Source organism: Teleopsis dalmanni, chromosome 2 (assembly GCF_002237135.1).
Source record: "Teleopsis dalmanni isolate 2A chromosome 2, ASM223713v2, whole genome shotgun sequence".
Taxonomy (NCBI): domain Eukaryota; kingdom Metazoa; phylum Arthropoda; class Insecta; order Diptera; family Diopsidae; genus Teleopsis; species Teleopsis dalmanni.
Window position 1 is genome coordinate 99,548,847 of NC_051847.1, and position 65,068 is coordinate 99,613,914.

Consider the following 65,068-nt stretch of genomic DNA (forward strand, 5'->3'; position numbering starts at 1 on the left):
GTATCTTTTCTCTCTTTTAGTTTTTTATAACCAATTTATTTTTCTTACAGCAAACAAACTTCAAAGTGTTTTTATAAAATAACTGCTTTTCATTTTCCCTCAAGGTATTAAAAGTACCAATCTCTAACAATAGCTGCATTTCAGCAAAGAATGATCCGCTCAATTTACATACAAAACAATAATAGGGTGAACCAGCTATTGAACTGGTTCACATTCTGGTTTAATGTGGAATGTATGTACAAACGAAAATGGAACGTATTTTATGCAACATGTCGTTGGCAATGCAATTTGAACATATGAATCGTTGCACTTAAAAACAGCGCTTTATTTTTATTATCCACTTCTAGTATTGATAATTTTTTATGTAATCTATCTCTAGCTCTTTTAATTATTCTCCACAAAAAATTTTTAATATGCTGAAAAAAATTTCAATTTCGCGAAACGTATTTGTATTTGCTATACACCACAAAAATATGATAATCTCCGTCTCTGCACTTATACAATTGTGACCACCAAGGTTATTTTGTATTTTTTGATTGGAATTTATAAACAAATTCATTGAAATATAATATCTATATATATAAAAGAAAGATGTGTTATTGTTACACCACTTATAACTCAAGAACGGCTGAACCGATTTAGCTGAAAATTGGCAGGGAGGTAGTTTAAGGCCAGGAGAAGGACATAGGATACCTGTTTATCCCGTTCACGACAAAGTAGGTTTTGAAATTATCAAATTTTTGATATAAGAAAATATTTTATTAAAATTTAACAGTAAATATAACTTAGTTAATGTGTTTTTAAAAGTTGTATTAGATCAATATAAGTTTGTGTTGCAATAAATATCGTTTTTAATCAATAAAACTTCCTGGTTGTTGCAAACTCAACAAAATAAATAATTAACAATTATAATGTATGGTATGGTTGAAAATTTGAGTTTTTAGTTTTTTAATAATGCCGCGACCAAGACGATCGAATCTTTCCCGACAAAGCCGTAATGCAAGAAGAATACGAAATACTGCAAATTTAAGGACTGAAGGTCGAGCGAACAACAGAGGTCAACAAATAGATAATTTGCGATGTGTACTAAAATACACAAATAAATTATGAATGATTAATGTAGGTATTTTTTTTTTTTGTATTTTTTCCAATTAAAAAAAAACTGCTTATTTATTGCCTTTAAGGCGGAACAGAGTTCGCCGGGTCATCTACTAGTATATAATAAATAAAGAGCAATTTTGACAATTTTAACGTTGAATTTAAAATTGTTTCTGAAATCTTCATCGTAAAAATTATTAAGAGTTTCCATAAAATTCCCAATATTTCCATGCTTCCATGCTGATGTACTTTATCCCCTGAGCTTAATACACTTGAACGAGTGATTAGAAAGGGAATGGAAAGGTCAGTTTCACTGTCGCTCGATAATTTTATTATAAGCTGCAATTTTCATTTATTTACTATAGAATTAAAGTTAAGTTTTAAAGTAAATAATAAACGAAAACGTATCATAATAATTCAGACATTTCAACAGATTTTATGTATTTTCATATTTTTCAGATTTTTTATATATAAGTTGTTTTCAATTTTTCTTTTATCACCAAAATTATTCATACAAGTCAAAACAAAATTTTGTAAAAAAACACAGCTGACATGATTGATGCGTTGCCATTTATTTTCACATGTGATCCGTATAGTTTCAGCAAGGAAAACACAGATCGTTTGCTGAAACGCAGATAATATATCCCTACAACACATTTATATTATTATGTTCTAGTAATATTATAATGTTTTAGTAAGTACACCAAAACTTAAAATGAGTTAAAATCAAAAAAAACTTTCACACATTAGTAAAAACGCGATTTACAAACGATGGACTTTAAACTTTTAATATGAGTCATCAAACATTAAGTGACATCAAATATTATAGAAGCAATAATTGATCATAAAGCCAAATACGAACTGTTCTTGAATTGTCCAAGTTGATATCAACTTGATTTTGTTCATATTACGATTCAATATAAATATCAGATATTAATATTTTCACACAAATCTTTTTAATTTTAACTGGATTTGCCACAAGTTAAATAAATTATAAGTCAAAATATTGTGTCTTTATTGCCTTTTTATTTATTATATTTCACAAAAATGAATGTATAAAAATGTATCACAACGTTGCTGCCACTTCCGATCTCGCCGTATAACTTTGAATTGTCTGTCTGAAGGTGCCTTCAAATATGTAAACACGTTTGCAGATTTCATTGTATGAACGTTTTTGACTATGTTTGATGTCGTATTTGTACGCATTCCGTAAGGCCAGCAATAATAATAATAATAATGCGCCTTGCTCGACGTCTATGATTTCGAGCAGCCTCTTATACTGAGCATAGGCTGTCTATAAGCCGCTTTCACCTTTCGCACCGTAACGTCCAAAATGGTGTTTATTTCATTCAACGTTGACCTTCTCCATGTTGTTTTTAGACGGCCTCTTCCTCTATTACCTTGCGGGTTGTATACCAACGCCTGTTGACAAATTTCGGTGGGAGCTTTTCGAAGTGTATGCCCGATCCATCCAAATTTTCTTTTACGAATTTCAAGATTGACATCTCTAACATTTGTTCTGGTCCAAAGATCGTGATTTGACAGCGGTTAACAAATACTCTCAGCTTGCTTTGTATGTTTTCTGTAACAAACCAGGTTTCGCAACCATACAGGAGAACTGAAAGAACGCATTCTTTAAAGATTTTTATCTTTGTGCTTAAACTATAAGTATTGGAGCTCCACACTTTACGAAACCTTGTAAAATAATCAAGGGCTTTCTTTATTCTACTTATCACATCTTGCGCTATACCTCCATTTTCAGACACAATACTCCCTAGATACTGGAATTCATTTACGCGCTCAATGGTCTTCTTTTGTTTTCTGTGCATTGATTTTTAGTCCGACTTTGCACGACTCTAAAGATAGGTCATTAAGTTTCTATTGAATATCATCAAGCCGATGTGACAACTCGCATTTGTCGTCAGCATAGTCCAAACACTCTAACCTAGTGTACGGTGACAGCGGGTTCCATACAATACCTCGTACCTTTCCTTTATTTGCTCTCTTGGCCACTGCGTCAAGCACAATTAGAAACAGCAGTGGGGAAAGGACGCATCCTTGACGTACGCCAGAAATTGTACAAACGGGCTCAGACATTTTGTTGTCGTGTAAAACTGAGCACTTAAATTGATCATAGCTTTTTGCAATTACTGAGACTATTTTAGCTGGGACACTAATATTTTTCAACTCTGCCCATATGTAATTTCGATTTAACGAATCAATGAAAAGCAAATAAAGAGGGGATCGCATCTCTATAGATTGTTCTATGATAATTCTAAGACAGTTAATGTGGTCAACACAGGATCTTCCGCTTCTGAAACTCGCTTGCTCTTGTCGTAATAGTACTTCAACAACTTTTACCATTCTTTCTAGAATAATTTTCATAAATATTTTCATCACAGAACTTAGAACCGTGATGCCGCGCCAGTTGTTACAGTTACTTAGGTCTCTTTTCTTGGGTATTTTGATTACAATGCCATGAAGCCAGTCAGAAGGACAAGTTTCTGTTTACCAAATGGTTTTAAAGAGCGGGTATAAGATATCCGTTGTTAGTTGCAAATCAACTTTCAACGCTTCGGCCGGAATATTGTCAAGACCTGCAGCTTTTCCGTTTTTCAGCAGTTTTATTGCATTGGTTATTTCTCTTTTTGAGGGATGATCAACCCTAATTCGTAACTTATTTACGTTGTCACTTCGCGTTCTAGGTTCAATATTTGAATAAAATGTTGACGCCATCGGCTTAGCTGATCATTTACGTTTGTCAATAACTCACCAGAGAGATTCTTGACAGGTAGGGTTCTTTTGACGCTCTCGCCTGTTAGTTGTTTTGTTATATCAAAGAGATTTTTCATATTATTTGATGGCGCTGCATTTTCCGCTTCATTTGCCATTTTGTTAGAGAATTCTTTCTTATCGTCCCGAATTGCCCTTTTGACACATTTGTCCAGATGTGTGTACTCCGTTTGCGCTCTCTTTCGATCATTAGGCTTCTTCGTGGCATTTATTTCATTTTTGAGTTGTGCTCGTTGTTCTATCATTATCAAATTGGTCCGTCTATCTTTGATTAGACTAATTGCCGCTTTCAATATTCAGTGGAATCGTTCTAGAATTCCGTTGGATTGAGGATGTCGCTCACTTCTACGTAAATATTTCGTGCCGACAGACTGTATGAAATCTGTGAATAGCTTAGATTCGAATTGCTTGCCCTGATATGTGGTAATCTCTGAAGGAACACTATAATGTGAAACCCATTCCGTGATGATAGCCACAGCAACTGTGTCTGCAAGCATGTCTGTTGTAAAGAGATTTGGGTAGATATGGTTATGTTTGGTTTTTCCTAGCGCAGCGAGGCGCCTTTCTTGTTCGCAACGAGGCGAATAAAACTAGGTTGCAACTAGGCAACTTGAATAACATAATAAGCGAGACTCAATGTTCTGTTTGAATCTGAATTCTTTATTAAATTTGTACAGTATATATACTTATTCTAACTTAAACACTAACCTACCTGAATATTATGTTCGCCTAGTAATTTTCATATAAAAATGCTTAATATGCATTTCAATTAATTTAAAAATATGAATTTATTATTATTATTTAATAATTACCTGAAATACTAAATAATGAAATTCCAATGCAAGTTAATGCACTTTACGAATTTCATTGGCGCAAAACAAAAGAATCAAATTACTTTTCTTTTGCGCTTTTTCACATGGTAAGTGTGTGATCAATGTCTTTGCTTTTGGCATGTGCCAGTAACGTATGTCATCATATTACCATTAACAAATAATTATTTTGTTTGTTAATATGTAGATATACTACACTGTAATGGGAATAGCGACAGCCCACCAGCAGGCAATTTTTCCTGCGTCCATTTTTATGTTTGGTCAGATAAATCGTTCACTTATCAATTTTGCCGTGGCCTTGCTGCCTAGATGACCCATATTATGGATGGTAAGAAAAACTTGTCTACTGTACTCATTTGTGATCTAAGGACGCACATGTTTTGTTGAGAAATCGTACGAAATGAGATTCGATAAATCAGGTATGTGTACCCATTTTAGCTATAGTGGCCACGTGATAGAAAATCGGCTACGCTGTTGTCTTTTCTAGGAAAGTGTCTGATGTCTGTAGTAGTCCAGATGTCGAAGTTGTCTGGGCGATGCTTTTTCGGAATTTTGTTGAAATGCGAAAATGATGGTTTTATGATCGGTTACCAACGTACAGTTTCTGTCTTTCACCATATGTTTGAAATACTTTATTGATTGATATATTGCGAGCAGCTCTCTATCGTAGCTGCTGTACCGCCGTTGTGTGTTCTAGTAGTGTACTACTACTAGAACCCTAGTAGTTCGAGTTGTCTTTCGAGGATGTGATGCAATGCATCTCCCATCGCGGTATTGCTTGCGTCGACGTGTAGTATAAGATTCGCCCCTGCTGTAGGGTTTGCGACTCAACAGGTGTCGGCAACTGCTTTTTTAAAACCGATGAGTGCATATTCAGGTTCTTCTGTCCAACTAATTGGCGTTTTGTCATTTTGATTTTCTGTTACCAGCTTCTGTACACAATTATTGTTCAATATTTATTTTATTATTTTTTATTGAAGTTGTTGAAAAAGCTGCGCTTTCTTTATATGGTAACAACGAAGCTATATTTAAAATTTAAAGGGTTGTATGGTCAGCCAAATTTCAATAAAATTAAATAAATTGTTGTGTTTGTCCTTTCTTTGCCATTCGAAAACCCTCTATTATTTTTTATTACTTAGTAATAAATAAATATAAATATTAAAAAACAACCACTACCAACACTAACTAAAAAAAAAAACACTTTTGTAAACAATACAAGAAACGTCAAAGCATGAAAGCTGTTATTGAACATAATACAAAGCACGGAAGCACAGAAATTACATCCAGGATAACGACAGCAACAAAAAACAACAAGTACCAAAAATACCAATGGTAAATATACCGATGCGCTACACAAAAGCTTCGGTCGTTTGAGTATAAATAAACATGAAGTGTACAAGCAAAATCACTTGATGGGAAATTCTCAAAGGTAGTATACATCTTTGTGAAACAAGTCAATAGAACCGTAGTTAAGGTAGTTACATACATCTTGACTAGTAGTCATATATTACGTCAAGGTAGGTAGCATACATCTTCACTAGTAGATTATACATATAAATCGTGTCAAAGTTGTCACCATACATCTTGACCAGTAGTCTTATATGTAAATCAAGCCAAGGTAGTCATGAAGGTAGTCATAACGACGTCTTCTGACAAAACACCAAGATTAGCACGAGTAGTGTAGTCTGACAGCGATATTTCAGGCACGTGGATACAACGATCAAAACATGACATGACATAGACATCAAATTAGTAAACCAGAATTATATTAAAATTATATTAGATTGTAAAACCCCATTTTTTTAAAATTCTTCTATTTAATTGAATTGAATTACTACACCAAATTGTCTTTGATTTCAAAAAATAAAAATTATATTGCAACGACCCCTGGACAACGGCTGAGTATACCTCAGCATTTTCCACGAACGAAAACGTGTCGTTTTAAAGTTCCGTTTTTCTTTTCCGCCATATTTAATGGGCTGGCCCATTCGATTTTAGAACGTGTGCATCCGCATTGGTCTAACATGTATTGAAACTCACGGTTCGCTCTTTGCAGTCTTTGCTGGTTAAGTCGCCTGGTGCACACATGGACCGATTAGAGAGTTTACGCTACAAGTCTACCACTAGACCGTAATATTTTAAGAAGTTGTCTCTTAATATGGGTTTGGTGACACCAGCTATGTCGAACTCCCACTAGAGTTTCCGTCGCAGACCTTGATTTAACATCATCAACCTATTTCCGAAAAGGTTATATTTGTATTTGTATTGTGGATCCGTTTGCTGCATACAAAAGTTTTGAAAATGCTGCCGATGATTGAAACGGATAGGATGAAGATATCTGCGATTGACAAGGAATTTGAGTTGAGTCAAGTGCTACAGGGATTGACACACTTCCGTGTACTTGCACCACAACGATGATGATAGTAACACACTGGATACTTGACTACTAGGATTGCCGGATGAGTTTACGAACTCGATCTGCTTTGTAAACGGAATTGCTGTTGAAATACTCTGTTCTTTCGTAGTTGCTTCTTTAGCCTTTCTAAGCCACTCACTAAATGCCTGACATTAATGGCTGAAACCACCATTAAGTTCTCACCGCACAGGAAGTTAATGGAGTGGGAAGTGCTCCAAATAATAAAATTTTTGCAAGAGGAAACAGAATTTGAGGTTTATTCACTTAGCATGTTTTCATTTGTTTAATTTTGAATTTTTTTATAAGAAATTTTTGGAAAACCCACAGTGAATGCAACGTGAGACCTTGTACTATGGAAGGTACGGCATCTAAAGCCGCAGTTCCAAAAAGCGAACGACTGGCTTGCCGCAACTGGCGCAGGACTGCTGTATGAATCGGATGGCAGTTGCACGAATAATAACTACACGATAATAATAATAATTTAACATAAACACATGTTCACAGTTAACTGGAAATTCTGTACGTGCTTCCAACAATCATTCACAATAGACGAATTTTTATTCTTGGCAATCATACGATTTGAGCTCCTTATTAGTTGAGCGGTGTCCAATAAGTTGAATTATATGGCCCAACAGTGTTGATGTTATTTTTAAAATAAGTTCTTAAAAATAAGGTTTCTTTTTTGCTATGTGCTTACAAAAAGAATAGACCTGATAATATTTTTAGATTTATAAAATTGTAAATTATATACATTTTTATATTATATATCTCATAAATTTCATATATAATACATTATTTATAACATACAAATAAAAATAAATGTGTTTGTATATTAAAAGTAGTTTTGGCTTTTACGCATCAACATTCAAAAGTTATTTCTAGCTAAATTATTTTTCTACCTTTTTATAGGTGATATTTTTAACTTGAGCAAAATATTGAAAGAACTCAAAATACCTGGGGGAAATGACAGGCTTTGCTGCTTATAGTACATTCACACTGTTTCATTTAGGCATTTATATTAATAAGCCAACGTTTACATTACAATGAGCTCATTTATGCAGCTGACACAACTTTTATAAACAACTTCCTAACATATAGCACAAAAAAATTATGTATGTAATTGATATATTAAATCACTTATATACATTATATATATCAATTATATATTGAATTAATAGAAACAAAGATTTGATTAAATAATTACTCAGTGCCTTTGTTAACAGCTCACTTGTTGTTTGTTTACATTTTCCATATAAAACATATAAAACATATTTTAATTTTGGTGATTTCCCTTGTGGGAGATTTGCATTCGACATTTTATGTCTTAAATGACCTGATTTATTGATAATGGGCTCATATATATGAAAAATTTAACCGTAAAACCGTAAAACTGCGAAAAAAAACTAAGTAACGTGCTACAATGTATTTATTTCTTTCCTTGTTACGAGTCAACGATTTATTATCCACCAAAATTGTCGATGCTTTTGAAGTTTAGCCGAACTCTTTCAGAGTTGAAAAAAACAGCATCAAGTCTGGTTGAAACAAATTGGCATCACTACTAATTTGTATAAAGGCCGTATGCGAGTTCGAGTAAATTGAGGTAAAGTAAATTGAAATTTCCTAGCAATTTTTTGCACTTCTGGTAAATACCAACTGTTAGTAACTCAAGAAAATTATTAATAAATGCAACCCTGCGTTTAGGGCAAATTTGTGATGACAGTTAAACAACTGTCAAGCAGTAGTCAGTTATCTACACTGTGCCGCCGTAGTGACACCAACTTTTTAACATATTCCAAATATACGCGCCAACGTACACATAACACATACAGATACAATAGAATTTTTCAATATATAATAATTATATAAAACCGAATTTTAAACAGAACTATGTAATTTAAATCGAATTATAAACAAATAAATAACTTAATATTCAATTTTATTCATTGCCTATTGCCTAACACCAACATTTGCTGTCATACCAAAATAATTTATTTCTTTCAATATACCATCAAAAATGTTTATTTTTGACATATGTTTTTTGCTGTGTTATATACAATATGTAATATAAAAATTGTAAGTACTAAGAATTAATTAATTTAAATACAATAAGACGAAATTAATTTTAATCATATGTATCTGAATTAATTAATTTATTTTTGTACTGAATTTATTGGTACATGAAGCTGATTTTAAGAGCATTAAAAGCTTACGGCTTTTGAACTGTTTTATTTAAATATAAATACATATAAATATAAATATATATACACATATATAAATATATCTATTAATAGCATAACTTTTAGTTTTTCTTCTATAATATTCTTTGCAATTTTAATTTAATTTAGGCTCATTTATTCAACTTGTTTACACCCTACATGTGAGATATGTGGGGTGAACACACATAACTTACCTTGTACTCATTAACTAGTCAAAAATTCTATTTAATTTTTAAAAGAAATGATTTTGCAGAAATATTTAAGTATAACTTCAACATTGATATAAAAATATGATATATATTAGGTGAAAATGAACTAATTAGTATATTTCTTATATGTCGCAAATATCATTTAACTTATAAAAACTCAAACATGCTTTCATGATTTTCTGGCAACTTTATTTAGTGTCAAAATATTTCTGAGAGAATCTGAATATTAGCGTTGTAGAATGTTTAGAATGAGCGAAATGCAGCATTTCATTAATGAATAGTTTTGTATGTACTAAAATAATGTTAAAACAAAAGTATTAAATAAAATTTTTTTTACATGGAATGTGTAAGTTAATTAATGAATTTGAAAAGTTTTGTCAATTTTGCATGCTGTGATGTACCAAATATGAATAAAGTTTAATATTATGTATGCGGGCTAATGTGTGTTTATATACACCTGAGCCATTCATAACTAATATTTTTATATTGTTTTGATTTCTGTTTGTGTATAAATATGTCATTTGTTGTAGTCTATACACATGATTATAGGCAACAAAAATTAATTTAATACTTAATAGTTGAAAAAAAATTAAAATATCGACGATATTTGGTGAAATGGTCGCCTCTACAATTGGAGTGATACAGGCTGACAAACAATATACTGTGCTTACGTATAATGTACTCTGCTTAGAATCGGATTTTGTATTATATCTTGATTAGTTATGTGTAAGAAGTAGTAAACGTTTGAATGATAAACTATAAACCATGTTGCTATTTAAATGTATAAAATGTTTTCAAATTTCTTTAAATGCCGTAATGTCCATTTTTTATTGATAAATGTGAAGGATTTTTTTTTATTTTCCCTTACAATTTTAGGAACCGATAACTACAAATATATTTAATATATTTTAACAAACTTCGAAAATAAGAATAACAGAAAACTATGGATAGTAACGCAGGAGAGTAATTAAATGATTTCCTTACTTCACGAAGTATCTCAACCTCTAAGTTGTAATAGTACATACGATCAAACAACAACATGGATTTGCCGGAAGTTAAAAGCTAAGAAAGGCTAAAACATTGATCTATAAAATATGGCGGTGAACCGGTCATGTCTTGGTTCTCTATATCTGCTGAAGGATTCAGAAATCTGAACTTTATCCGTTATATGAAATATTCCTTTTTCAAAAGTAAAAAAAACCTGACTAAAGTTTTAAAAATCGAAATAAAAAATTGCAGTTAGCGTTCTTAGAAATATGTAAGTAAGAGACTGAGATTTAAAGTTAAAGCGTTCTTTTACAACGCCAAACACATATAAAAACAGCTTCATACTAAACATGAATAGGAAAGCAGGTGCAGCGCCTGTGATCTAATGGCGATTAAGAGAGTACAAGGGTTTCAAGGTTACAGCTAGAACCTTGTGATACAAAGTTTGTACTTTATTTTAGCGTTAGCCGAACAATTAAAATTAAATTTTTGACTCGATGTTTTTTTCTTGTTCGCTAATGGCATTTCATTTGATAATCCGATCGTCAGTTATTATCGATAAAGGATTATCAAAGACGTGACATCATTTCCTGGCTCTTAGAAATGTGCTAGCTAATAGCAACTGCCAGGTATACATATGTTTACTCAAACTCCTTCAATTTTATTTGTTCCTTTACAATTAAACAATTTTATTCTGAATTATTCTGTCCTTTTTGCGTACCTATTAAATAATTAAAAACAAAAAATTGTTTCGTCTGCCAAATTTTTAGTATAAATAAATTCCTTCAGATGAAAGCTTTTGTACCTTATTGCCTTTTCTAAAAAATTAAATATCTTTTCCTTTTCTTTCCTATGTGTATATATCGTTTATTAAGTCATTTAATACTAATTCACACAGTATGGTTTTGAAAATATCCACATCGAAACTCTTTTAGTACTGAGCATCATCTCATTAAATGCTATAGATCATTTGAATTGCATAGTGAACAGAAGATAGAGTTTCTCTTAGCTGTTGAATTCCAATAAGCCATAGAAGGTCGTTTCGAACTTTAATAACCCAAAGTGATCTTTTATTTTTATTTATTAAATTTGTGGTACTATTATTATTAAGATTTAAATGTTAACAGTCGCGAAAAGCTTCCTATCAACTTCAGATTGAAATTTATTTAATTTGTTATAATGTCCAACCCTTTTTGATGGACTTTCCTTTAAAATTCCTATCAGAATCTTAGCAACACTGTTCCCCAAATTGATTTCTCTGTAGTTCTCAGCCAAAATTACTAAAAATAATAAAATATTTTGGTGTAGTTCACTACTACTCGAAACTACTCTATTAAATACAGTAGTTTCTATTAAGTAAAATAGTTACTGCCGTCATAATTGACATTAAAATGTAAAATAATATTTAATTGCAATTTTAAAATAAAGATTTATGTTGGTATATGCATGTTTTTATTATAATTTATGTACAATTTTTTAATATTATAAATTTACTAAAAGGTATACTTTTATATATATTTAAATATAATAAACTATATTTATATTGTTAATAATATAATTTCTTAACATCGTAGGAAACTGAATATATTTGTTCATTTAACCATGGCGACAAAGAAAGGAATTTTAGTACTTGTATTCTTAAAAGTATTTTTCAAAATCCTTTTGATTGGACTTCCCTCATTAGTTGAAATGAATTTATCAAATGTCACTATAGAATATGCCTTAATGTCAAATAAGAGCACTACTAGTTTTAATAATGCTCAGAAATATTTTTCTGTGCTGTCAGCGAAAGATAAAAACAATGAGAATGAAAGTGACTTTTATATAGAATCAAGAAACAAAAGCGTTCAATATACGAAACCTTCCACTACATTGAACAATTCATTCATCATAGAAGAAGAAACTGATAAAATAAATAAAACTGTAAAACTCGTATTTTCAAATGTGGAGGATGACGATACGTTTAAAATGAAAAAAAGTAATGAAAAAGTTTTTGACAGCTCATTGGACGACTTTGTCACAGGAAGTTTTGATGCTGAAGCGAGTAACATTTTTCCAATATTTTTGGTAGAACCTCAAAGTAGCTTCGTGGTAAAAAATCGCCCAGCAATTCTTAAATGTAAAGCAGCTCATGCATTACAGGTATGTTTAATAATATTTATTATTTTTTTTTATTATCTTAATTTTGTTTCATAAATTAAAATGAATTGTTAGTAGTTAATACTTTTTATTTTATTTAAAATAATTTCACCCTCCATAGAAAAGTAATAAAATTTGGTTAATTATAATTTAATAATTATTAAATTAAGTCTTTTAAAATCCTGCTAAGTATTCATATTTATTTAATTTCATATTATATTGGCTGATATAAAAAGTACCCGCCTTTTTTGGTATAATTTTGAACAAAAATTTATTTGCTAAAAATTAATTTTAAAAATGTTTGTATTGACTATTATTTACAACATCTGCTAATTTTTTGAGTAGTTTTATAATTCCATCGATGTAGAACTCCAGTGGTAGCTAAATGGTGCAAGGTCCGGCACATCAAAACTTTTCAACCAAGGACAGTCAATTTGTTCCGTATCATCAAAAATTGAAGCACAACTCTTTTTTCTGTTGGTCAATTCAGCCCGGTTGAGTGTAAGATAGGATCGAATTAACCGTTAACCAGGCTGGAATTGGTCATAATAGACAATGTTCTTTAAATATTCACAAACACTCATCATAACCTTGTTTGCTATTAATTCAGGCTTTGAAGTTGCTTGTGGAAATTTATCAACCTTTTACCAAGATCTTTTGTGTTGGATATTCTCATATTGAATCCATTTTTTATCATATGATTTGCTTTAAAAATTATTCCATTTTAACAGCGTTTTACTAATTGTAATTAACATCGAGCATCTTTGCGTAGGCTGTTTTTATTGAATGATTCCAAACTCATTCAAGTGGCCGACCAGAGCCAGGTGCATGTTGAACATTAAAATTTCTGTAACGAAATCTAGCATATCGCACCAAGGCCCAGTGTTCAACCGAAGCATTCTTACTGTCTTCACAAAAAAAAATGTCACCTTTTAAACACATGTTCGTTTAACATAATAATATTCGTGTTGCCAGACATATGAGTACGAACACCACGAGTGATAATAATAGTAGAACTACTGTGATATTATATTTATATTACATCTGATAAAAACGTATCAAATGTCAAATTAAATGTCATTTTAAAGCAATAAGGTTTGTCAAATTACTTTGTTGACGCCCAAGCTTGCTATAAGATACTCGTAGGGTAATTAGTTATTTAAAGTTGAGGGAGGAACGAATATTCCTCAACTAGTTAAAAAAGCCGTTTTAAATCTACAAATCCCAGTTATAATGGGTGGAAGATAATAGGTGGTCAAGCTAGAACTAGTCAAAAATATTTATGAAGGCGAGAGTCTCGCCAATGCTAGTGCTGAAGATATCACTGAATGTGTTGCAGGGGGCTCCTAAAAACTTAAGCCGAGTTCTGGTCAGGCCTGGACATAGACACAACACGTGTTCTTTCCTCAAAAGTTGATGGACACGCGTTACACGTGCAGAGTATGCCGAATCTAGCTCCATGCCGTCCTATGGTCCAGTGAGCTGTAAAGACAGATATTAACCTAAATTTGCTTCTGTGTATTTAGTCAGATGTTCTATATTTGGAATAAATAGACTATGTAGCCCTTAACACGACTGCTAAGGCAGTATGGGCCACCTCACTATTTATCTGTCGCAAAAAATGGTGATAAATCAACCATCGACTGTAGCTGGCAGGGGCAGGGAATGAAAGAGGCACTCAGTCTAGCAAGCTCATCTGCGCTCTCATTTCTTGCCGGATATTGTGCCCAGAAACCCAAACTAGAGTTTCCTTAGAGCTCTCAGTTAATGCGATAATAAATGGTTTACATTAGCTGCGTTTCAGCAAACATGATCCGCTCAATGATCTGAATCATCTTTGCTGAAACGATACGGATCACGTTTGAAAATAATTGGCAACGCATGAAATATGCCAGTTGGGTTTGTGTACAAAATTTTTTGATTTAAGTGAATAATTTTGGCGCTAAAAAAATAAGTGAGAAAATTTTGAATACAAAAAATCTGAAAAATGGAAAATAAATAAAATCTGTTGAAATGTCTGAAGTATGAAATGTAAGTTTTTATTTAGTATTTACTTAAAAACATAAATTTAATTCTATAGTAAATAAATGAAAATTGCAGATTTTATTAGAATTATCGAGCAAAACTGACTCCTCCATTTTCTTTTTAAACACTAGTCCAAGTATATTAAGTTCAAGGGATGAAGTGCATCAGCATAGATATAGTGGAAATTTTATGGAAACGATCAATAATTCTTCCGTTAAAGATTATTTGATTGGTATTTGCGCATAAAAAATACAATTGCTATATATTAATTATGTTTTATATATTAATAGATTTGTTAATAAAATCCAATCAGCAAATACAAAATAACCGTGGTGGTCACAATTGAACGAGAACAATGAAGGAAATTTACATATTTTTGTGGTATATGGCAAATATAAATACTTTTCGCAAATTTGGTATTTGTTTTGGCATAACAAAAGCTTCTGTATGGAGAATAATTGAAAGAACTAGTGTTTAGCTTATATCAATTGCAAAATTTCCGTTCGTGATTGGCAGCACACATGTTAAAATAAATGCACCTCACCTTAGCAATTAGGCTTATTTCAAAAGGAAGCATGAATATAGCTTAAACTTGCAAGCAGATTGCAATGGTTTTTTTATAAACGTGTATGTTGGAGAGCCTGTTTCCTTATGTATTGTTCTGTTTTAATTAAATAAATGTATTCAACTTAATGTTTATATATTCATTTCAAATTAATTGATTTTCATAAATTATCAAACAACACATTTTTAATAATAATAAAACGTAAATAATTAAAGTAATAATTTTAATTAATTTTAATTTATAGTAATAGTAATAATTAAAACATTACTTCAAACAAAGAAATAAATAATAATGACATATTAAATAAATAAATACATAAAATAAATAATAAATAAATAAAATCAATAATAAACAAATATAAATGTAGATTTGTTTATAATTTTACTACACCGTTGCATCGCATTGCCATCCTCATATGCATTAAAATACGTCCCACTTTTATCTTTTACATACATTCCACATTGAACCAGAAAGTGAACCAGATCAATTGCTGGTTCACCCCATTGTTTTTGTTTTGCATGTAAAATTGAGCGGATCATGTTTGCTGAAACGCAGCTATTCTTGCACTAATGAAATACAGACCGTTGATAAAGCTTTAATAGCTGCCTGACTGTCTGTAAGAGTATAGACTTCATTTCCGCAAAAGTCCATCTTTAAAGTAAGAGAACATGCTCTTAGGATTTACTAATACGTAGGTCTGTGAAAAAGATTGCGGTTCCAATGTCTTCGTCCATTTTAGACTCTTCGGTATACATCGCCATCTTACCTAGCGTTGTAAGCAGCCCTGTCTCTTATTCTGTTTTTGAAGGAGTTCTGATAACAAAGTTATTGTCAAAGTGTTAGCGAGGATATAAGTAATTCTATCCACTATTCCCATCAATCGGATAAATTGATGGAATGTTACCATGTCCCAAAGCAATCAAGCAACAACACGATCTCAATGCCCCGTTGCGCCCACACAAGTAGATCTTTGAGGTCTGGTAAACCTTTGAACAATGCATTGTTTATTTAGCGAGGGCTACCACATCAGAGATCCGTATTCAAAAATTGGCCGAACGACAGCTGTGTATAGCCAGAGAATCAATTTAGGCTGCAATCCCCAGATCTTACCATACATCTTTTTGCACATATAGAAGCGGTCGTGTACACATGCACATAGAAGGTGGTGCATTTTTAAAAAACTTGATTTTGGCCTTCCGAATGCCGTATCGGACTTTGCAATCATTATCTTTAATCACTGGCACTCATTCTTCGTTGCTTTGGCTGTGCTTTTGTGGTTCTTTGGTTTTTGCAACATCAGTTGCTGCAGAATAAGGTCCGGAGGGCCAAGGGTTTTAGGCAACCAAATAAGCACTCGATGCCTTGATTGAATTTCCGCAGCAGGGACAAGTTTAAGCTTTAGACCGTCCCAGTTCTCACTAATCTTAGTGATCGTCTTACTAACGAAATTTCTCGAATACTCGTCGTCGCATCTTATCATCCGGTCACCTTAGACCACATCTTCGCAGTGGAAGGATCGCGAATCGCTGCTAAATCGCAACAAAATCGACCCATTTCTAAAGCGGTTAGTGACTGGTAATGAAAAGTGGGTCACTTACGAAAGTGGATTCTAGCGAAAAAGATCGTGGTCGAATCGTGGAGAACTGACTGGAACGGTGGCCATGCCAAGATTGACGGCAAGAAAGGTTTTGCTGTTTGTTTGATGGGATTAGTAGGGATCATCTACTATGAGCTGCTTCATTATGGCAAAACTCTTAACTAAGAACTGTACTGTCAATAATTGGACCGTCTGAAGAAAGTAATTATCCTGGAACGGTCATATTTGTGCTATAGGAGGGAATTCTGGTCTATCAGGATAACGCAAAGCCACACATATTGATGTCCGAAAGCTTGAATGGAAAGTTCTAATGTATCCACCTTATAGTCCAGACCTGGCACGAAATGATTAGGGTCCTGTCTATTTTCTGATTTTTACTTTATTTTTCTGGTAAAAAAATGCGGTTCAAGAAAGGTTTGTGAAAATCGACTGACTTAAATTTATGTCAATAGAGACGAAGACTTCTATAAAAGAGACATAATGACGTTCAAAATGGAAACAAGTTGTCGAACTAAACGGCGCATATTTGGCCTAAATCGGATCATTCTAACAATGCTAAATAAGTTTTTAATTTCATGCTTAATGGATTAATGGATTACTTTTTACTACATACATTATTAAAATACTTGATTTCACCTAAATTTTATAAAATTGGACGGTCACTAAAAGCCATATAATGCAGGCAATTAAATGATCGTCGATCAGCACATTGTTATTGCATTTAATGCTTTAAAATTTTTAACTTACATGATAGCAACAAAAAATGTGGTGATCGACAATAATTTCGTCTGCATAATATGCCTCTAAGCGATTGACGTTGATTAATTTACATATGGTCTTGACCTATGTCAACTAATATAAATATAAAGAAAACTATGTGCTTGTTGTTTATTTGCTCTACTATATTGGTTATTTCTATAGTTTTAATCCTTTTAAAGATCTTGTAAGATCAGGTTTCTAGTGTAATGTTTATAGTGCATTTTACATATTATTTTAGAGAACTTTCTAATAGAATGTTTCCAATGACCACTGATCAGAGACGACTGCTCTGAGGTGTGGATATGTGCGGCGCATATCTTGCCATAATTTTCACGAAGTCAACTAAAATATATAAATTCTTTCAAATATCTTTACATCGAGAATTAATATTATTTATTACATATACATATATATATTATATACTATATACATATATATATAAATATATATATATAGGTATATATTTAAAAATTAAAGTTTTAGCAAAAACATTAAATAGAATTGTCTATGAAAACTCAATAAATTTTTTTCTTTTAGCTGCTATACATGTTTTGTGTGTTCATAAGTTTGCAGCTCAAATTGCAGAACATTTCTTTATATTTTGATTTTTTCCTTTAAGCAATTGCATTTACAAATTTCTGTCGTTAGGTGCCTGCAACAGTAGAATGAACAAAATAATGTGCGTGTGCTCTTGCTTATAATATGAGAAATAGAGTTTTATATATTGGGAAGTATATAAGAGTAATTAATTTGTTTTATTCGAATATGAACTGCATACATATGAACCCAACGTATTAATTTGCCGAAGCGGTTAAATGTGCGGTAAAATTTGCGGTTTAGATCACCGTACATTTGTATTAGGTTTCGTCTCTCCCCTTTTATCAGTAGCAACCACGAATTTCTGTCGCTAAGTGTGCGTAGTAGTTGGCCGCACATTAATACGTCGCAAGTGCGTTTGAGTTTATTTGATTACTGTATAACATGTATGGTTTTGAGTACAGACTCTTTTGTTTCAAAAAAGTTGCATTGATGTTGTGAGACGTTATGCTTATTTCATATTGATATAATATTTATGGTATAATGTGTTTTATTAGTTTACATACATTTCAGTATGATCAGTACATGTGCATTCGTTGTAATTAAATTAAATTAGTGCTTGTTTCACTGATTCACTATATGTTTCCACATATTCAAATAAATTTTTTGAGTTCATTTTTACATGAAAACACTTTAAACGGTTACATTAGAGGATCAAAATATTGTTCGTCATCAAATAACCAAAAGGGTATATTTTTAACTTCCACTAAACAAACGTAATACTATGTTCAGACACACCTTAATTTCGCAAAAATCTTAATTTCATCTTCGTTTCAGCGAAATTAAGTTTTTTTTCCGCACAAAATTTAGTTTTGAGGTTAGAACGAAATTAAGGAAAATGACCTTAATGTAACTGTTATTCATTTAAAATAGAGTGAAAAGTAATGCTTCACATACCTGAAATCTGCTACAGCTAATAAAAAACTACTGAATACCATCCTATATAGTTATAATAATCAGCTTTTAAAATTTCCCAGATACAAACGGTGGTTGGAGCATGTAATTTTTAACATTCGATTTGTAAACAAAAAACGTCATTATTAATAAAACATATGATTTCCTTAATTTGGAGCAGTATGAACACTTTCGAAATTAACATATTTTCATTTTTACGAAATTAAGGAAATTTGGCTGTCGGAACATAGTATATCATTTTATAATGTGTTGTTTATTTAAATTTGTTTTCAAATTCGATTGCTTTGAGTTTTCATTTGAATTTTTTAAGTTTTCATTCGTAAAGTCTATTTTGTGCATATTTTTTAATATAAAATTTACAAACAGAATTATTTAAGTCGCTGTTAAATTTAACATACCTCTTCATTGTTAAACAGTTTTTTTTAAATATAAAAAATAAAATAAACACTATAGAATATTGCCTTTGTTCTTTAAGTTGTAAGTGATTAATATAACACGACTAAGTCTTGTTTTGTTAATTTTCTTACTTTACAATGTGAGTTAATAGTGTTTTTATTTAATATATTATAAGTATTCATTCATATATTTCTGTGGAGACTAATTGCTTTCTATTTAAGAATTTTGTGTGCTACCAAAAGAGTTAAAAATTTCAATTCTTTTTAAAGTTTTTTGAGTTCACATTAGCAAAGCAATACATCCTGCTACTTTTTCAAGAAAATATATTCCTAATGTTTCATGTTTTAAATGAAAAATAGATAATCTACCTAAATGAATACATATTTTTTGGGAAAAAAATATATCTATTTTATGTCCCATACGTATTATTATTTTTCAATACTTTTGCATAAAACATTCAATTGAAATGCTTTTTTTTATTATATTTTATTTAAAATTATTTCTACTCAAATAAAACCAATGAATGCGCATTGATCCATCCTTCATAAATAAATTTATTGCTACTGATTATACAGAAATGTACATATGTAAACTAATAAAACGCATCATTCACCACATTCATTTACAGCGAATGCGCACATATTCGGATGACATTGCGTTAACAGTTACTGGAAAATATGCTATCACCTTAAGGGATATTTTGCAGAATGGCCTTAATATCCTTAACAAATGGAAACTAAATTGTGGCATTGGGGTTAACTCCAAAAATTTAAGATGCAATCTGCGATACAATTTACTGAGAAAGCAAAATGTTTAAGTATTGTTTTCGATAGAAAACTCAGTTGGAAAGAAAATATTTCAGAGCGCGCTAGGAAAGCAAACATTGCGCTGCTCTTATATCAGAAAGTTTTTGGTAAAAGTGGGGATTACAACCACGTATTGCTCAATGGCTATACACGGTTGTCATTAGACCAATACTTTTATGTGGCATAACTGTATGATTGACGGCCCTTGATAAATTTTAGTAGTTTACTGTACTTAACAGGATTCAGCGCAGGGTTGAACTCTGCATTAGTGGTGCTCTGTGTACAACACCATCTATTGCATTAGATCTAATGGTTCACTTAATGCCACTTGACATCTTCAGTACACATTTGGCAGCATCACCTGCTTTAAGACTCAAAGCTACTTCACAATGGAGGGCTAGTGACCATTGACACGGTTTCATTCTAAAATTTTTCAGTCTCACTCTAAATAACATTTACTACACCACCCATTCTCGATTTTGATAGGAAATTCATTGTTAAATTCCCATCCAGAGAGATTTGGTGGAAAATCACCCCTACCTAGGTGAGGGTGTACCCATTTTTACCGATGGTTCGAAAACTGGGAGTGGCGTAGGAAGTGAAGTTGTTTTAGAAGGTTTGAATATATTCTCTTATTATGGGCTTCCAGATCAATATAGTGTTTTTCAGGCAGAAGTCATTGCCATAAAGGAAGCTTTGGCTTGTCTAGAAATAGATAATATATTTGAAAGGAATATATATATACAATCGGATAGTATATATATATGGCTTGAAAGCCCTTGAGTTCAGTCCAATTTACATCTAGGACAGTCTTTGACTGCTACACATCACATGAGATGTCAACGTAGTTCAATATTTCTCTAATCTGGGTTCTCGGTCACAGGGATATTTTCGGTAATTGCAAAGCAGACGAGCTAGCCAAACGGGGTGCTTTAGGAAACCACTCGGAACACCTTAACACCAGGGCATATCGTTGACATCATGCATTGGTATTGAGTTCTTCCTGTGCTGAACTTTTTAATAAAAGATGGGAAGACTCTACGATATGCAAACATTTGTTCGCAATTTGGCCACATACCAATAGAAGAAAATCGATCCCGTAGAGATGCCCCGCAGAGATAACAGTCTTGCAGTAGGTTTACCTACAGGTCATTGTATTCTAGGTAACCTTGCTAGGGGACTAAATCGCCCTTTCAACCACATCTGCTGCAGTTGTGGTGAGGATGATGAAAGTGCCTCCCACCTGCTTTGGTTCTGTCCGGCACATGCACGGCGCAACCTAACATTTTAGGGGCTTTCTTTTTTGAGGATCTTAGCAAATTTCAGGACCTTCTAGAAAGGTTCTAGATGATTTTAACCCTTGGGTTTATAATAATACAGTAGTACAGTAGGCTTATAGCCTTAAGAGGATCCTACTGGGATCGCCGGTATCACCTAACCTAATATATTTTGTTTACGTGATGTAATATTATTAATAAAATAAGATACGCACAAGTATTTTACTTTACTTAAGGGTAAATATATGATTACAAAGTAGTAACAAATTATTGTACTGTAGCCCCAAAAGAGAATAATTTAAAGATATCGTAGTAAAATCACATACATTTAATAAATCTGCTAAAGTATTATCAAAACTAATTTTCCTTTAGCAATCTTTATTCTTTACGCTCCAATTAGATAAAGTTTCCGTTCTTTAAAAGGTATTTTTTGGTGTCAATAATAAAATAAAAACAACTATTTGGTTGTGTATAATTATTGCGTTTAGTGCAATAATCAGCTAAATCAGAAAATAAAATATTGGACATTTTCAAAATTAGCAGATATGTTTAAAAAAAATATTTAAGTCTTATAATATTTTATGGGCATTTATTTCACCTGAAGAAGATCTCTTCATAACATTACGTTACTCATTAAATACTCTTTATTTATTGATGAACGAAAAAAAAATATAAAAAAACTCTAAATTAAATTTACAAATTAAAATTTATCAAACGAACTAAATCAAACGTACTTTAACTAAACTAAATGTAATCATTTAGATTTCTGTCTCAACACTTCTCAACACTTGTAGTGTGAATAATCTCATAAGAATGTATATAAAGTTAAGGCGTTCTTAAAATATGCGTTGAAAACACCTTGTGTAAAAGTTTTGTGATCGCGATAATTGATTCATCTTTTAATTTATTTTTCATAATTTGTCTTGTAAGATGTCTGTTTAGTCACGTTATTTTCTTTCTTGCTTCTTTCTTGCCTTTAATTTTAAACACAAATAGACTAATTTATTAAATACACAAAAACGAAAGTCCCGAGTACAAAAAAGGGGACTACACAATGCATCTCAACATTACAAAAATAAGACAATCACTGCAAAGGCTACATACAATGTACATTATCTTATCTTAATTCTAAACAATGTCTTTAATATACATATGTAATAGCCCAAACGTAAACATAAAAATAGTAGTAATCTATCTATTGTATACGATACGATCTATAAGTATAGATAAAATTATTAATAACTTATTTATTGAACAGGTTCATTTTAAGTGTAGTGGGAGCTCTCAGCCGCCACCTTCCGTACATGAAAAACATGTCGACCCTCACACTGGTGTTCATTTAGAGGAAGTAACAGCCACTATCGGTCGCGATTTAGTTGATGAATTCTTTGGAAAAGGACCATTCAAATGTGATTGTCTAGCATGGTCATCCAGAGGTGTTCTTAAAAGTCAAACAGCTACCATAACTATAGCATGTGAGTATATTTATAAAAGTAGAAGGTAATAATATTTTACAAGCATAATATATTTTATTTATTTTTATTATAAAGTAGAACAGTATAGTAAAGTAAGTATAATAGGACTCTTCATAATTTTTATTTAACAGGGTAAACTCGTGCTAATTAGATAAAATGTTAAAGTGTCATATTAGTGCTTAATAATTTCTACTCAATGTTTAAATTTTACACTACACCAAATTAATACACCACAGAGCAAAATAATTTTAGATTCTGCTTTAAACGATATAAATTTTGTCTAAAATGCAGTCTCACTATGAGTCCATTTAGCAATTTAACAATTTTAGACGTTATTGCGAATTTGGTATTATTATCAGTTTCATACACAGTAGATAACCAATTAAACGAAGGATTTGTTGCATTGCCCATTTCTTAAATTAAAAGTTTTGTTAATACAAACGAATATATTGAACAAATGAAATTTAACATTCAGTAGTTTAATTATTATCTTATAATCTTACCTTCGTTTTTTTTTTTTGAGGGACTATATAGGGGTGTTGGGTGAAGTAAATAAATTGCAACCTGCAATCACATCGCTCCTATTGGTTTTATTTTATTATTTTATTATGCTAAAAAAAATTGTTAAGTTTGATTTCACTGAATAGTTCAAACAAATGCCAAAATAAAAGAAAAATTGCGAAATATAAAATAAAATATCGTCGGCTCAAAGACAAGAGAGCTGAATAGAAATATTGATGCGCGTGCATTCAATTAGAAAAATGTAAACATCAACGGCAACGAAAAAACGAACCAGCTGTAATAAAATAAGTTGCGCTACAATACAGTTTGGGCTGGTGCGTATCAAAGTGGACACAATTACCATAGATTTGTTATTAGAAGATGGAAGAAATCACTCTAGCAAAAAATTGTAATGATAAGTATTATTCACAAATAACAAACACATCCTTTCATTTATAATTAAGGGTATGATGGTGCTCATATATTTTAAGTAAAATCATACACGTCTATAACAGGGGTGTATACGTTAACCTGTACAACCCATCATGTGTCCATTTTCAGAGTATAAGAAGGGCTGTACTTAATCACAGTTACGAAAAACGAATATCCCAGGCCATGTGAAGATCGAGTTACATATATTTTTTGTAACTACTTATAATTAATATTCGAATAAATCTCGCATTTATGAATAAACTCAGAAACTATTAAACACTGTCTTTTCTTAAAAATTTATTGGAAGAACCCAGAATCAGCTGCTGAATATACCTCAGCAAATGAGAGTGAACAATTTTGTCATTATATTTAGTGCCCAAACAGAGACAAGATTCAACAGAAGACAATAAGGTAATAACCTACCATGTCAATGAAAAATTGGATCTCGATGCTAATAAACTAGAATAATGGAGGTCAACCACTCCAAGTAAATCATGGCTGTATTAATCTTTGTAAGGACGAAATGAGACAGTACCTAATAGAAATGAAAATAGAGACAAATGATTCAGTGGAGTAGTACTTACTCTGCAGACAAGCGAATTACATCAATGAAGAAGATTAGTGAAGATCAATGGCGCGTAGGTCAAAGCTATGGGAATTTGCACGAAGGCATACTAAGACACATGCTACTCTGCAAATGGACCGAGTCTACCGCAAATCCAATACGGATTACCAAATAAGCATGAAACGTCGCGATTTTGAATATTTAGATGAGTTGATCGCCCTGGCCAAACCATTTCGAAATGAGCATGCCAAAGCAACCCAGAATCAATCACTTAAAGAAAGGAACTACACAGTGAAAACTAATGGAACAAAAATTCTAAACTCTAAACAAGCGTGTTGAAAATTCGAAAAGCAGGGACACATAACGCGGTAGTGTCAAAGTCAAAAATCACTATTCTGTGAAATGTGGCAAAAAGAACATCCGGACAAAAAATGCTGTAGACAACATCTACGTAACGACTACAGGGCTCGTTTAGTAGTAGGAAATCCTATCGATTAAAATATGAATCTTGTACAAGAAACTTCGATCTATTACTAATAAATAAAAGTCGATTAAGTATACTAACTTGACGGCCACAAATTCGAAACAACACTTGATACTGAGCGCGGATTTAACATAAATAAAGAAATTATCCATACGTGTCAGAAAGGCAGACAAATATACACGAAATGTCATGTTTTAGTAACAACTAAAGCAATGGAACATACCAAGAGAGTTCTCCCAAATAGCATAGATAAGGTAGTACCAGTATTTGGTTTTCTAAAAACTAATGGACGACAATCAAGATTGAAAAACACAACATTATATTAAACGTCAAGTCAAACATCTTTAATATAACTGTGCTCAACGAAAGAGTAAGAAATTGTCTTAATGAATGAATTTGTGTCTTAAGAAATGAAAATATTGGAAACAAATACTGCACCATCCAACATCACTACCTACAAGATGGTGAAAGTCAAGAGGCCCATAAAGCAACGCTGTATCCAAGTATCCTAGTGTGGTAATTAATGGGCCTTTTTCAATGATGTATACTGCCATTCAGTCTATTATGCCATTCGGCCAGCTTTAGACCAAGTATTTGGCCAAGACAAAATTTAATTATATGCCTCTGCTTACCTAGATGACATAACTGTCACTAACACCTCGTTTTAATATCATATTGAAAAATTCGAAAAAGTCGTTGTTTAAAGAAAGCAAACCTCAGAATCAATATAGAGAAAAATGTGTACTGCAAAATTAAAACGAAAACAAACAGATCTAGACAAAGTGGCCACGATGCGAAATCTTCAAACACCCATGATTATTACACAGCTTTGGGAATTCATTGGGGCATTATCCTGGTGTCGTTGCTTTATACATGATTTTTTGCATATCATGCACCAGTTGAGTAGCATATTAAATAAAGGAAAATACTGGAAGTGGTATACCCCCAACATAAAGCTTTTCAAGAAATAAAAAAGAAACTGAAACTCCCATACTTGCCCAGATTTCAGCAAAAGACGTATACAATCGGATGCCACCAATGTTGGTCTGGGCGTGGTACCCCCGCAGAAATCCGAAGACACTTGACTACCACCAGAATGAATAACTTAACCACAAAAAATAAATGGTTGACAATTATATACATATATATATATATATAGAAGGATACAATTCTAATATTGTTACGGATGACTTGGCACTGAAATGGCTCAATTCTATTGGAAATTCTACAGGTTGCTCGATGGGCATTAGAATTACAACAGTATCAATTCGATATAGAATATCGACGATGAAAACAAAACGTAGTCGCAGATACACTGTCAAGGTAACCAATGGAGAAAATAAACCAAATAGTAATACTTTTATATCTCAAGAGCCAAGAAACATGGTACCAAATGAATTTCAGAAACACCTAAACCAATTAGAAGAAAATCCAGACTACTATTAAAAATCATCAGTTGTGTAACAGTTTAAACTGATCAAAATGAATAAAAATTGTGTGTTTCTGAAGATCACTACCAACGGATGATAACTGAGAATCATAACAATGTAGACATGGCAATTTTAGAACACGAAAAACCATACCAAGAGCTCAAAGGAGTTATAACTGGTATGTCGAGGGATATCGCTAAACATGTTCAAAGATGCAAGGCATGTCTCCGATATAAGCCTACCATCGGCTAACCAGCGAGGATAATGCTTACGTCGTTGCCTGAAGAGCGATTCGCTGCTATCTCCATCAACTTTGTTGGTCCATTAACGCGTTTTAAAAATAATAACAATACTGCTGATAACACTTGATAAGCTTTCGAAATTGGTGAAACTAACACCAGGAGAGAGGAGAGAGGAGAGCCGCTAGTGATAATACTATTAAGGAATTTCGAAAAGGAATGGTCTAACCAAAACGGAGTTGGACAAAATGGCCATTAAACGCCAACTCGCGGAGAGTATGAGGGAAAGAACAAACCGGACCATTAATACCACAATATATTAAATGTCATAATAATATACTAAAATCATAAGTTATATGATTTCTGGAAATGACGTTACCTATTAACACCTTTTCATCAGATTCTACAAAAATCTTACTTAGTACAAGGTCGTGAACCGAGTTTGCATGCATTCCTTTTTGATGAGTGTACACCAGAAACGGAAACTTCAATAATTACTTCGTCAGCTAAGCAGATAAATTGTAACAAGTGTCTCTGAATATTACATGAAATTATACTCAATACAGTAATAATATGCGATATATTACATCATTCAATAAGTCGTGTGACTGACACACAGATAGCGCTGCCATTGTCAAATACATATGATCTTTATGAAGAACTAACTTTCAAAAGACTATGTGTAAAATTCCATGACATTTCGATTAGTCAGAAAAAAAGTGACAGTCATTTAAGTAATGCTACTTTTGTTATTTTCCAAACAATGGATTCAAAACAATTTCGTGTGTTAATTTATTATTGCTTTTTGATGAAAAAAAATACTGTACAAGTAATATCCGGACTCTGTTCCATCGAAAAGAACCATTTGTTATTGGTTTACTAAATTTAAACATGGTCGTATAGACACCGTTTACAGAAATATGGTGAATGTTCTGGACGTCCCATTGAGGTGGTTACTCCAGAAAACATCAAAAAAGTCCAGAAATTGGTTATATCTGATCGTAAATTGAAATTGCATAAGATAGCTGAGATCGTAAAGATATCAGAAGGCAGTGTGTTTACAATTATGCATGAACATTTGACCATGAGAAAGCTCCTTTCAAAGTGGGTGCCGCGTTTACTCACAGTCGATCAAAAACAACAACGTGTTGATAATTCAGAGCAGTGTTTGGTCATGTTTACACGTAATAAATCAGATTTTTGGCGTCGATATGTGATAATGGATAAAACATAAATCCATCACTTCACTCCGGAATCAAAACAATCATCATCTGAGTAGATTGCAGCCGGTGAAGCACGTCCGAACCGGCCAAAGGCCCAACAGTCAACTGGGAAGGGTATGGCTTCAGTATTTTGAGATGCACATGGTATAATCTTCATTGACTATCTCGAAAAGGGAAAAACCATCAATAGTAACTACCACACGGCATTACTGGATCGTTTGAAAGCAGAAATTGTGAAAAACCGACCGCATATGGCGAAGAAAAAAATTTTGTTTCACCAAGACAATGCACCATGTCACCAGTCAATAAAAACGAAAACATGGCAAAATTGCACGAATTACACTTCGAATTGCTTCCTCATCCACTGTATAGTCCAGATCTGACCCCAGCGACTAGTGGCTGTTCGCTGATCTCAAAAAATGCTCACCGGTAAGAAATTCATGTCAAATGAACTGAAACTGAAACGTATTTTGAGATAAAAGACAAATTCTACAAGCACGGCATCGAGAAGTTAGAGAAGCGTTGGAATGATTGTATTGCCCTTGAAAAAGATTATATTTATGAGTAAAATCGATTTTTGGCAGAAAAAATTTGTTTTTCTTAGTCACACGACTTATTGAGTGATGTGTTATTATAACAAAAAGGCAAAGAAACTAGATGTTTCGTATCAGGAATTGGTAAAGACGCATATTATTCCACCCTTCGTTGCTTACGCATTGAAGTTAGTAACAAAGGCCATTGACGCACTTAATAGGATTAGGCGGTAAGTCAAAGAAAACAGGGAGCCATCTGTTAATTATTTGTGTATATAAAGCAAAAAACTTGCCACAGAATCCTAATCCAAGTTCAGTTTTCATAAGATCAAAATGTCCGACTTCCAAAATAAACTTAAACTGTCTGCTTATAAGTGCTGGTAGCAAATCCAAGTATTAAAAGAAGCTCAAACACGATGCCAATTCCGGATCATTCACCAAAAAAATGTAAAAAGCATAACGGCTGAGCAACAAAAACAAAAAATGAATAGCTAATACTAATCGCAGTGATACAAACAAATGCCAGATAAAAAATTCCAATTGCAATAGGCCAATTCCCGTTATAATACCGGCTGATCGTAATGAGCGTGAAGTCACAGCTTATACCTCCAGAAGCAAAGGTACACGAACAACTGTCAGCAGTCAAAGGCGACGGTGTGATGCTTGTAGAAAAGCCGGAGTTAGTTGATTAACTCATTTGTTAGAAAGGATAGAAACTCGCACGACGTCAAAAGCAGATGAGCTACTAGAGTTGGACAGAGTTACAGAACAGGTACCAAATACCAGAGCAGGTACATAACATCAAGAGCATAGCCGACTACTGACACATTGTAATTCCAACGAAAACAATGACAATCCATTCAAACTAGGCGCCAAAATTGGAAACTGCAATAAACGATGCATGTAGTAAATTATTGAGTGGCAAGCAGATAGCGTTTTATACAATAGACGGAACGCTATACGATGTGCGAATGACTCAAGGCAAAATACAGTACGCATCGTGTCGTAATCGAAAAAAGGAGGAAGATGTAAGAACGGAAATTTTTAAGACTTAATTAGAATCATCACACACCATCACACGATCAATATTGTAATTAAATATATTTTATTTAAATGTAAAATATTTAAATAATTTAATTACCTAAAATAATAAAAGGTAAACAACACTCGCGTTTATTGAAATGTCAAAGTAAAAGAAGAGTAGCAAGATCTGAGCAAGATTTATTAAAAAAATGTGAATGAACGGCATCGAAAAAAAGAATCAGCTGTAATAAAATACAATTTGGGCTGATGCATATCAAAGTGTATCACACCATAGACATGCCATTTGAAGACAAACCGCAGAACAAATCACTTATATAGTGGAAGACGGAGTAAGTCAGTCGAGCAAAGAACATATAATGATAAGTATTATTCACAAATATCAAACACATTTCTTTAATTCATACTTAAATAAAGGTAGACACATCCTCATATGTTTTAAGTACAATCGTATATTTACTCCATTCACATCAGACGGGCATATGTCCTCATAATAATTTACATAAAATCATACATTTACAACATCTATACCAGAGGTGTGTACGTTAACCCGTATAACCCGTGTACCCACTTTCAAACCAAATTTCAGAATATAAGGGCTGTACACCGCACGGATGAGAAACGAATATCCAGCTGATGATCGAGTTTCAAATTTTCTTTTTATAATCACTAATAGTAAATGTTAAACGAAAAAAACAAGCATTAATAAATAAACTCAAAAACATTGATAAACACTGTCTTTTCTTAAAAATTTATTGGAACAATGCTTTAGCTGTTTTGGCTCTTTCAGTTTTACGAAGAAAAATGCACCGACACTCGACACAAAAATGATGCAAGTGATTTATAAATCATGCAATTATTCAAAATTTCTACGAATACCAATACTGATCAAATGGAGATCATTCATTTTAGAGAAGTACATTCATTGATTCCCACCACTCGAGTATATGCTTTTATTTAAAAATGTGTACCAACTCTTGTGACCTTGATTCATTAGTACTGGCACTCGTTAACGAAAATACTAATAAATCATATCTGTGGCAAATATGGATGCGTATAAGTAGTATATGAGAAAAACATTTATACGCATTTATACTTGGTTATTATGCGTGTGGTCTGAGTGTTAAAATTATAACTCGCTGCAGTTCTCTGATGTAGAAGGAATGCGGTTTCAATAAAATTATACCACAAGCCACATACCACGTTGCATCACATACCACGTCGAAAATTCGGTTTGAGAATGGAGAACTACTATTAGAATAGTTCTAAAGAATTGACAATTTAAACCGATTTTTACGAATGTTCTAAGCATAATATGAGTGGCAGTAAAAATTATTCTGAAATCTTTTTGCTTATTTAGCAGTTCATGAAGGATAAAAACATTGTGGTGTTCATGCTGACACTTTTATTTCGTTCGAATATACTTAACGATACAAACTTATTTGGCTTTGCAATTCCAACTGTTGTTGGAATTAAAGCTGTTACTTTATCAGACGAGTAAAAATACATGTATGCATTTAAAATATCAAGTGCATAATATTAAAGGGAACAACTTAAAAAAGGTGGAATAAAGGTGAGAACATTGTAGTTAAATAAGTCCATCTTTCAATTGATATCATCTGTTCTCGGTTGTATATAGCCTTTGTAAGACACGAAAAAGCTAAAAAATTTTAACATTATAGGTATTCACTCTCTTATAAACTCATTGCACCGTGCGCGAAATACACAGATTGAACCAGCTTGCAATTACCAACATCAAAATACACGCACAGTTTCTTGCAATTGTTTGTATTCTTTCTTTACCTAAACCCACGTATATATGTATGCTACAACAAAACAAAAATGAAAAACATCAGGTGTTTTGGCACCTGTTGCTTCTCATTTTTGAATTCGAATTTGGTGGCGAAGTTTGTTGAAATATTTGTTTGTTAAAATTTTGATTGTTTAAAATTTTCTAATAATCGTCAGATAAAATTTAATTATACGAGGGCGGTTTGCGAAGTCAGTGACTTTTTGAATAAAACAAATTTTTTTCGGCAAATAAACATTTTATTTTTCTACATAATCACCTTTTAGCTCGATACATTTAGTCCAGCGTTTTTCTAATTTTCTTATTCCCTCCAAATAATAGGTTTTCTCAAAGCTCTCAAAATCCTCGTTTGTTTCGGTAATGACTTCTTCATTCGACTCAAATCTCTTACTGTCCAGCCGTTTCTTTAGGTTTGGAAACAGAAAATAGTCACAGGGGGCTAAATCTAGAGAATATGTTGGATGGGGTAGCAGTTCGTTATCCAATTCGTGGATTTTGGCCATCGTGACTAGACAAGTGTGCACATGTGAATTGTCTTGATGGAACATCACTGTTATGATCTATATCTAGTCTGATACAGATTTTAGCTAATCCGGCACTTGAACCAGCTTAGCTTTACTCTTTATGTTATCCTCCGTACCTAGTCTGATACGGATTCACTAATCCGGCACTTTAACCAGCTTAGTAATTCATTTACGCAATCCGGCACATGAACCAGTTACGTAATTTATAAATAGCTATATATATATGTGAATATATATATAGGTATTTTTTTATTTATTTTATTATTTATTGATTTTCAAATTCGGCACATAAACCGACTTTGCTCAAGGTTCTTTTAGGCACTTAAACCAAAAGAAAACACTTGGTTGAATTCAGGTTTTGAAATTGAATTAGATGTTTATTAAAAATGTTGTGCTTTTATACAAAATTCGTAACACTAAGCTTATGGTAAAGGAGGAAATGCACCTAGTTCCCTCGATTTGTTATCCGATGGACTTTGAACATTCAAGGCCAAGGGCATTCGTGGGAAATATGTGCATTACCTATGCTTATACTATTTAATGCAACCAGCAAGCTGATATATGTATTTTGCCATATATCAACCTGCTTCACAAATTTGGTGACTTAAATGTGTTATCACTGAAGCCATGCGCCAACTCATATTGCACCTGTGGGAACAACAGAACTGTCGCAGCGGCTTGCCTATTGCTGCAACTCACAACGAACACACGATAAAAGAAAATGAACATAATGCTTATCAACCTTGCACAGTGGCGTGTGAAGATGATCATGTTACGTCTGGCACGCTGCTAGCGTGCGAATATTTAGTTGTGAGAGCCAGCAACATTGCTAAAAATATTTGATAACACAAATAAAACCAACAACAAAAACAACATAAGAAGCTAATTTAAAGTACTTATGTATACATATAATTAATATAATAATAATAATGCAATTACAATAATTGATACAATTGATTTTTATAATAAAGTTAATATAAAACTTAACAATCACTTTCTTCTTCGCCAAATGGGGCCGTTTTTGCTTTAAATTAACGTCGAATCTGTTAACTGTGGCCATGACCTTGTTGGCTGACAGACTCTGTTTGGCCTTCTTTGGTCCACGTTCACCCCTAGCAATCCTGTTTCGATTGTTTCGTCCACAGTAATAAAACGGCGCAAAAATTCGTTCGGATTACGGCTGAACATCACTAAACACTCTTTTGTAGTGGTCACACGATTGCGCTTATGGTCGAGTGTGAACAATCGCGGTACCCATTTCGCGGAGAGTTTTTTCATGTATAAATATTTGTGTAAAATATGATATACCCGTTCAGTTGAGATACCTACAGCATGAGCCAACTCACACACTTTCATTCTTCGATCATCCTGATATTGGATCATATTGATATTCATGGATTTTATTGACGATTTCCGACGTGATCACTTCTTTTGGGCGACCTGAACGTTTGGCGTCACTACTGCTGGTACGACCACAACGGAACTCTGTAAACCACTTCTTAACCATTGAAATTGATGATGTCCAGTCCCCGTAGTATTTATTAAGTCTTTCCTAGCTTTCAGTGATGGTATTTTTACGTAAAAAGTAATGCTTAATCAGCACGAAGTTCACTATTTTCCATTTTCGTAAAAATTCACGAGGTTGTCTGCTCTGAACGGCTATCAAACACCAACTGAACGACGTAGCTTGCTCTAAATTAAAAACTTGTCCACTGGTAGATTTCAATTGACGGCAGCATTGTTACATTTGGAGTAACTGCGCGGGAAATTCAAAAAGTCACTGACTTATCAAACCGCCCTCGTATATTAAATATAAATATACGTATGTGTTTATTGTATATTTATATTCGTATATTATTGATTGGCGAACATTAAAATATATACTAAAATTTGCAATTCGACTCTCCTTCATTAATTATCTAACTAGTTTCATTCTGCATAAGCTCATTTGATGCTCCCTCGTTGTCATGTACGTAATCCACATGTTCCGTATCATCCCATGAGGTTCGTAAAATGTTGTGCAATATGTAACAAACAAGGAACCAATTTGAACAAAGATTATGACCCGTATCAGTCCGATATTCTTAACTCCTTAAGATTACCAAAGCGTTCTTTCAGAAATCTTACACGAAACCTGCTGCGACGTAAGTTAAGAGTTTTACGTTTGGAGTAGTCAAGCTGTTAGGAATTTGATTGAAAAGGAGTTATAAGAGTTTTATGTAATAAATAAGCAACATCGGCTGCTAATCATTGTTCTGAAGAAAATAAAGTTTTTTTTTTGGATACAGACAGTGCTTGTATGAAACATGCGACCATCATGTGGACTTCCAAAGTGGCCGACTGCAACTTGTCGAATCTTTAGCTGATAGTTACGACTTGTACTTTTATTGAATATACTTTTTCAGTTAATCACTGGTGCTTCGGCAAATTTTAATTCAGTGTCGTTAATATATCCAATGCAATGTGAAAGCTCATGATAAGTTTTCTCTACTATATCTTATCTTTCAGCTGCATGGCCACGTTATCAATTTGGTTTATAGTTCCAATATGGAGTGAAAGACCGGGTAATCTTATAAATTGTTCCCTATCTCCAACACAAAATAATGTAGCCATTTTGCGAAAAGTCACATTTTTGCCTGATGAACCCAAACGATATGAAACAATAGTTAGTTGAATATCGAGCGGGTATTGTTAAATTGAATTTAAATTATTAAACTTCGCGCTAATGCTTATTAGTGATAGTATGGCGGACACCTTACAAATAGAAAGTATACATTATTGAAAACAAACTACATTAACAATTTGTTAAAACCTTTAGTCAGAATATTAAAAGCTCATTTTTCAATTTAAACATCTATAAATTTTCGTATTTCCCTTGTTCGCGGTATTCTTATACTTTTATTTTTCTTTGTTCAATGTGATGCGGCTGCTGTTTCATTTTGATGATGCAATTCTGCAAAAGATGTGTTGTCGCACTCTTACAGTTTTTGTATAGCATTCTTGCATTTCGTGCACCTTGCAATGAGTGAGTTAACAAGAGGAATTGAATACCCCTATTATGTTATATAAAACTCTGTTATTACCATTTATTTCATTAAATATATATTCATAAATTTATTATAAAGATTAAAAAATTCCTGTTTAGCTTGTATGTTATTAATTAACCATGAACTATTTTATTTATTTTTTAAGATATTCGTAAACAGTTCTTGACTTCACCAACTTCTTTAAAAGTGGAAATTGGCTCTCGAGTTGAATTTTACTGCGAACCTCCACCTGGTTTGCCGACACCAAAGATTACGTGGTATAAAAATAATGTACCTATTAGCAATGCAAGTGACAAAGGATTTTTAATTTCGCTGTCGGGTACACTAGCAATTCAACAAGGTTCCTTACAGGTATTTTGATTCATGAATCTTAATTTTGCTATATAAAAATTAATTATATGTTATATACAAGAGGTACAATTACATTGTTGAGTTGTAGTCGTATAATATTGGATGCTATGTTTATACTATGTGATCAACAATAGATTAATAATTGTGATTATAGTGGTTAAATTGTAAACTGATTTAAAAAAATCCCCACTTTTTCAAGATTTATAAGATATCTTGCTTACTGTAATGATTATATTTCCGTGTAATTTTAGAAGCGAGAAATGTTAGAGTAGGTAAAATATTTATCATTTGTGTTTCAATGCTTTTGTATGAAATGTTCGTAAATGCGAATTATTTATTATTTAGGGGTGCTTTCTCAAGTCGTAAAAGCCTTATAAAGGTTTTTCTGTTAGTTGTTTTAATTTGATCCTTAATATATGTATCTTTGGCTAGTATAAATAGTATATATATTGTTATTAGGTCTAGTAAAAAGAAATCCATTATTTCCCCAATAGATTGACTTAGTTATCTGTATCCCACGTTGTATAAGTTCAAATGACGTTAGAAAGATAAGATTTCGTATTAAAAAAACTTTTGACCCAAAAATAATAACTGAGACAAAATTTGACACATTATTTTGAGCGTACAGTTACCTTCACGATCATACACAAAAATATACCAAAGTTTTGAAAAAATCCTATTCATCTTCATGAATAGATAAAGATTGCATATGTTCATATTTGTTGTTATATTCAGATCCACTTTTACATATAGAAATACTGTGTTTCAAAAAATTACAGTTTGTAAGGACGGATATTTTTACATATTTCTAATCTACATAAATTCAATATAAACATAAACAATAACAACTCGACACTAATAACTACAAAAGACGTTTTTGTTACATATCACAGTACATTGTATTTAACGCTCAACACTCAATTTAATTTTACTCAGTTTGTGAAATTTCAATATAATCTAAAATAAAATAGATTAGTTTTTTAATATATATAATATATATTTTATATTAAAAAAAAAACTCACAAGAACTCACAAAAAACTCAATACATCTTTGTAAAACAAGACAGTAAAGATTATAGTCATCAAGGCAGAGTTGTCATCATACATCTGGATCACTACATCTTGTATGTAAATCGTGTCAAGGTAGTCATCATATATCTTGACCAGTAGATATTGTATGTAAATCGTGTCAAGGTAGTCATCACACATCTTGACCAGTCGATTGTGAATTTAGGATTGAATAACTCCGCATAAGATTCTAAACCCCAGCTAATGATATTTTCTCCTAACACCAAGACTAGTGTCGTCTGATCAAGAGTAGTGTCGTCTGATCGAGAACATACATACAACGTCCAGACCAGTTACCAAAACACGATTAACATCCAAGAAATAATCAGAAAAAACGAATTATTAAACTAACAGTATATTTTAATTATATTAGATTTTTAAATTTTGTTTTTAATAAATAATAAATTAAATCCATCAAGTTGTCTTTGACTTCAAAAAGTAAAAAAAAAATAAATTGCAACAACCCTCGGACTACGCATACATCAGAACTTATCAGCGAACAAAACGCATCGTTACAAGTTTAATTGGACCACAATTGGAAGGTGTTTCTATTTTCAAGAATAATTAATGATTAATTAACATGAAAAAATTTTAAGTCAAATAACTTATAGGCTTTACGCTACTTAATTTAATTGTTTGTTTGGTTACATAAACAAGAAATAATAATTCGTGTGAATGAATTATACGTGTTCGTTTTTGATTCTTAGTTTCCGAAACCCAAATAGAATCAATCATTTTTTACTAAATAAAATTATCCTTACCTTTTTACAAATTTTCTTGTATGGGCAACTCATCTTCTTTTCAATATTTTACTTGTTCATGTTTGCATGGCCAATTCATATCATTTTCAATATTAGGTGATGAATATGCAACCGCCACACCACTCCACTGGCAGTGACTGAGTCAGGCGCGATGTCATGTTAAGTCAAATTTAACGTATCTTCTTGGAACCTGCATTAATCGTCCCCTTCCTGTTACGTTACTGGGTTTGGTATCCTTTCGAATATCTGCCATAGTTTCTGTACGTACGTGATGGGCTTACGTCTTCGTAGTCGCTTGATAAAAATGCTGTCTTTGCCCGATTCACGCTCACCCGCACCGGTTGTCCTTCGATTAGAAGGTCATTCGTCTTGTCTGAACGCCTCACAACCCTAAATGGCCCGTCATACGGTGTTTTTAATGGTGAGCGGACACTATCATCCCTCAAAAATACGTAAATAGCATGTTACAGTTCCTTCTATAAGATTACCTTATCTTTTGAGTGGTTTGATGTGGGAACTGATCGTATTTGGGACATCATGTTTTCCACGAATTCATGTTCTGGAACTTGTCATTATTACCTTGCTACAGGAAATCGCTCGGCAACCGCAAAGATGTCCAATATACCATTTCTGCTGGAGCTGCTTTGAGGTCTTGTTTAAAAATATTTCATTGATGCCTATGCCTACATTTCATTGCGATTTTCAGAGTCCGGTAAAATTGTTCAATCAACCCATTGGTTTGAGGATGACGTGGACTAGTTCGGATATGTTTGGCATCAATGAGTTTTGCCAGTTCATTGAACGGTTCTGATTCGAACTGTCTTCCTTGATCTGTTATGATCTGCTTCGGGACGTCAAAGTGCATGATCCATTGATGAGTGCTGTGGCCACGGTGCTGGCATGTACATCCTCGATAGGGACTACTGCTGGCCATTTGGTAAACCGATCGATACATGTATGGCAATATCGGTAACCGTTTGACGATGGTAGAGCCTCAATGAGGTCAATGTGGATTACAGCGAACCGCTCACTTGGAATGTCCAAATTGAAAATCGCTGATCTGTTATGTGAGTTTTGCTTGTTGGCACGGAAGACATAATTTAACTCGCATCGCAATGTCTTTAGCCATGTCTGGCCATACGAAACGCTCTGCTATTTGTTTAATAGTGGCTCGCCTACCAGAATGTGCCAAATTATATATTGAATTGAAGACGCGTTATCTAAACTGTTCAGTTACAAAAGGACGAACACGATTTGATAATACATCGCATGCAACTTCCTTAGATCAATTTGGATTGACTATCCATTGCAATTGAAGTGCAGATTTATTCGTATTAGATAGAAAACCATTTGTTTCAATGTCGGTTTTCTGGCTTGCTGGTAATTGATCAAGGTCAACTAGGTGTTCGTTGCTGACAGCTTCGATGCGTGACAGAAAATCGGCTACCGGATTATTCTTGTCAACTATATGCATAATGTCAGTTGTGAATTGACTGATGTAATCTAAATGTCTCAGCTGGCGTGGCGATGCCTTTTCCGGTTTCTGTCGAAATGCATACGTTATCGGCTTATGATCGGTGAAAATAGTGAAACGTCTACTTTCAATTGCATGTTTGAAATATTTGACCGATTGGTAAATCGCGAGCAACTCACGGTCATACGTACTTGACTTGGGTGTTCGTCAATCGCTTTGAGTAAAACCCCAAAGGCTCGAGTTGTCCATTGTTGATTTGATTTAATGCAGCGCCAACAGCTACGTTACTGGCATCCACGTGGAGTACGAGGTTTTGCGTCTGGGATTGGGTGAACCATTGTTGTTGCATTAATTAAGGCTTCTTTGTATCCCGCAAATGCGTTATCTGCATCCGCGGTCCATTCAATAACAGTTTTGTCCTGTTTTTTGTTACCCATAAATAAGTTTTGAAGCCGTCCCTGGATCTCTGCCGCTTTTGGAATAAACCGTCGAAAAAAATTGATAATTGTAATGAATTTCCTTTTAGTTCATGCATTACCCTTGATTTTGGAAAATGTGCAATCGTCTCAATTTTTTTCCTGGTGGACGGATTCCTTTATGATTAATGAGATGACCAAGGAATGTTACTTCTTCCTGTGCGAACATACATTTCGCAATGTTTATTTTAAGGCCATGTTCCTGTAGTCGTTGTAGCACACTGCGCACATGTTGTATGTGCTCGTCTATGTTATCGGATGCGATACAAATATCATCAATATAACATATGGCAAAATTAAACCCAAAGAGAACTTGGTTCATGAACCTTTGATATGATTGTGGTGCATTACAAAGTCCAAATGTCATGACAATAAATTCATACAGGCCGAAAGATGTAATTATTGCTATATTTTCTCTATTCTCTTTCGCAACAGGTATATTAAAGTACGCCTTCTCCAAATCCAACGTTGTAAAAATGCGTTTTCCATTTAGCGAATGCGTAAAATATTGCATGTGTAGAAAGGGATAGCGGTCAGGAACTATTAAGGCATTAAGGCGGCGGTAATTGCCACAAGGTCGCCATAAGCCATTTTCTTTTTGCACCATATTTAGTGGGCTCGCCCATTCACTCTTGGATGGTATACAAATCCCTTGCTTCATAATATACTCGAACTTCTGCTTGGCTGCTTGCAGTTTTTGCGGATTTAGCCGCAATACACGTGAAAAAACAGACTGAACAGTGGTGATAATCTGGTGGCGACCCGTAGTCTTAGGTTCGTTATTGTAATTGTTTGAAACAGGCATTGTCACCTCCGGCGATGTATCGGCCACCATCGATCAAGTCTCTACTGGTTTCCCTGCGGATTGAAACTACACGGCAAGTAACACATAGGATAACGTCTTACTTGCGAATCAGTACAAAGCGGACGATCTGGAGTTTAAGATCTTGTTCTACATCACCTTTGTGCAGTTTTTATATCCGTAACCTGCTTACTCAAGGCGTCTATGGCTTTCATGACATGATAGCTACAGAGTTGTAGTTTCCCATTTCCAACATCAGGTTAGCCTGTTGCACACATTTGTCCAAGTCAGCTTCCGAAATTGAAACGACTGCTCGGACTTGCTCTGGCAAACAATCCAGCCACAATTGTTTTATTGCTCCATCATTCATGGCACCACTGACTAAATCTCGCATGGTGCGCAACAAATGTGTTGGCTTGCTGCCACCTAACTGGCACTCCTGTACTAGTCGTCGCATTTTTCGATTTTCGGAGTCTGCAAATTCTTGAATTAATCGCTTCTTACGATGTCTGCGATATTTCTTAAAGTAGCGCTGTCGAGATTGCCGACTACATGATCATACTTGGTTTGGTCTGTTTTGATTCCTGCATTTCGGAATTGGGATTCCATCAGGATAAAATACAGATCTGGATCCCTCTTGCAGAATGCTGGTGCCTTGATACCGATACGGCAAATGTCACCTCGAGGTTGTTCGTTTCTGTAAACAATTGGTATGTTACTATCTGCAGGTGTGTTGTTTCTATATGGTACGTTATTGTTGCTTGTTTCGACTTGCGACATTTTTGATTACGTCGGGGTCACCAATTCTAGGCTTCACCCTACTTAATTTAATTGTTTCTTTGTTTACTTAAACAAAAAATAATAATTCGTGTGATAAAATTATACGTGTTCGTTTTTGATTCTTAGTTTCCAAATCCCAAATAGAATGACAATCATTTTTTACTAAATAAAAATGTCCTTAGCTTTTTACAAATTTTCTTGTATGGCCAACTAATCTTATTTTCAATTTCAAGTGGTGAATATGCAACCGCCACAAGCTAAGCAATTTTAGTCCATTAAACTATTTAATTATCTATCATTAAATTATTTGCATAAATCATTTTTGAGACATCAAACTTGATCGAACATTGTCTAAGACTTTTCTTTGACACCTTGCTAATATTGCAAATTAAGATATTGCGCAAAAACGTACAACACATTAATATATAAATATATGTTTATTATCTATAATGTGCAAGAGCTTGACTGAAATATGTTTACTTAAACAGGATAACGCCAATTATAGCTGTGGTGCTGAAAATATCGCTGGGAAAAGGATATCAGATGCTGCAACTTTAATTGTATATGGTAAGTTATTGACAAGAAAGTATTATTTTATATGAATATATATTTATATGAATACCAATCTGATATTATATTGTATATAAAGATTATATTAATTCAAAGGTTAAAAAAAATTGTAGTTTGTTGAACTGTTGTGCGATTTAGGTTAACATTACAGTTCAGTTTGCTGATTGGAATTATTTAGATATTTAGCTTCATTGCAGAAATAATTCATTTTATGTTACCGTAGATCATGTTTAAGATGGTATTTCTTTTTCTTAATAAAGAGAGCAATGATAGTTTTATTGACATTCTCTGTCTTTTGCATTAGTTTTGCACCATTGTTAATGCTGTTCGTATAAAATTAGTTGAAATTGGGCCATCTTTTCTTTGAATTTTAAATCTCCCATCTTTTTTGAGTTCTTCATAACCCAAATTTTTGAGCAGTTGCATTATACCATCTGGGAATATATGTGTAGTAATGTAAAGAGATTGCCACTCTGACAGTTTGTTAGATTACCAAATGTCAGATATTTTGATTACCCGCTTTCGGAATATATACTACATAGACTGTTCTTCATCCTTTTAGAATGCTTCCTGGAGTAAAAGTTCAATAATCAATCTTCATTTTAAAGGGTATGAGTTGAATAGCTTTTTTTATAGAAGGACAGAAGATATTCCGTTAAACTTTGCCACTGGCATCCGCTAGTACCAATTGTGACCGATTTTTCTTTAGAAACGAATTTTTATAATCTAATGTTTAAGGTGTCGTTGAGATTTCTTACAGAATTTTTTAAATGATACCCTCTTTGCTTTTTTAATATTTGTTATTGTTTCTTAGTACTCGAGTGTAGTCCAGTTTCTACACTCAAGCCAAATATTTCTTTTGGCTTAAATGAATAGGTTATGTACTTCTCCGCTTTCCAGGGCTATTAATTAAAGAAACCTAAGCATTAAATAGAGTTCAAGGTCAAAAAGAATCGTATACAAACTAGCCATTTTAAACCACCAGAGGAATAAAAGAATGAGAATATTGATAAAAATAATAGTAATAATGAATTATTTCATGGTTTTTCTTTATCTGCTGCAACGAGTACCTCTTCGAATAGAGAACTCGCGCTTTCACTCCGAAGAAAATCCAATACTATTTATAACCTCTTCCTTTCATGGAATATCTTTCACTGTGCCACGCAATTCTTTTTTTTTTTTTTTTTTTTTTTTTTTTTTTTGTTATAGATGCACTAACATTATACACATTATATCATTAGTCAAGAACAAAATATTAAATATAGTCACAGTTACAAACCGTGAAGGTAATTTCATTATGCCTCTCTCATAGAAGTCTTCGTCACTATTGGCTTAAAATTAAGAAAGTCGATTTTCACAAACTTCTCTTGAAGCGAATTTTTCACCAAAAAAATCAGGAGGGAAGTGGACAGAAATAGATGGTAATCACTTGGTGACAGGTCTGGACTATAAGGTGAATACATATGAACTTCCAAATCAAACTCCTTTTGGTGAGTCATCGATGTCGATATCCATGTGTTTGACCTGACGTTGTCCTGATGGAACACAATTCTTTTCCTAATGCCCAAAGCTAACCGTTTCTGGACGATTGCTTCCATCAAACGGTCCAATTGTTGACCGTCCGGGTACAGTGCCAAGTTAAGTGTTTGACCGTAGTGAAGCGGCTCATAGTAGATAATTCCCTGCCAATCCCACTAAACATATTGTAAAACTTTCCTTGATCATCGTTTCCATCAGCTCACCCTGATTCGACCTCAACCGTTTTCGGTTGACGTTCTACTTTCGTAAGTGATCAACTTTTAATCACCAGTCACCAAATAATTAAAAAATGGGTTGATTTTGTTCCGATTTAGTAACGATTCTCAGATGGAAATTTGGTCCATAAGGTCTTTTTGTGTTAGCTTGTGTGCGACTTATACATCGATTTTCTTTTCGTATCCAGCCTTATTCAAATGGTTTCAAAAATGCCACGCGTAGACTATTAGTGTCCATTATGATACCAGATCAGTGTCTTATACCTAGCCATAATTATCACTCAGGATGCATGTGTTACTACCGAATAGAATTACAACATCAACCTCAAGCATGTGCTCCAGTCCTGTAAAATTGACAGCCCTCAAATATTTTTGTAGAGTTCTCAAGAGAGCCGGGCAGTTACACAGCAGGCGCTTTACTTAATTTGTCCCAGATTGATTGAGCTAGGAACATTTTTTAATTATGACCAGTATGATTTCATTGCTTTAATAGTTGCTTGGCTAACCACGAAGAAATTTTTACAGCAGCTTGTCATTTCGTGCACACACACACACAAGCTCTGCTGATTTGTTAGCTTCATCTCTGCTTATTTTTAGATCGCATCATATTTCTCAGTTGTTACACCCGAGAATCTCATGACTAGGCCGGTCAAAGAACAGATGGTGTCCATTATCCGATCGGTGCCCACGAGGAAGATTTATAATGAGAATTTTGCCAACTATACGGTTTTTGGTTTTTGTGGAATGTTTAGCTCTTGGGCAAATGAAATAGTGCTTATATGACGATCGGGCTCGACAATTTCCATGATTTGATCAATATTTTCGATAATAGATTTTCTAGTGCTTGATAGAAATACATGATCACAGCAAAATAAAAACAGACATGCGCAGAAACAAAAAATGCATGCGTTGCCACATTCATCGAATATAAAAAGAATCTTTTTTTATTGGCAACGCATATATTTTTTGTTTGCAAATTCGTTTCCTAGGTGGCGCAACTAAGTTGGACGATATTCATAGAAAATAGCCATTTTCTATGAATATGTGTCTGCCGATACGAGGCGCTTAAGTGCAACTAACTGGGATGCAGCAAATGTAATTATTTTCATATAAATGAAACCATAAGTGCAGAAAAAATATAATTTAATGCAACTATCTTATCGATGCAGCTAAGCGAATTATACTGTATTAAACATAGTTGAGTTTTTGTAGTTTTGCATATAGTTTTAATATTATTGTAGTTTACTATATTAATTATATTAAAATGTTTCGTTCCAAATAATAAACCGTGTAACTAATATCGTTCTTATAGTAAATGGTGGATGGAGTGCTTGGAGTCATTGGCGTGATTGTAAATGTGGTGCGAATATAGGTAAAGGAAAGAAAAGATCTCGTTCGTGTAACAATCCAAAACCAATAAATGGTGGGGAACAATGTACTGGTCGTCAAGTTGAAAAATCTGTAGATTGTATTACGTGTTCTGGTATGTATGATTCGCAAAAAAAAAAACAATAATAAAAAATTCATTACAATACTTTTTTTTTAAAGATGATTTCAAGTTTATGGAAAATGAGAACCCTGATTTGTATTTCAACAAACGTGGTAAGTGTTATAAGATATCTAGAATGACTGTTCTAGAAGCGCTTGAACGTATTCGGTTTAAGTACTTTAAAGCATTTGTTATTATTGATTAGAAAATATTTTATGTTCTAAGCGTAGTAAATCAATTCATTAAAAAGAATTAACACGTATCTAGCAAATTGGTAAAACGATATTTGTCAGTAAGGCATTAACTGGATTCATCAAGCAACGATTGTGCGATCTCAATATGTTGTGCCGAGAACAATCGTTCCAAATCTTTAGAGTAAGCATAACTTTCATAACGGATTTGCTTTGCAATAACTTAAAACACTCTAAAACGGTGTACTGTTTGTAACTGTGGTCTGTAGTCTATTGTTGACATTGAGGATATTTGCTTATTTTAACTGTACTAATATTTCATTGTTGGATAAAATGTATACGACTTCTAAATCAACGTCTAAATGCTTACTTCTTAGGATCGGTTTAGTGCGAAGTTGGCCACACTGTAGTTTTTAAAAGCTACATATCTTATGTCTGTGGTACATTATCCAATGAAACTGATAGCTTTCTGATTAGCTAGGAATGTGTAGCCCTTCTTCTCTACTATGTGTTTAAAATTTGTGGTTATGATAAATAGCGACCAGATTCCTATCATATATGTTGTAACTCTGTTGAGTTTTTATGAGTTGCATTGAGTAGCCACCAAATGTTTTCAACCACTATGCAGAAATGCAGTGCTTTTTGCTGAATCGCTTGCATCTACGTGGAGTTACGTTGTATTTTATCTTCTTGTTATTAATCAATTCCTGCAACTTACCTTGAGTTATATCTATACCCGTAATAAAATACGTATAGAAGTTACCTATAACCAAGAATCGCTGATCGCTGTTTCTAGGCTATGATCGGTAAGAAGTACAGCGTATTAACTTGGTGAGTAATTGAAAATGAAATTTGTCGATTAAATGCCCTTAAAAATAAACTTGAAGATTTCGTATTTCTCCCAAGATTAAATGTATATCTCGTTTATTGAGCAAATAACAAAATCGCACTACTATGCACCTCATCAAAATATCGCTGAAATATTTACGCTGTATTACATTGTCAATACTTGAGTATGGTGAAAACATATTTATCATATTATGTACCCGTAGCGTACAATATAAACATTAAGTTAATGTTAGCCACCGGATGGTCGTTAAGCTTTGCGATTCGGCGGAACATATTCTGCAGAGTCACCTGATCGGTCTTTGTGATTTAAAACTTCTGGTGATTTAGACAACTCGAGCATAAAAATTAAATTGTTCGGTAGTTACAAAGTTATGGTAGATTACTTTTTGTTCCGGATTGTTTACAATATTTTTTTAGGCGGCTATAATCTTTACTTTTAATAAAGAAACTCAAATAACTTGTCAGTTTTTTTCAGTACATTTCAGACAGATATCGAAAGGAAGTAGATTAACATAAAAAATATATAATAAAAAAATATTGTTTTATATAGAAGTATTAAATATTTTACGATATAATTTTGCAAACTTTTTTTTTTAGGAAAATGGTCTTCATGGACGGAATGGAGCTTGTGTTCGGCTGAGTGCTTACAATATAGAACAAGAAAATGTATTATAAGTAATGGTGATAGAGCAACATCCGAAGAATTTTACTTGGGATTAAACAATAACGAACTGAGTGCTGTTAAAGCTAATAAACTGTATTGTCTGGGAAAGGATATTCAAACAGCAGAATGCCGAGGAAATCAATGCAAAACTTACGACTTGGGTAAATATTAAATTTATGTACGGATTATTTTATTCATATATTATTACTACTAGATTATGTGTACATCGTTTTAGCAAAACATTTTATTGATAATTTTCTAAATAAGAAAAACACTTGGGTTCAACCGGGTATTGTAGATTATGCAATTTTCATAATATTTTATGAGAAAAGCGACTTTTATTAATTTAACAGAAACTGTGGTGAATATTATTCTTTCTTTTGTTAGGTTGTGTGTGATATTTTTATTATGACGCACGAATTCATAAATATATGTGCGCAAGTATATATATATTTGTTTCTGTTATTAAATTGCTTGTTTATATTCTTTTTATTTTGAATTGCTCATTTTTTTTAGGAGCTTTTGAAAATTATTGAACTACAACAACAAAATTTTTTTTTATATAATATTAATTAATTAAATTTTTGGCTGACAATACAGCTTTTTGGAGTGTTGCTAAATACCCATCATCAGTGGTCTTGGAACTATTAGTATTTAATTATTAGTAAATAATTTTTTGAGACTGCAGGTACTACAGATTGCAAACGTACACTGTATGCACTATATATCAACGAAATATTCAAATTTATTTAATTATTGTTTTATTTCATAAACTTTAGGTTCATGCATTTTTAAATGAATTTTTAGAAAAATTAATTTATGAATATGTTTAATTTTGTAGATCGAACGCTGATATTCATATTTATGAATACATACATATATGAGAGAACAAACTTATGAATGCGACTTACAACCAAATATATGAAATCCAACAAATTTGTAATTGCTCAGATGTTCCGATGCTCTTTCTTCCATCAATTATTTTTGAAAATTACTTGTAATTAGTAATGGGGTTATTCAATTATAATTGTAATCTAGTAACTTGATTACCAATTACTTTACCCTGTAATTAGTAATTAAGGGTAATCTAATTACAAAAGTATTCATTACTTCACAGCTTTGATTGTACAATTCTTTTCTTTCAGAATCTCCCCGTAAGATTTTTCATTTAGTTAAGCAGATGCATTTGTGCATTAATTGTAGTTCGAATGATTGTAAATAATTTAATAAAAAACACAATTCACTTTTTTATTTAAAAGATACAAACAGTGAAATAACCAAACAAGAAGTAGTTATACAGGGGGTTATGTTATGTTGGGAACAGCCACATATAATTATACGAAGTAATAAGGAACAAAGTACGAATAAATAATTAAGCCGATGTACAAATAAATTGACTAAGCAAATGTATTATTAAGTACAGAATTATCTAATCAACTGTTATCTAATCAATAAGAATTGGTAACAATCTTCTGCCTTTACAAAATACTCTACTAGTTTAGATGATAATAGAAAAAATAAGTGACAATGTATTAACTTAGCAAACATAGACTTGCGGTGTATATTCAGATATCGATAAAAACTTACAAAAAGTAATAATGAAATTTGCTTTGTTGCTTGAAAATATAGCAAAACAAGATTAAGAGGATTTAGATTTCAACAGTGAATAACAAACGTCCATCTAAATATTGTGGTTAGTGTGCAATCGACAATTAATAAGTTCATTATAAAATAGATCTACGTCTAACGAAACGTAACTAACCATCAATAACTTCAAGTATAGCTAAAATATTTGAAACCGTTAATCAAACAGTAAATGAATCAAATTTTACGACAAATTGAGGTTACTTCATTAATTTAATTGAAAAGCATTTATTTGTACAGTAGACGACAACATCGGTGGACCTTAATTAATTTTGTGACACTTCTGAGAAGGTTTTTGTATACATCCGAACAAAATTGAAAGACGGACATCTTCTGATAGTCTGGTACATGTTCCAAATCAATCGTTGCAACCGATTAAAAAGCAAAGTATTCCATGCTTAGAGTTGTGTGCGGCTTTTTTTAGAGCAACACTAATTAATAGAGTGAAAGGTAACTTAAACTTTAAAGTGGAAGCAATAATTAGACAGATTTGGAAATTGTTTTGCATTAAATAATTTCGGTGCAGGCCGAAACCATCAACAAGTTGTATCAAATAGAATTACTGCATTTCAATATATATCAGTACCAAACCATTGGCGACAGGAAACCATTCTTGAAGATAACCCCTTATATTCACATGATATACACTTAAAGTATATATACAAAACCTTATTTCTGTGTGGCGATGGAAGATTGCCAAATTATTTGTGTTTTACCGAAATACAGAGTGAAAAAAATATCAATACAAAGAAACTTTTAATCAAAAACCCCTCAATATTTCAATAATCAATATATTCCTCAATATATTTCCTAATTAGGTAGGTTACTTTAATGGTGGTTCAAAGTTTTTTTTTATAAATTTTTAATTACAAACTTCTATAACTCGAAATACTATTTTGCAAAATAAGGTTCGACTTATGGTGACTTCAAGTTTAAGAATTTTTTTTTTAATTGTATGTAATTTGCTCACTAAACCCTCTCGCACTCTATTTAGTTCGACTAATAGAAAATGCGAGTTATAGAAGTTCGCGTTATGGAAGTTTGACTTTATTTGGAAAACCTCAGGTTTTTTTTTTCTTCATTTTTTGAATATTGATACCATATAATCTTTTGCATTTTTATTTTTTTTGTAAGAAATTGCTTTATGGTATATAATGCTCCAAATTTCTTTAAAAGCAACAAAGTACTGCTTTTTTCAACCAATATGCACAAATTTATTCATTGGCATTTATACGCACTGAATAATTTATGCACTTTTTTTTTTAAATAATCGTTTTTTGGCTTAACGTTTTCTTCGGCTAGATTTTTGTTTGTCACCCTGTATCTCAGTAAATATTTAAAGTAGACTCCACTTTCCTCATACCAATATACGAGTTATTAGACCAGGGAATCACTTCGTATTTCTAGACGAATACCTCGAACGTACCAATAAATTTATCAAATATTAATTTGGATGACGGTGTAAAATATATAAATACTTTTTATTCTATTTTCTTATACCTGATATTTTTATATTAAATTTCAGATTCTGATTGGTCTTTCTACATTGGATTTGCTTTTATTTTACTTGTGTGTTTTGTGTTTGGAATTATTATAATATGCTACAGTCGGAGAAATATAAATTTTCACCATAACTACAACATGACTCAAACTGGTAAAATATAATTTACATTTATATTATTAACTTATTTATTTCAATATTTTTGAATATAAATAGAAGATATTTTAGACAAAAAATCTGTTCGAATTCATAATGATTCAGTGAACGAATGCTACGATTACATAAGCACTGATCAAAGGTTCATTATAAATGGAAATCCTGGGTATAGAATGACAGAGCATCACTATGATGTGCCAAATTTAACAAAGTAAATCGCATTTTTATTATTTTTAAAGTCATGCATATAACATTTGTTTTGGTTTAGTTACGCTAATCCAATTGATGAGCTAGATATCAGCAATCTCTCTGAAAGCGTAGACTCTACAAATATAGTAGTAGGTAAGTGTGTCTGCTCAAATATTTTCTATTTTAGATTAAATACTGATTTTGTTTACGTTTTAAATATATATTTTGCAGTGAAATCAAACGTCGACTTAAAAAAAATGGAAACTATTTCATCCGTAGCTAAAAACGAAACAAATGAAGAACTGGGTAGGAATGGTGGTGATTTAAAATTATATAATGGAGAAATTATACTCTATGTACCAGATCTCGCTTTAGGAAAAACCGAAAAGAAGCTCATATCACTTACATTGCTTGGTGATGAGAGTTTTCGAGTATCAAATCCAATTACAGACTCTTTTCTACTTTGCTCCGCAATAGTTCATTGCACTCCACAAAATTTTAATTTTTTGAAACCTGTCATATTAAAAATTCCCCATTGTCTCCTAAATTATGACCTTTGGAGTGTGAATGTCTTTCATGCCGATAACGAACTTGATGATATTAATATAACTTGGCGTAAAATTATTATTGTGGGAGAGGAAACAATTAACACTCCCGTTTTCGTGCAAGTTGAGCAGAGACATATATATATTATGACAGAGCAGTTGGGACGATTCGCAGTTACTGCACGTCCAAAATCTGACTTATGTACTAATCCTTCAATTAAAATGAAATTATTAGCATTTAGCCAACTAGCACCAAATAGCACTAATAGTAGTTTACGTATATATGTGGTTAGAGATCTTCCTAATAATAAAGACCTTTGTACAAATATTGAATTACAATTAGGCGGAACGTTTATGGGACAAAGTGATACATTCGCTTTCTTTTTAAATAAATGTAGTTTAAATATTAGAGTTTGCAGTCAAGATAAGGAAAAAATAAATTCAGCCATTCACGTACATACAATTCCTTACAACCATATTCTTAATAATTGCTCAATTTTACATTGCGAGTTTAATTTTAAACAAGATGAACTCCTACAAATGTCGTCTGAATATTGTGTAGACTTTGGACAAAGTGATGACACATATAGCCACGAAAACATACAGTCTTTTATCTTATCCAAAAACGAGCATATAAATGATGCGCATACGAGTTGGCTAACTACGATATCCTTAGATCATCAAGGAAATTTTGTGAATGATGCAGTTGCAACTAGCATAACTCCATTACCTCGCACAGCAAAACGTTTGATTTGCACAGCTCTGGATCCACCACGTTCAGACGAAAATGATTGGCGAATGTTGGCAAAAAAACTAAATACCGATCATTATATTGCCTACTTTGCAACGAAGCCCTCACCTACCGAACAAATTTTAAATTTGTGGGAATGTAAAGAAAACAATGCATTGAAGAGTATTACAAAGCTTTTACTTATTTTTAAGGAAATGGGCAGGCAAGATGTAATTGATATTATTACCGAATCTATTGGGCCGCTATGGATCTGACTTAAATTTACTGAAACTTATTTTTGTAGTTGCCTTTTATTTAAAATTTTTTAAGATAAGATTATAAGATTGAAATAAAAATGAAAAATGTTGAAAATCATGCACAACTGAATTTATTATTAATAACTTCGCCAAAATGCTTACAGCAAATTAATATTCTATTTAACTATTGTAATCAGCTGTTGAACGAATATAATGAAGTCGGAAATATTTTATAATTTATTTCTTGTATTGAGACATTAAATGAATGTATAAAAACATGTAAATTTATAAATAATAATAAAAATGAAAAAAAGTAAAAAAGTGAAAAACGTATGCCACATTAATTGTTTTAAGATTTTACAAGTTTTCTTATTTGCTTTAAGTTTACCCAGAGAAGTGTTTCTTAACCAAAAACCACGCACTGTGGACCGTAAAAATATTTATCAGATTTTTTTTATATTTTTACTCAATTAAGTACAAAGCAAAATACAAATTCAAATTATGAATTTCATGTTTTCTGAAACCCTGAAATTTTGAATTTTGTTTTAATTTATTTAGAAATATTCTAAGAAATTAGAAGTTTAGTCTTCAATTTTTTAATAAGTCAAGTTACTTGAATTTTTTTTATTTTCTGCTCTCGTTACTTAAATTAAGTGAAATAATACTGGATTCACACGAGAGTTTTGTTTGTTAGTTTTGCTGTCAAAAATTTTCATTTAGCATTGAAAGCAACAACAATTGACGGCTGAAATTACAAACATGACAGTTAAAATTATAAACAAAACTCTCGTGTGAATCCAGTACAAAAGAGTTTGTGGGAGTGAGGGTATATTTCGTGCTGTACAAAATTGAGGTAAAGCCGAAAAAGTTAATTTGTGTTATATATATTAACATTAGGGTGGCCCTAAGTACATTTTTTTCTGATCAGATAAGTTATATTGTTTTCTAGTACCTTAGCTGAAGAGAAAAATGTGTCAAAAAATTTTAAAAAATAATAGAAATAAAGACGTATCGCAATATCCTTGATAGTAGGACACTTAAGTGTAGATCTTTTTATTTATAACTATTTTAAGAAACATTTGATATTTAAAATGTTAGCAGTGATATAAAAAATAAAATGAAAATTAAACTATTGTATGCAGCTGATATGGATATAACACTAATGTCCACGAAAAAGCTACAAATAAAGTTTAAAGATTGGGATTTTTATTGGTAAAAGCTCGACTAATATTCATTACTTTAGCATCTAAGGCACTTTTTAAACGTTTTAATATGGGGTCTCATCTTTAAATTATAATTCATGCAAATAGAGATATAAATAATATTACAATAACGGAAATTTGCGACTACGATACCCACATAAGCAAGGATTCTGAATAGCAACAGTATTTATTGCATGTCCATGAATATAAAAAATGTTATCTAAATTCAACAAGAAGAGACAGTCTTTTACTTGGAAGTAATAGTTATTTACATATTTAAAGTTATATGTATCGGAAACTCAACCCTCTATAAGAGACAATTGATTAAAGACATTTTCGAAGCCTAAGAACAAAAGACCTTCTGCTCAAAAAGTATCCGAATTTTGTTGTTTGTTAACTACTCCTTAAGTAATAGACCTTTTTCAAAAATTTTTTTTTGTTGTTGGTACACCCTTTCTTGACATATGGTTCAAATTTGAGCGCCATCTGTCAATTAGTTTGTTTACAGCAGCTGTTAATGTGAGACTACCTCAAGTGCATTTAGCGATTTTTACTATGGAAATTCTTGTTGTATGCGATTTTTTGACCAAACACGGCACCACTGTCATCGCTCAGGCACCATATTCACCAAATCTGGATCCGTGCGACTTTTTCCTGTTCTCGAAACTCAAATTGCCCCTTCGTGGTAAGCGTTTTGAGTCGATTGAATCGGTAAGAGAGAATTCGCTGAAGGAACTAAAAGCCATACCTTCACAGGCCTACGAAAAGTGTATGGCAGATTGGGTTAATCGTTGGCATATATGTATCGCTTCAGAAGGAGCATATATTGAAGGAGATAAAATAAATTTGAAATAAAATTTAAATTTGTGTGTTTTATGTACAAAATCCGTGTACTTTTTGAGCGGAAGGTTTATAAAGGCTAATTGAAAAGCAATTGTTTTTCTTTCAATTAATAAAGCATTAATTTACGTTGAATATATTACAATAATATACTTAATGACTTGAAGACTTGCCAGTTATAATAAACAGAGAAAGAAAATATCTGTTTTATTTTTAAGTTGAAAAGTTGTTGCTGGACAACATTAAATTAACAAATGTCGTCAATTATTCTAAATTTCCTTAAAGAGATTTCCAGTTGAAATGATTTTTATTGAAACAGTAAAAGTTAAAATCAATGTTCATAAATTCTCTATTTTTTGCTTGTTTTTATAATTTTTAAAACTTTTTTTGGTTCCCCAGTTTTAATTTGTGCTTTTAATTCTAAAAGTTTTCGAAAAAGATTTAATCAAAATTTAATACTATAGTTATTAAAACATTTTTTATTTTTTGTTATTACAATTACAATAGGTCTGTTCCCCGAGCTACTCATAGTAAAACTCAAGTAAATCACAAGTAAAATTTACACGAAAATTTGCTGATGGAACGCACCTGTGTATACACAGTGTTACTCAAAGTTACTACGAGTAGCTCGTGAAACAGACCTAATATTTATTACTATTACAATTTAACGATAATTTATATATTAAGATGCTGGTCCTCATATGTTTAGTTCTATGCTTCTCTAATTATAATGAACTCTAACTCTATATACTCATTTTTCGAAGTTTCTTAAAATCAGTGGTCCACCGAGACCTTTGAGTTCTATTGTGCACTGGTATCCCTGATAATTGCATGCTGAACTATTCAGAACACAAGGTAAGTCTACAATGCATTTGATAGAAGTGTGTATTATAGGTTGTACACTGTGCAGAACTTCAAAAATGCTGAATGTACAGACTCAAATTTAAAGAACTTCTACAGCATAAAAGAGCGACTCACTATAATGAGCTAGCTATCTCAATAGCAACAACAAAGGACAGTAAATCCTTTTGTGGCAAAGTTCGAAAACTGAATGGGACTAGCCATATAAAAAATGCAAAGCTGGACGCACTGGAACTGAGTAAACACTTTGAGCGGATACTAAACAACAGCATACATAATGAGAGTTTAAGTTATGAGATGCCCATACTTGAAATGAGTGAACTAGATAGAACGATTACAGTAGCAGAAGTCAAAAAAATATTGCACAAGTGTAAGGATAATAAAGCTCCTGGAGAGAATCGAGTACCCATGGAATTCCTTAAATATGCTTCGGATCTATTTATTGAAAATATCACAGCATCATTTAATTATATCTACAACAGCGGCAATGTACCTGATTCTTTTCGCAAGTCGATTATCTTCCCATCGTACAAAAAAGGCGACACAAAGAATCCAGAAAACTATAGGGGTATATCTTTTAACAATGCCATGGCGAAAGTATTTGCAATTATTTTGAACGAGAGGCTACAAGAATGGGTTGATAACCATGCACTGATAAGTGAATTTCAATCAGGTTTCAGGAAAAAGTATTCAACTGTGGATAATATTTTTATTTTAACTAATATTGCAAAAATGTATATTGACAAAAACAAAAAACTTTATGTCTTTTTCGTGGATTTCAAGGCGGCGTTCGATTCAATACTAAGAAATGCGCTCTTCTATAAGCTTAGGAACTTAGGATTGTCAACAAAAATGATGCGGATTATTTGGAGCTTGTATCGTGGTAGTAAAGCAGCAGTGTGGGATGGAAATATTATTTCTGATTGGTTTCTTACACAGTCTGGGGTTAAGCAAGGCTGTGTTTTAAGTCTACTTTTATTTACTTTATTTTTAGATGACCTGGTTAACTTTTTAAACGGTGGCATCATGATTGATGGCATGCAAATAAAGGTTCTGATGTATGCAGATGATGTGGTGCTGTTTGCAGAGTCACCAAGAGCCTTGCAGCTAATGATAAATAGACTGAACGATTACTGTAATACCTGGAATTTAGAAGTCAATATAGCAAAGACAAAAATAATAATATTGAAAAAATTTGCAAGGCGTCTTGCATGCGATGAAAAGTGGTACATTAACGGTAAATTATTGGAAGTAGTTAAGACATATAAGTATTTAGGCGTTTGGATAACATATAATGCAACATTCGAAACACACATTAATAAAAGGCTAAAAGAATCAAAACTAGCAATAAACAGCACATGGAGAAGAGCATTAGGAAATGATACGGTAGCTCTTTCAGTTAAATACAAAGTTTTCCAAGCTACTGTCAACTCAATTATGAATTATGCTTCCCATGTTTGGGGTTTTGAAAAATATAATGAGGTGGAAAAACTGCTAACTTATTTTATCAAACGTATTTTTCGTCTACCGGTCAACACGCCAGACTACGCAATTTACCTGGAAACTGGCTTATCAACACTACATATCGGCACTTTAAAATCCCACTTTCAATATATTAACGCTGTTATGAAACACACAGATAGCAGACTTACCAAACGGCTTGCGACATACTTTTTAGGTAGAAGGAGTTCGTATTTTGCGGCATGGTTAAATTTAGCCGAGGAACATGAAGAAAATTTGAATTTAGAGGACATGAATGGTTGGATTGACTGGCAGCAGCGCATTCTTCTAAAACAGGATCAAAGTGATAGAGACCGATTTGTTTATAAGGCCAAAACAAGCTACTCTAGACAAACATACAGAGAACTAACTTACAATCTGGGGAAAATGAATTATTTTAATGATAAATATACTGTGGAAAATATTCGTTCAATTTTCAAATCTCGTACTGAACTCATCAAACTCAATTATTTACCCTACGTAAGTGGTGCACTATCTGTTTGCAGCCTATGTAATAAACAGGAAACGGAAAACGTTAAACACTTTCTCGCAATTTGCCCAATTTTAAAGGAAATAAGATACAAGTATTTTGGGAAAACGACTTTGAGCCAAACAGAATTGCATGGTATCCTTAATGGAATGAACTGGCTAAATTTATGCGCATATCTTAATCAAGCGATAAAATATAGGCAACAAATTATAGATGAGATCTTTTAACCGCACTTATGTATGCACACCAACAATATATACTAATTATAACATCAAACTCACTACAAGATTAGAGGGATTAGAAAAGTAGGCAATCGCTAGGTAAAGCTGACGACATTAGTCATAGCTTTAAGTAAAAAATGTATAAAGTATGGATAATGATTGTATGTTTTTTTTAAATTATTAATAAAGAAGAACTAACTACAGACTCAAATTCTACGTTCTTGTAAATTTTAGCAAAGACTTTCTTCAATCAACAGTTATCCGATTAGGTCTCGTGCGGACGGGGTCGCGTTTTTTCAGTGGTGTGCCAAACCGATTGATTTTACGTTAAGGATATTGCTTTACTAATCGTTCTTTACACCCGCCGAGTTTTTAATTTTTCCCATGTTTTACTACAGTTTTTTTTTCGTCTACAACCAGTATGACAGGCAATAACAATTATTTCAATAAACCTAAATTTTACATTTAGTTCTTTCAAGGCGGGGATGTTCATCCGATGAGTAAGTCCACAAAGTACTTAATGCTTTTTGATATACTTGATCTTCTGTCTGTCTAATTTTTTATAGTCTATATTTCGACTGCATGGGAAACTATGGACTTACTCTTCGAAGGTTTATATATTTAGTAATGGTTGTTTGCTTTCATATTTCTTTAAAGCTTGCAGTTGCAAATTTTATTTCATCGCAACTTTCACTAATGTTCGTTGTGAGCAACACTAAGTCAAGTTTTTTAACACTTGGTTGTCTTTAACCGAACAATTTTCGTTGGTTAACCAATAATTTCATGAAATTTCATTGATAGTTTTTTTTTTACTTACATTCTGCGAGTTAACTATTGATGTACTCGTAAAAGTATTGTACAAACAAATATTTTTAATTTCAAACTACGGTAATTGCATAAAAGAAAAATGGGATATATGAAGTCCGTTGAGTATTAATTAGATTGATGAGGCTTCCGATAAATTAATTTTAGGAAGAATCCTTAGTTGGTGTTTACATAATTGCAATAAAAATTAAAATAAAATTGTTGTTTTTTATTAATTATTTGATCTGCTGTTTAAATATCTAGTGTTAACTTCATTTTTACATAATTTTAACTTTTCTGAGACATGTAATACCTAGGTGTAAAATATAAAAAGGCACAGACAATTTTTTGTGAATCAATTTTTTTTGTGAATCAATTTTTTGGTGAATAGTTGACTATTTATGAGTAAAATACAGTTCAACATTTAAAAAAACAAAAAATCATCATTTTTTGACAAGTAATAAGAATGCAATATGGGTTTGAAGTTAATGCAATTTTTGCGAAACTCAACTTCGCTAAAATTGCAAATATCTCATTGGAGATGGCTGTTCCTGTGGGTGGAATTTCACGAAATTTCTTAACTTTCATTTTGAGTGTCAATATTCTATCTCTTATATATTTTTTGAGGTAATCAAAAGAGCAAAAAAGTTAACGACGTTTGAAGCCAATATTTAGACGTTTCCGGTGAGCTGAAAGCTCCATAAATTTTTATTACTGGTTCAAAAATTATCGATTTTTTATTGTTTAGCTGATTAATATTTTCTGTGTTACCTATTATGACCTTCGTTTTGGACATGGTAAAATGCCAAATATATCGACTGATGGTTAAGCTCTTCATCATTATATTTTCTTCAAAATAGTTTTAAATGATATGCAGTATAAAATGTAAGAACTTATCTCAGTACTTAATTCAATAAAACATTTTTGTATAAACTATACGAACCTATTTGCAAGTTTTATCCATATACGACACATAAGTAAATATATTGAACTATCAATGCTAATCATTGAGTAACGGTTTGGTTACACATTAAATGATCAAGTTTTTGTTTTTGAAAAACTATTGCTGATGATTTATTTTATTAGTTAATTTCCAAATATATTTATAATATTGTACAATAAATTGGTATTAAAAAGTATATAATATTTGTACAAGCAAATCTAATCTGCAAATTAACAACGCTTATGCATGTACTATTTCTTAACTGCGATATGCTAGGGTGAAAAACTGGTAGAATTTTTGAATATATCTCTTAAATCTGATGCTCAGTTTAAAGTCTTAATAAATCAAACTTGGATAAAAATTGTAATTTAGCTACGAAACCATATGCTACTTGTCGACCCTTTAGTTGTATATCTGAGTACGCACAGTTTTTAAAGAATATTTTGTTTTCTAGTGTTTCCCCCGCAAACAATTAAGACATTGAAGCTTACGACATTAGTCAAAATAAAATTTATGGGGTGGTAGCTTGATACTTTGTGTTTAACATATAATACGATTATTACACCCTTCATGTTATTGTGAATAAAGGGTACATGAAGTCGCATGAAATGGTTGTAACACAGTGAAAAGAATGCCAGAGACCATGTAAGTTGCACATATAATATTTCTGATCGGTACGGTAACACGAATCGATTAATCGGTGTCAGTTTTTTGCTTGTCTGTCTACTTGTTTGTCTCTCTGGATGTCAGTAAATTAATACCTCTGAACTAAACTGAACTAAAATTATGCTTAAAAACTTCTAAAACATATATATGTTCACCAGATGTAACGTTAGAAAACATATTTTTATAGTCCACCCAAACAGCAAAAAAATAAAATCCCGGCATTCAATTAACAACTTTTTTTTAATTGACCATCAGTCTATTTGTTCTACCATTCTTAGTTAAGAAGTTATTCTATCAAAAAGCTCTGAACCATTCTCTGCACAATATACGTATTTACGTACCTATACATTGATTATACTTTGCTGACTATTCACAAGGAATAACTTTGATTAACTATGTAGTTTTGGTTACAAAATTATTCAAAAAAAACTATGGGGTGCTGTAACGAAACCTTTTCGCCGAGGTTTTACACGCCGGATTCCAGGTCCAGTCCTACAGTGATTTTGCTACTGAAATGTAGGTTTCTCTGCTGTGAAATCAATGGATTCGTGGTAGAATTGTAAATTTCTGCCACGCCTTGTACGGTTACTAACGAAATGTGTATTTCGTTTGTCCAGGAACGATTTATTGGTGATCGTAAATAGGAATTGTCACTTGGAAATGGTCACTAACGTGAATTTGGTATGGGTGATAATATCTCTGTGTAATTATCACCTTAGCACTTGATCTAAATAAATAAGCAACAGTCGTGTGTTTTTGTTGTATTATTTAATAAAAAGACATGGAAATAGCAATGTAAATTTCTATTCGTAATGCTTCAGCATGTATGTTTGGAGCGATCTGTTTTCTACCTCGTTACCTTGCTGACTGTCCTGAGAATGACTGCTGAAGAAATGTGACTTTCTTCGCAGTATAATTGATCTTGGGTTAGTAATGTGAATTTCTAACGCACTTGAAACTTGCTTTGTTGGAAAAATGTAAATTTCTTCCCCGTGAAATGGATTTGGCGTAGAAATGTTAATTTCTAACGCACCCAACTCAAGAAGTGTGATGCCTACAGTTGTTTTGTTTTTGTAACTGCAACGGTGTTTTTGTTACAAATTGTGTTATTTTTGATGGTGGTTTAATATAATTCTTGTTCTATTATTTTTATTATTGTTTTATTAATATGATTGTTATTTTAGTTATTTTTTGTTTTTTTATTGTTTCATTGTTTTACTATTATTATTGCTATTTGTTGTGGCAGATAATTTGGTAGGTGCCAAATTATCTGTTACAGTCGCAACTTCACGATTACCCTTCAAATATATATAACACCACAGTAAGTAAAATGTAAGTTAATTCATCTTATTGTCAATCATTTGATCACTATTTTCCACCAATAACTTTGATTAACCATTCTCGCAAAAAAAAATTATTCCAACAAATAAGTTCCATGGATCTAATTTCCCTAATATATCCAGTTTCATCAGAGATGCATTCAATAATAATAAGGAATATATTGTATTCTTACAAATTAGGCAGCAAATTACAATATTATCAGGAACTGTATGTTCCTGACACAATTGCTTCTCTAGTGAAACAGTATAATTGGAGAATAAGATTAGGCACTTCAAAGACGGTGGGCTGATTTTCTGTCAGAGTTGGTACGAAATGGCTAGAACGCCTTGCGTTTGTGTATTCAAAAGAGTAATATAGTAAAAATTACTGTGAATGCCAAGCCACAACAAGGTGAGCGGATCTCTCATCATTAGTGAGGCATTATTAATGATTTTTTTGTTGACTTTCCCATTTGTAAGTATTTGCTGACTGGTACTACAAATGTTAAAAAAAAACGGTTTTTCAAAGTCTATAATAGGATCTTTCGTACATATAAATTTTAATCAAACAATAGTCGTCAAACGATGGCAAAAAAAAAGAGTATTCAAAATAATGAATACTCTTTTTTTGTAGGGATAATTTGAATCCCTGCAACTTGTTTTATTAACTATATAACTAGGAATGGTTAAAGAAAGTTATTGATGGTGAATAGTGGTCACATAAATGTGGTCAATGAGAATAGCATAAGAAATCGGATATTATTGGGTTCACATTCTTTAAAGAAAATTCCTCATATGTATCATTTTTGGCACTAATTAGAAAATATTTACTTATGTTGATGCTTCTACGCATCGGGGATATATTTTAATTGAACTCGCTGGAATAAAAGAGTACGTTTTTATAATTCATTATAATCATGCTGTTGTAAAATCATTGAAAGGTAAGTCTTATAATAATCAGATTTGCCTTTGGGCATAATTAAATAAAAAATTTTAGTATAATTTAATAAATCTGTATATGAAAAGTTCAGATTTATTATTTTATTTTTCTCAATTTATAATCACACCCTCTAATTTTTCTTCACCTATACAGTAATAATGTTTTGATCCTATAATTGTAATAAAGATTTTTTTTATGACTTATTTGCGTGGATCCCTACATGTCTCATAATTATGTCTAACGAAATTATGAACCTATAAATGGAATATGTTTAAAATTTATTTAAAAACTATTTGCATATGTGTGCAAGTCTATATATCCAACTCAACTATAATGGTACTTTGTCATTCCTTATAAACTTTCCATCTCCGACCTGCAAACTAATCTTTTCAACTTTAAAATATGAAGAACGCCTATGTGCGTTCTTCCTCGATTTATGTAGCTATAGAGTATCTAAGTGTTTCCAAAGTATTTGAAATTCAGGCTTGAATCCTATGCTTGGGGCTGTAACTATATTGCAGAAAAGATATAATGTCTCTGTTAAAATATTTCATTGATATACTATTGTCCAAATACTATTGGACATTTAACTCGTCAGCTTGGAAAAGATGCCAAACCAAAGACGCTTACGTGACGTTTCACCAAATAGAATAAAATCTAAAACGATTAATCTCATTGTATAATCGAAAACTATTCAGGGAATTTTTGAGGTAGTGTAGAAGCTATAAACTGATTGGTTAATCCAATCAACATAAGCGTGAATCCTGAGAAAATAGATTTCGAAAGTTAGTTCTTTTCAGTCCATTCAAGGCCAAGTTAATAAATCATAAAATGTTATAATAGTTGGATAGAAAAACAAGAAAATATTAAATAAAAATTTTTAGTATAATTTAATAAATCTGTATATGAAAAGTACTCCATGTCTTGAACGTTTAAGTGGAATACTATAGCCAAATATCTGATATTGTTAAATTCAGTTTATCCAATAAGGCCGTACGTGTTAGCGCTGCAGAAATAACGCTCATTAAATGTTAACATGCTGTGCCTTACGACCCACATAGCGTACACGTAAGACGGTAGCGTTATTGAATTTAAGAAAGTCAAAATGAGCCCGAAACACAACATAATGTATACAATGACTTAATGGGACATGTGCAAAGGGGTTAGTCAAGTCGGTTCGACTGACCAAGCATCATTTTACATTAAAGCACAAGTACCCGCCGTCGTTCCTCTTGATTTCGTTATGTTGCATGTGCGTGATTTTTATAATCTGAAATGTAGTGCACGTGTGCAAAACAAACTTCTTACATTGCGAATGAGGTGCACGTGTTCACGTTCGTTCGGAAGGGTGTTTCAAGCAGAAAGGTGAATTTAGTGGTTTACAAATTGAACAAACAAATTTCTATGCAACGTACTTATGTAATAATATATCATAAAATATCTGCGAAAATTTTTTCTCCATTGCAAAGCTTAATAGCCCTTACTTTATAAGTCCCATTAAAATGCAAACTCCTATAAATGAGAATGAAATAAAAAATATGTTATTATATGATGGGATTTATCACCAATTAGATGCCGTAAAATTGCATTGCTTTACTTCTTTGTATACAGACCTAATGCTTATGTAATTATTATATGAGTGCATGTCGCTTTAGGCATCTATTATCACTGCTGAGATGTCACTATATTCATATGTTTAGGATCAAGTCAGCATTGTATAATATTATAACAATATGCTTCTGCAATATGATTATTTATACATATAACATAAACTAGAATAAAGCTCTTTTGTCACAGAAACTTCATCAAGAGAAACATATTGGGTCTACTAGATATATATAAATAAGTTATAAGGTCTCTGATCCGATCGTTATAACCGATAATCATAATTGTCATAAGCAGTAATTTAAATAAAAAGATTAAAAATTATAAAAAAATGTATAGAAGAATGTATATTTTATAAATCATTTATTATGTTGAAGCTATTTGAGCCAATACACTTGAGCACTTTTACTCTTTCTTAACTCGAGGTATTTTCAAAACCCCTCTTTACGCCTTGACTGTATTATTGTTTAAAATTTCATCAGTCTAAGCAATAATTGACCTTAGATCTACATACCTCCCCAAAAAGCCCATAACCATTCTGAGATTTGATAACGCGGTGTTGGTAAGTCTGTCAGTTTTCGCAAATAATTTCAAAACTCTATCCTTTATATATTTTTTGCTGGGATCAATCTTGATGTTCCTAAGGATGTCATTTGTCCTAATGTACCATGGAGCTTTGAAAAGTCTTCTCAGAGGCTGGCGTTGTGCAATTTCGAGCTGGTGAATAGTAGTGTTTGAAGCTTTGCTAAACGCTACACAACCATATAGAAGTGGCGGACGAATTATTTGGTTATATATCAGTTTCCTGTTTTTAGCATTAAGATTTTCATTTCTAAATAGCTGTTGGAGGTGATGAAGAATTTTACACAGCTATTTCTTTTCAGTTGAACATGTTTGAACCATATGAATCATTAATTCATACAACAAAATATAAATATTTAAGGGAAAGAATATGGCATTATGAGTATGGCATTATGGCATATGAAACATAAAATTTATCTTGATCAATTACTGCATCAATTTTTTGCTTTCCCTGCGATAATTGCGGGAAGAAGTAGAAAAATTTATTTTGATCGTATGGCCAGGCATCAATTCCGAACATTTCCTTTCGTGGATAAACATTCGTTCCATTAAGTATCACAACTCAGTTCTTTTTGTTAGAATTGTTACTCAATCGATTGAAAATAACGCATTGCATTTAAAATATCAAACAATAATTCGGGATTTTTTAAATAACTAAAAAGTCTTAATAACTATTAACGATAAAATGTCCTGGTTGATAATGGGTTAACGTTTGGTTGAATGGGGTTTACATCTATGATTGATAGAAATTAGTTTTTATAATACAATGTTTTCTAGTGATTTACCAAATTCTTTTTCTAAAATTAACTCCACCTCCCACACAAAAGTAACGTTTTTTTATAAGAGTAAACGGTTTTGACTTATTAACAACTAAATATTGGCCTGAAGTTGACTTTTTACGATAAAAATTTTCTTCATACACATCGTACACATATCTCTATCTCAAAAGCTTTGATATTGACAATATTGTGATCGTATTAATTTTATATTGTTACTGTACAGAAATCACCTTTTATCCATCGTGCCCGGAGTTATTACTACATGTGCCAAAATACTAGGAAAAATACTTTCAATTCATTCCATATCATAATGAAGAGTCTCTATATTATCGACCAAGCTCTATTCTATTTTCAAAAAATTTTTTCAATATATTATATTATATTATATTATATTATATTATATTATATTATATTATATTATATTATATTATATTATATTATACTATATAATAATTATATATATAATTATATATATATATTAATTCATATTATATTATATTATATTATATTATATAATTATATATATTATATCATATTAATTAATAATTATATATATAATTATATTATATTCAATTATATTAACATAATATTATATTATATTAATATATATTAAGTTATATTAATTATTATATTCATAATTATATATATTATAATATTATATATTATAATAATATTATAATATTTTATATTATTATAATATATGTTATAATATTATTATAATAATATAATGTTATCTATTATTAAAATATTATATATTATATTATATATTATTATAATATTATATATTATATTATATATTATTATAATATTATATATTATATTATATATTATTATAATATTATATATTATATTATATATTATTATAATATTATATATTATATTATATATTATTATAATATTATATATTATATTATATATTATTATAATATTATATATTATATTATATATTATTATAATATTATATATTATATTATATATTATTATAATATTATATATTATATTATATATTATTATAATATTATATATTATATTATATATTATTATAATATTATATATTATATTATATATTATTATAATATTATATATTATATTATATATTATTATAATATTATATATTATATTATTATATTATTATT

At 32.0% G+C, this 65,068-nt stretch overlaps 2 protein-coding genes across 3 annotated transcripts; both read left to right on the top strand.

The window, feature by feature from the left end:
• The first annotated feature begins 9,787 nt into the window (after positions 1-9,787).
• LOC119686216 (netrin receptor unc-5) lies at positions 9,788-51,298 on the top strand. 2 transcript variants are annotated; one of them, XM_038100729.1, is made up of 12 exons: positions 9,788-9,908; positions 12,124-12,691; positions 22,884-23,100; positions 35,075-35,280; positions 41,130-41,208; positions 44,278-44,448; positions 44,514-44,567; positions 46,092-46,319; positions 49,328-49,456; positions 49,520-49,670; positions 49,728-49,801; positions 49,880-51,298. In XM_038100729.1, exons 2-12 carry the CDS (start codon positions 12,152-12,154, stop codon positions 51,196-51,198), a joined length of 3,168 nt encoding a protein of 1,055 aa, XP_037956657.1. In that variant the 5' UTR covers positions 9,788-9,908; positions 12,124-12,151; the 3' UTR covers positions 51,199-51,298. The 2 variants fall into 2 exon arrangements, with proteins under 2 accessions (XP_037956657.1, XP_037956658.1); XM_038100730.1 differs by having other exon boundaries at positions 49,532-49,670.
• A 3,637-nt stretch (positions 51,299-54,935) lies between these two features.
• Positions 54,936-56,300, top strand: LOC119675169. The gene has a single exon (XM_038086357.1). The coding sequence runs from the start codon at positions 54,936-54,938 to the stop codon at positions 56,298-56,300; it is 1,365 nt and encodes a 454-aa protein (XP_037942285.1).
• The last annotated feature ends 8,768 nt before the right edge of the window (positions 56,301-65,068 follow it).

Coding starts and splice junctions, on each gene's coding strand:
- LOC119675169 (XM_038086357.1), top strand. CDS start 54,936: ATGATGCGGATTATTTGGAGCTTGTATCGTGGTAGTAAAGCAGCAGTG.
- LOC119686216 (XM_038100729.1), top strand. CDS start 12,152: ATGGCGACAAAGAAAGGAATTTTAGTACTTGTATTCTTAAAAGTATTT. Junction 41,209..44,277: donor TGCAACTTTAATTGTATATG/GTAAGTTATTGA, acceptor TCGTTCTTATAG/TAAATGGTGGATGGAGTGCT. Junction 49,671..49,727: donor GATGTGCCAAATTTAACAAA/GTAAATCGCATT, acceptor GTTTTGGTTTAG/TTACGCTAATCCAATTGATG.